Source organism: Sturnira hondurensis, unplaced genomic scaffold, assembly GCF_014824575.4.
Source record: "Sturnira hondurensis isolate 20B ecotype Veracruz unplaced genomic scaffold, ASM1482457v3 Scaffold0007578, whole genome shotgun sequence".
In the NCBI taxonomy this organism is placed as follows: Eukaryota; Metazoa; Chordata; class Mammalia; order Chiroptera; family Phyllostomidae; genus Sturnira; species Sturnira hondurensis.
Window position 1 is genome coordinate 1,046,966 of NW_028080209.1, and position 67,074 is coordinate 1,114,039.

At 50.3% G+C, this 67,074-nt stretch overlaps 5 protein-coding genes across 23 annotated transcripts; 4 read left to right on the plus strand and 1 right to left on the minus strand.

Moving 5' to 3' along the window:
• Positions 1 to 7,110: 7,110 nt before the first annotated feature.
• Positions 7,111 to 18,867, plus strand: KIFC1 (kinesin family member C1). Of its 5 annotated transcripts, none has more exons than XM_037052758.1 (12): positions 7,111 to 7,281; positions 10,282 to 10,377; positions 11,943 to 12,083; positions 12,240 to 12,339; positions 12,845 to 12,898; positions 13,020 to 13,070; positions 13,274 to 13,674; positions 14,267 to 15,046; positions 15,695 to 15,985; positions 16,074 to 16,147; positions 16,279 to 16,354; positions 18,676 to 18,867. In XM_037052758.1, the coding sequence occupies exons 3-12, from the start codon at positions 12,057 to 12,059 to the stop codon at positions 18,718 to 18,720; spliced, it is 1,899 nt and encodes a 632-aa protein (XP_036908653.1). In that variant the 5' UTR covers positions 7,111 to 7,281; positions 10,282 to 10,377; positions 11,943 to 12,056; the 3' UTR covers positions 18,721 to 18,867. The 5 variants fall into 5 exon arrangements, with proteins under 5 accessions (XP_036908653.1, XP_036908652.1, XP_036908650.1 ...); XM_037052757.1 differs by having other exon boundaries at positions 11,946 to 12,083; XM_037052755.1 differs by lacking the exon at positions 10,282 to 10,377 and having other exon boundaries at positions 11,946 to 12,083; positions 16,279 to 16,395.
• A 962-nt stretch (positions 18,868 to 19,829) lies between these two features.
• PHF1 (PHD finger protein 1) lies at positions 19,830 to 25,024 on the plus strand. 2 transcript variants are annotated; one of them, XM_037052768.1, is made up of 15 exons: positions 19,830 to 20,067; positions 20,806 to 20,979; positions 21,072 to 21,153; positions 21,286 to 21,381; positions 21,810 to 21,910; positions 22,010 to 22,158; positions 22,299 to 22,394; positions 22,602 to 22,670; positions 22,800 to 22,923; positions 23,030 to 23,097; positions 23,265 to 23,369; positions 23,495 to 23,681; positions 23,770 to 23,864; positions 24,136 to 24,213; positions 24,367 to 25,024. In XM_037052768.1, exons 2-15 carry the CDS (start codon positions 20,821 to 20,823, stop codon positions 24,674 to 24,676), a joined length of 1,719 nt encoding a protein of 572 aa, XP_036908663.1. In that variant the 5' UTR covers positions 19,830 to 20,067; positions 20,806 to 20,820; the 3' UTR covers positions 24,677 to 25,024. The 2 variants fall into 2 exon arrangements, with proteins under 2 accessions (XP_036908663.1, XP_036908662.1); XM_037052767.1 differs by having other exon boundaries at positions 19,832 to 20,067; positions 24,133 to 24,213.
• A 98-nt stretch (positions 25,025 to 25,122) lies between these two features.
• On the minus strand, positions 25,123 to 26,661 carry CUTA (cutA divalent cation tolerance homolog). Of its 3 annotated transcripts, none has more exons than XM_037052770.1 (6): positions 26,459 to 26,586; positions 25,988 to 26,169; positions 25,760 to 25,819; positions 25,605 to 25,650; positions 25,438 to 25,487; positions 25,123 to 25,327 (listed from the first exon to the last, which is right to left on the minus strand). In XM_037052770.1, the coding sequence occupies exons 1-6, from the start codon at positions 26,498 to 26,500 to the stop codon at positions 25,201 to 25,203; spliced, it is 507 nt and encodes a 168-aa protein (XP_036908665.1). In that variant the 5' UTR covers positions 26,501 to 26,586; the 3' UTR covers positions 25,123 to 25,200. The 3 variants fall into 3 exon arrangements, with proteins under 3 accessions (XP_036908665.1, XP_036908664.1, XP_036908667.1); XM_037052769.1 differs by having other exon boundaries at positions 25,988 to 26,193; XM_037052772.1 differs by lacking the exon at positions 26,459 to 26,586 and adding an exon at positions 26,593 to 26,661 and having other exon boundaries at positions 25,126 to 25,327.
• A 2,123-nt stretch (positions 26,662 to 28,784) lies between these two features.
• On the plus strand, positions 28,785 to 60,194 carry SYNGAP1 (synaptic Ras GTPase activating protein 1). Of its 11 annotated transcripts, XR_005067426.1 has the most exons (21): positions 28,785 to 28,854; positions 31,967 to 32,088; positions 34,651 to 34,756; positions 40,788 to 40,879; positions 41,265 to 41,386; positions 43,166 to 43,319; positions 43,536 to 43,634; positions 45,057 to 45,683; positions 45,834 to 45,978; positions 46,169 to 46,313; positions 47,763 to 47,999; positions 48,115 to 48,316; positions 48,524 to 48,702; positions 49,389 to 49,430; positions 49,816 to 50,875; positions 51,255 to 51,428; positions 53,077 to 53,288; positions 54,557 to 54,647; positions 55,462 to 55,541; positions 57,548 to 57,665; positions 58,304 to 58,392. XR_005067426.1 is itself a non-coding variant. In XM_037052759.1 (19 exons), exons 1-19 carry the CDS (start codon positions 28,788 to 28,790, stop codon positions 58,448 to 58,450), a joined length of 4,023 nt encoding a protein of 1,340 aa, XP_036908654.1. In that variant the 5' UTR covers positions 28,785 to 28,787; the 3' UTR covers positions 58,451 to 60,194. The 11 variants fall into 11 exon arrangements, 7 of the variants coding, with proteins under 7 accessions (XP_036908654.1, XP_036908655.1, XP_036908659.1 ...); XR_005067428.1 differs by having other exon boundaries at positions 54,544 to 54,647; positions 55,462 to 57,665; XR_005067429.1 differs by having other exon boundaries at positions 53,083 to 53,288; positions 54,544 to 54,647; positions 55,462 to 57,665.
• A 907-nt stretch (positions 60,195 to 61,101) lies between these two features.
• ZBTB9 (zinc finger and BTB domain containing 9) lies at positions 61,102 to 63,934 on the plus strand. Of its 2 annotated transcripts, none has more exons than XM_037052773.1 (2): positions 61,102 to 61,325; positions 61,486 to 63,934. In XM_037052773.1, exon 2 carries the CDS (start codon positions 61,568 to 61,570, stop codon positions 62,960 to 62,962), a length of 1,395 nt encoding a protein of 464 aa, XP_036908668.1. In that variant the 5' UTR covers positions 61,102 to 61,325; positions 61,486 to 61,567; the 3' UTR covers positions 62,963 to 63,934. The 2 variants fall into 2 exon arrangements, with proteins under 2 accessions (XP_036908668.1, XP_036908669.1); XM_037052774.1 differs by having other exon boundaries at positions 61,102 to 61,263.
• Positions 63,935 to 67,074: the final 3,140 nt, after the last annotated feature.

Genomic DNA, 67,074 nt, shown 5'->3' on the forward strand with positions numbered 1-67,074 from the left:
GCTGTTTCTTTTCCCCTTCTGGTACCCCTATAACTCGGATGTTGGAACATTTAAAGATGTCCTGGAGGTTCCTAAGCCTCTCCTAAGTTTTTTGAATTCTTGTTTCTTTATTCTTTTCTGATTAGATGTTTTGTTCTTCCTTTTGGTCCACTCCCTTTATTTGAGTCCCAGTTTCCTTTCCATCACTATTGGTTTCCTGTGCATTTCCCTTCATTTCAATTAGTTTAGCCTTCATATGTTCCTCTAATTTGTGACTATAATCAACCAGTTCTTTATTCCACTTTTTAAAATGAAATGGTAGTTACCTTTACTATAGACAGAACATGAACAAACGAATTATTTTTTAATTAATTAATTATTTTCAGAGAGAGGAAGGGAGGGAGAAATAGTCAGAGGGAAACATCAGTGTGTGCTGGGACATGGCCTGCAACCCAGGCATGTGCCCTAGACTGGGAGTTGAACCAGCAACTCCTTGGTTCTCAGGCCAGCACCAGCCAGGGCACATAAACCAATTCTTAAAAAAACTTCTTCTCCTTGACCATATGTTGGTCCACTCTGACCTGGAGTCTATCATGATACATAGCATCTATACCTGTTCCTGTACCTACCCTGCACTGAAAGAACTCATGTCTACAAGTTTCTTTTCTTGCCACATTTCCCATGAGATATCATCATCACTTATAACTGATTTGAACCAAGGTTGAAGTGCATTCTTCTTAAATTTCTAATTATTTTTATGCCACATATGTTATTATGGAGTTTGTATAATCACTAGTGTCAGTGGCTGCATCATATTCCACATGTTCTCAAATACCTTTCTTTTATGGAATACATCTCACTTTACAACTGTACACTGAATGTTGTGGCTGTGTGTTAAATGTTTGTCTCATTATTTGACTGTAAGTTCCCTAAGGGGAGGGTCATGTAAGTTTTGGCTTGTGGTTGGATCACCAACTGCAGATGTGTTGTGTGTGTGTATATATATCTCCTTAGTTATTATATATGCAAGATGTAATATATGTGATATTATAAATATATTAATTAAATTTGCACTATGTAATAGTTTTGTTACCTTCCATTTTCCATCCATTGGTGAAAATTTTGATTGTTTCCAGTACTTTAGTTTTGTAAATTCTTGTGCCCATTTATGGTTATTACCTTAAACTAAATTCTTAAATTTGAATGTTCTATTAAGAGGTCTTGGTTCTTTCAAGTTTCCTAAACTTCTAGGAAAGAAATACCAATTTATACTATCAGCAATAATGTATGGGAGTACCAATTTGACAGAGATACATATTCCATTCTTCTCATTCTGTTCTAATTCTATTTGTTATTGTGTAGTATATTCACATGGTTCAAAATGTCAAAACTTCCCTCTGCCTTGACACGCTTCAAGTTGTGTGGTCACCATGCCAACTTGGTCTTCACTGTCTGCTCAGCCCAGACAATCTGGAGGCTTTTCTCTCACCCCAAACACTTCTTTCCTTAGGGGATAAAAGGATGATGGAGATGTGAGGAGAAGCAACTGAATTCCCAGAGGAGAGGAGAGTGCATTAAATGATACCACAACATTACAATAGATCCAACTCAGAAAGTAGCAGAATACAATGCATTATTTATTTATTTATTCAATAAACAAAGGGACATTTTAAAATTGAATGTAGTGGGGCAGGGCTGGCGGGGTGTTGTGATGAAGAGATGGAAGAGACAAACCAATCAAATGTCATCTGCGGGTCTTGTCAGATTCTTATGGTAAAGCAGCCTCCCAAAAGTAGTTGGGGGCAATTAGGAAAAATTAAACTCTGACTGTTTATTAGGTGATATAGAGGAATTTGTGTTCATTTTTCCTGGTATATAATATATAATAATGGTATATATGTATATCTAGCCATTTTATATCTAGCCATCATTATATATGTGTATATATCATAAATACGTATGTATTTTCCAAGTGAATTAAAATTATTTTTACAATTTATTTATTTTTAGACAGAGGGGAAGGGAGAGAGAAAGAGAGAGGGAGAAAAACACCAATGTGTGGTGGGACCTGGCCCACAACCCAGACATATGCCCTGATCTGGGGAATCAAACTGGCAACCCTTTGGTCCTCAAGTCGATGCTCAATCCACTAAGCCACACCAGCCTGGGATTTCCAGGCAAATTATGCAAGCTCTGGGATTTGCTCTAAAATGATTTTTGAAAAATAGCCCTATAAGCTACAAAAGGTTTAAATGTGCAAATGTGTCTTTGTGTGAATTTCCAAGTGGGTCTATGAAAGAGACTTGGGAGGAAAATGCTCTAGTTCATCAAGGATCAGCTGGGCTGGGAGAAGTGTGCAAATCTTTCTAAATCCTATGTCCCAAGCTGGGGAGAGGAGCCCTAAACTGGATAGGGCTTTCCTACTTTGAGATTAAGGGGCCTGAGGGTCAAGGCAGTGACAATCAGCTTTGTGGGAGAAGGTAGAAGAAGGCAAAACCCTGCAAGGACTAGAGCCTAAGTTACACATCTTCCACAAGAGTAGACACAAGATGTTGTTGGGGTGAGATGGGCGGGGATGAAGGGTTGATGCTCTTCATACATAATCAAGGTAATTTCATTGTGCACCTTGCCACCTGTGGAAAAGCCTGCAAAAGAAAGACTGGGCAGGAGAAAAAGAATCCGCCAGAGAAGCCAAAGAGAAAACCAGGGGTGGGTGGATGGGACACATAAAATTCAGGAATATTACTTTCAAGGTAAAAAACCCTCTCTGGCTTGTAGGAGAGATGTCTGGGTTGGAGAAAAAGACCACCAAGGGCTGTCCCACTCAACCTGCTCCTGAGATGGGCAGATGAGAGGGTCTCTAGCCAGACCAGGCACTAAGAATTCTATTATCCTCTTTAACCCAACACTAAGGTCTTGGAGAGAATTGATATTTCTACAATATCAAGTCTCTCTCTGCAAGTACATAGTCTGTTTCTGTTACTTTAGATTCTCTTTAATATCTTTCAGTAAAGCTTTATTGTTCAAAGGGTTTGAACACTTATTGTTAAATTTATTACTAAGTACTTCATATTTTGTTGCTATTGCAAGTGGTATATTTATTAAAACTTTTTATTGCGGTATAACATAAAGTGCACAAACTAAGTGTACAGGTTGACTTTCATACAGGTATACTAGTATATTCATGTAACCAAATGGCAAATACATTTTTTAAAGTTATACTTTCTAACTGTTGGGTGCTGATAATAGAAATGCAATATATTTTATATATAGATTTTTTTCTATATTGATTTTGTACCCAGCAACCTTGCTAAACTCACTTATCAGTTTTATCTGAATATTCTTGTGGGGTTACTACATATGCAGTAATTTCACCTGCAAATACTGACATTCTTGTTTCTTTCCAACACTTATATATTTTTGTTGTCATTTCGTGGACTGGCCAAAATTTCCATTATGGTATTGACTAGGATTATTGAGAGCAGCCATCCTTGACTTGTTCTTAATTAAAAAGGAATGCTTTCCATGTTTCACCAGTATTGTGATTGATGTGTGCTGTAGGATTTTTGAAGATGTCCTTTTTTAGATTATGGGTTTCTTAATATCAAAGGATGTTGAATATTTTATTTTTTTACATCAATTCAGATGAATAAACATTTTCTCCTAACATCTGTTTTTTTATTAATATTTTTTGCTACACATTTCTTCTCAGGTTTCATTTCTCAGTTCTTCCCTTTTACCCATCCATTAAGTGTTGATCTTCTTCAAGTTTCCTCTTTTACTCCTTGGGTACTGGGTTCTTATTTTCAAGCTTCTGTTTTATTTAGGTTTCCTAAGATACCAAAGGTTGGGGGATAAAGACAGGATTTTCAGGCATTATAAGTGTCATGCACCCCCAGTCAGCCCCCTTCCACGAGCAGGTATGGATCAAAGTTAAAGCACTGGATCAGAGGATAGGTGGCTTGAGTTCTGGTTTTGTCAGTCTCCAATTATGTATCAAGTCCCCTGTCTTTCAGTCTCATAAATAAAATCCCTGTCCTGCCTACCACCAGGATTGATTGGAAACACAGGTGAGTAAGTGTAGTAGAACCATTCTGCAAACTATTCACAGGTTGTTTTTTGTTACCAGGATGGTTACAGCTTGTATTTAAAGCTAATGGAATCTAGATCCATTCCCAATCAATGTGACTCTGTACTTATTACTTGTAAAAGGGCATACATGGAACCATTTCTTGTTGTATTCTTTCCATTACCATTTATCACTCTTATACCCTCTTCCACCTCCATACATCTCCCCACAACAATCACCCCACTCTTGTCCTTGTCCATGAGTTTTTTCTTTTTCATTTGCTCCTGCCACCCCCACCCCCCAGGACTGTCCCCCTGCTCTCTATCTGAGTCTGTCTCTATTTTGTTTGTTCCTTCAGTTTGTTCATTAGATTCCACATACGAATGAAACCATATGGTATTTGTCTTTATCTGACCAGCTTATTTCACTTAGCATAATGTTCTCCGGGTCCATCCATGCTGTCACAAAAGGTAAAATTTTCTTATCTTTTATGGCCGAGTAGTATCCCACTGTATAAATGTACCATTGCTGTTTTATCCACTCGCCTACGCATGGACAAGGGCTGCTTCCAAATCTTGGCTGTTGTAAATAATGCCACAAAGAACATAGAGTACATATATTCTTTCAAATTAGTGTTTTTGGTTTCTTCAGATAAATCCCAGAAGTAGAATTGCTGGGTCAAAAGGGAATTCCATTTTTAATTTTTTTATGTAACTCCATACAATCTTCCATAGTTGCAAGAACCAATCTGCATTCCCACCAAGATTCCTCAGCACACAAGGGTTCCCCTTTCTCCACATCCTCCTTAGCATTTTTTGTTTGTTGTGTAACCACTTTTAAACGGAGTCAGAGCAATCATTCTAGAGGAACTGCATTGCTCATCTTGTTCCTTGAAACTTTGGACTAGGTTAAATCCCAATTGTTTTAAACATGGGTGTCCAACCTTTTGGTGTCTCTGGGCCACACTGGAAGAAAAGTTGTCCTGGACTGTTGTAGACCGCTCTGCCTGGTTTTAGGAATTGTATCTTGACCCCTTGTGGCTAAGGGTGAGGGATGACCTCTGGAACGCCAGTTGCAGGAGACAAAGCTTGTCTGTGGTAGCAAATGCTGCCTCAGTTTCCTATCTCTGACCCCAAAGCTTGGTTGGAAGTCAATGATGGGTAAGACATCCCCCACCCCACCCCCGCCCGCTGAGGGGGGCAACCTAAGCCAGACTCAATCACTTGGGAGGCCTTCATGGAAGGACTCAGGGGGGCTGCAACAAAGAGCAATGGACTCTTGCCCCCAGGCTCTGACAAAGTCCAAGTCCCCTTATTCTGTGGGAGAAGTGCTTCCCAGCTCTAATCCCCTTAAGCCTGAATACCCGATGGGGAGAGGTGCAGCTCCTTGCCTTGCTAGAACGTGTCCTGGGGAAAAATCTGGCATCACAAAGACTTCCTAATAAACCTGTGAAATCTGCTCTGCTAAGAGTGCTTTCATTCATATGTTAAGGGTTTGAGCAGGAAACCCTAAAACTCTGTTCCTGACAGACTGACTCATAGTAAGCCCTCAGATTTCTCTGAAATGTTATCTACTGTTTGATCCTTTTGGCCCTGTATTCCAGTCTATTAGAAGCCAATAAAAGCCCTGGAGGTGGGGGCTCGGGGCCTTTTTCTCCTCCAAGAAACTGGCCGCTGCTGGCCTTTTTCCCCAGAGAAACTGGTCACCAGCCCATGGCTTTTTCCTAGCAGGGAAAATGGCCACTCCTCCTCCCTAAGCAGATCACATCATATCTCAGTCATATTTACACACCTCAACCGTGACACCCAGGGGTACTAGTGAGGAAGTCGCCCCCACACTGGACCACACATTAAACACCCAAACACTTATGAAAACTGATGAGCAAAAAAAAAGTTTTAAGTAAATTTACAATTTTGTGTTGGGCCCCACTCATAGTAATCCTGGGTGGGGAGTTGGACACCCCTGGAACATGAAGTCAGCAGGAAAGCAGACATGCTGATCACAAGGACTGATGATTATAGACTTGTCTGAAGATAGAACTAGGAAGCCATCCTGTATGGCCAAGATTCCTCAGCTTGTAAGATACTATCCCTTTTGTCTCATGAAAATCCCTTACTTTCCCCATGTAATTAGGATACTATTTGGGTTTCTGCCTGAATCTGTGCTTCAGGAATTGGAACTTTTAGATTCCCAAATAAATGCTCGATTCTTCAATTAATTTTTTTCAAGTTGACATACTTAACCTTTCTAAACCTTCATCCAGCTTGCAAATAAGTATGAAAAGCAGTTAATTTAGAGACGATTAAGCCGTGATAATGCACGTGCAGATCAGTCTGAAAAAAAATGCATAAAATACCCCATAAATGGAAACAGTGGGTTGGAGACTCTAAAAGGTCCTAAACCGGTTCTCTTATCACCAGTAAATGGCGTCCAGGTACGGGGGTGTAGTGAGGAGTCTGCAGAAAAAAGTCTTCCTTCTTTTGGCCTCGAACCCCTACTGACAAGCTTCCTTGGAGCGTCAAACTGCACCAAAAATACCCAAATTTCCTAAGAAACGCCCAAACAACCCGGGAATGGGTTGACGCCACCACCCTCTCATCCGCGTGAGGGCGCCAGTTCCACTCCGCGGGGGAGACGCCGCCAACACGCTGCAATCCCTTCAGGGGCACGACTGCGCTCCCCATTGCAGTCACTAAGAGGCGCTCGTTCCGACCCTAGCCCCGCAGGGGTCTTAGTTTGCGCACGCGCGATTACTTTCCTCCAGCGTCCCGCCCACAACAGCAGTTACGTTCGTGGGCTTTCTCAGACGTTTTCCGAGGTTGCGGGCGGCGGCTGGAGTCGAGAGGAAGCCCAGTGTGACCCGGTTTAAGAGGAAAAGTGAGGCCGGAAATGTGACTAACCCGTCTGCCGTCTGCGCACCGGCGAAGCTACAAGGGGAAGGCGCCAGACCGGCGGGTGTGGTCTCGGGAGGCGGAGGGCGCTGCGATTGGCCCTCAACTGTGGCGTCGGCGACGATTGGCCCCTGCGTGCGGAGCGAGGTGAGTGTGGTGGCAGCCGTTGGAATTCAAAAGTGGCGCGTGTGGCGCGGGCTTAGTGGCTGACTGATCCTGGAGCGCTCGGGCTCTGCGTCGCGAGCAGGATAGAGAACCTGGGTTCCGGGAGCCGAGGCACCTTGTCCTCTTCCACTGAACCTCCCTGACACGTGTGGCACGGAGCTGGACATGGAGTCGCAGGTGAGTGGGGTCGGCGCGGGTCTCCTGCCCCGAAGAGCAGAGACGAGCCTCCGCCCCCCGACACCCTATCCGCCTAGCTCCAGCCTGCTTGGAGGGCGAAGTCTGTGCTCCCCGAGTGAAAGCCGGGTTGGGATGGTTTAGGAGAGAAATTGAACGCAGTGAGTACTATGTAGGCAACCCCTTTGAGGCGTTTTGCTGCAGAGGGCAATACAGAATAAAGGTAGTAGCTGGTAGGGAATGCAGAGTCAAGAAACTCTTAGGTTGGGAGAAGTGAATAGCATGTGTTGCATACTGATTGGAATGAACCAGGAGAGAATGAAAAGTTGGTGATGTAGAGGATAGAGGAGAGAAGGAAGGATTGCTGAAGTTCGTGAGTAGGTGAAGGGGTGGATCTCTTGCGCACAGAGAGGTTGCTTTAGTGGCAGGGAAGTGGGTATAGGAGGGGTTGGGTGAATATCTATTTTTACAGGCTAAGTGCTTGAAAATGGTGATTGTGCAAAGTTGGGAGTCATGGTGTCTAGCTTTATAGATGGGAGGAAAAGAAATACTGTACTCTTGGAGTTGTCCTGAATAATAAACAAAATTTTGAACACATTTTCAAATGTGTTCTTTTAGTGATAGGTCTTAGTAGATGATAGGTGATAGGTGTCTTAGTAGATCCACTATGGTAGTATAGAGAGACTGCAGGACATTTTTTTTTAAAAAAAATTCAGTGTTAGACCTTGGAAAGTTTAAAGAAAAAATTGGTTTTCACACTACATTTGATTAAATTAAATTGAAATAACATTTCTGCAAGTAGCAGGGGGAAAATACGTCCCATCCGTCTCTCCTTCTATTTGTATAGAAGCCAATGGTTTGGATGTATTACAGTTTAATTATTCTTCCTCTGATGGACGTCCTTTAAAAATGTATTGAGTCCTACCATATAGTAGACATTATACTAGGCTCTCTGGTTATATAGTTGTGAACAAAACAGATGGGTTCATATGATGCCCATAATCTAATATAAGGATAGACAGTAAACCAATAAACCAAAGTTTAAGAAGCCAGAGTATCAAGTTGTTTCAGAGTTTTCTCTATAGCAGTGCTTTGTGAACATCCTTGGTTATATCTGTGTGTATCACAGGTTGCCCAAAGTCATTTTCCCAAAGTTGAACTTCCCAAACTAGCCTTTCGGATGCTCTCAGATCTCTCTGTATTATTTCTTACAACTGTATGTGAATTTACAATTATTTTAACATGGAAAGCTTAATTAAAAAACAAAACAAAACACAGCCCTTCCTCCTGTGATTCTAATTAATGGAACCATGGCAGGTATTTTGGAGTCAGCCTGGATGCCTCCGTCTTCCTTACTGCCTCCCTCTGTCTCCCTTCCCCAAGGCAGTTAGGTCAACACAGAGGTCCCTTTTATCTGAAGTTTTGCTTTTCATGGTTTCAGTTATTCACTGTGGTGAATTCCAGTTATTCAGTTAATCAACTGTGGTTTAAAAATATTAAATGGAGAATTCCAGAAATAAACAATTCATAAGTTTTAAATTGCATTTCATTCTGTCCAGCCTGGTACATGGATCACCCCTCTGTCCAACCTATCCGCACTGTTTACGCCACCTGCCTCTCAGTCACTTAGTAGCCATCTCAGTTATGGAATCAACAGTCAGGGTGTTGTAGTGCTCGTGTTCAAGTAACCCTTATTTTACTCAGTAATGACTCCAAAGCTAATATATTGTTAAAAGTGTTCTGTTTTATTAGTTATGGTTATTAATTTCTACTGGGAACTGGCCTGCAACCCAGGCATGTGCCCTGACTGGGAATGGAACCGCGATCCTTTGGTTTGCTGGCCTGAGCTGAATCCACTGAGCTATGCCAGGCAGGGTTCTTGGTTATTAATTTCTAAATTAAAATTTATTATAGTTGTGTAGGTATAGGAAAACATTATATATAGGGCTCGGTACTCTGTGAGGTTTTAGGCATCCACTAGGGATCTCGGAAGATACGCAGATGAGGAGGGAACTACTGCACTTGGTTTGGTAATCCAGCCCCTTTTTGACCTTCTCTCAGATGGATTTTTACTTAGCCCTTAAACTCTTAGAACAGCCCCTCTCAACTGACTTCTGTGAGAATTAAGAAAGCTTTAATGCCCTAAGGCATTCCTTTGTATCTAGTGAATTAACTTCTCTCAGGCACCTAGAATGTCAAGAGCTGTATACATCTTTGGGAGAACTGAGAAAATAGATCCCAGGGCTTAGGTCTCTTGTAGTACCCCATTTTGGAAAGGCTGCCTTAGAAAATAAGCTCTCAGAAAGCAGAGACTTTATGTTCATTACTCTCCAGTACCTAGAAGAGCATCTGTTACAGAGCTGTCTTCCAACAAATCTTAATGCAAAAATCTTGTTGAATAAATGAATGAATGATGCAGTCTCTGCCTCTAATACCCCTCATCTTCTACTATATTCATTCTTTACTTTGCTGATAGTTCACTTTTTCAGTACAAATCTAGTCCTATTTTTCTCCTGATTAAAAGTCAACATAGTCCTGGCTGGTGTAGCTCAGTGGATTGAGCGCGGGCCTGGGAACCTTGCCATTGCGGTTCGATTCCAAGTCAGGGCACATGCCTGGGTTGCAGGCCAGTTCCCAGCAGGGGATGCATGAGAGGCAACCATACATTGATGTTTCTCTCCCTCTCTCCTTCCCTTCCCCTCTAAAGATAAATAAATGAAATCTTTAAAAAAACCCACAACAAACACTGGTAGCTTTCTGCTGGCTCCCCACTGTGCCAGAACAAAAGGGTCCCTCTTACCGTCAGTAAACTCTGGAGTCTATGGTGGCATACTGACCACTGCAATCTTTTTTTTCTGCCTCTGTTCTCATCTCCTCACTCTCTATGCAATTCCCTGTGTTCAGCTGAACAGAACAATTTGTCATTTGTTAAATGCACTCTTCCTTTTTACCTGGAATACTCTTGGCCCAAACCCATCAAGCCAACTCTTTCTCATCATCAAGGCTCCTGGTAAAAACACTTTTTAGAAGTGTTCTCTGACACTCTCCCCATTTAAACTAGATGCCCACCCCATCTTCTGGGATCCTTTTAGGATACTAGTAAGTAAAGGTTTAATCATTTCTTTAAATGCTTCCCTTCCCCAGTGTCCCATGAGTGTCTTGAGGGCACAGACCACATCTGTTACTCCAGGACTCAGATCATTTCCTGAGTACACACTGATTGAATGAAGTAAACTGAAAGGAAGAGAGAGGCTGGCCTTGGAATTAAGCTACCTCTAGTGAAAATCAGAAGTTGATCTATACATGGTGGTTTTCCTGGTGGTGGGATCGGAGTGAGATGACTAATTGTCCCTGTTTGGGTGGGAATGATCTGGTTTTAGCACTGAAATTTCTGTGTTCCAAGAAACCCCTCATTTCTGGTCAAATCAGAATGGTTGATAACCATGGGTGGACATAGTCCCCAGGCACTGAATTGCACTACTTACAGAAGAGGCTCTCTTTTTTTCCCACTGCTCCCGTCTAATACCTCCACTTCAGTGGTCCCTGGTTGGTCATGCCACTCCACAGTTTTCCCCAGTTGCAAGTCAGTCTACTTACAACTCATTCTTTATAATAGGTTTTGCATATTTTCTTTTTTATTATTATTTTTTAATTGATGTTTGAATACAGTGGTCTCTTTTCCCACCACCACTTTCTCCCGCCCTACCCACCCCCACTGCATATTTTTCATATGCCTAATCAGAAACTGTTTCTAGCTCTTATGTATACAGGGCTAAAGCCTAAACTTCTTAGCTTGGCATCAAAGCCGTATTAAGGCTGTGTTGCCAAATGGTTAAAACATGGCCTCCAGAACAGACTATCTAGGTTCTAACCCTGGCTCTGCCTTCTACTGGCTGATGACCTTAGAGGGCTATTTAATCTCTCAGTACCTTCCTTCCCTCCTCTGCTAAATGAGACCAGTAATAGCACCTCCTTTGGGCTGTTGTGGAGATTCATTTGATAACAGATAAAGCATTTAAAACAGTTCCTAGTAAATGTTACTTGCTCCTCCAGCCCAGTCTTCAGCCTTATCTATTGGAAGCATCTACTCTATCCCTTATTTATTAATCTCAGCTCTAGCTAAAAAGACCTGTTGATTTCACAGCCATACTATGTGTGTGTTTGAGTTTTTGCCTTCTAAAAGGAGTGTCCATTTCTCTCTGCTGGTTTTTTTTAAATTAAGATTTTATTTACTTATTTTTAGAGAGAGGAGAAAGAACGGAGAGAAACATGGATGTGTGAGAGAAATATCCATTGGCTCCCTCTCGTGTGCCCCCAACCAGGGACCTGGCTGGCCTACAACCCAGGCATATGCCCTGACTGGGAACAGAGACCTTTCAGTTTGTGCCCAACTCACTGACAACACCAGTCAGGACTTTTTGTTTAAGTACTACTGTTAGAGTTATCTGAAGTCAGACATCTGTCCAGCTTCTCCCTTAGAAATCGCTCCCACTTTTGCATTGTGTCCCACTTCTCCGTGCTTTTTGGTTGGCACATAATCTGTGGCACAAGAGGTACAAAGTTAATGCCTGTTGGTAATGAGAATTAGGCTGGGGGGCCACAAAGAGGAGTTCTTTGGACATTTGGGCTCCAGAGTGTTGTCTTAACTGGCTCTCTTTTCCCAGCAGAGGTCCCCCTTGTTGGAAGTGAAGGGGAACATAGAGTTGAAGAGACCCCTGGTCAAGGCCCATTCCCGGCTGCCTCTCCCAGGAAGAAGTTTTAAGAGGGGGCGTGACCAGATGGAGGATGTCTTGGAGCCTGAGAAAGTGAGCTGGGTTTGGATAGCTGTATAGGTACACGTGTGTGTGTGTGTGTGTGTGTGTGTGTGTGTGTGTGTGTGAGAGAAAGAGAGAGAGAGAGAGAGAGACGGTGTATGTAAACCAATCAGGGAAGATAACTATGGACTCCTTGTGTTTCCCTAGAAAAGGACACGAGGCCTGGGCACAGCTTCAAAATTTGCTGCATCCCAACCCAGAGCACCAGTCCGCACCACAGGGCCACAGACACAAGGCCAGACGGCAGGTGGGTTCTGGGGGTGGGCAGAGGTTGGTGCTGTCCAGCTGAGTTTTTCTTTTCTTCCAATTTTAGCTTATTTTGAATAGGTAATATGTTTCACTTATTTCAGAATTTCAAAGGCACAAAAGTTGTTACACTTTTGAAAAGTTTTCCTCCTACCTCTGTCCCCCAGCCACCCAGTTTCCCTTCCCAGGGACAACTGTGTGTCCTTTCAGGGATGTTCTGTGCGTAGTCTCAAGCAAGTATTACGTTCCCCAACATTTTTTTTACACAGATGTATTTTTCATATGGTCCTGACCCCTGCTCTTTTTGCTTTTCTTGGTCCAGCTTGTTTCTTGGCATGTTCAATAATTTCTGGTCCTAAGACAGGATATCTTTAGGAGCTAGGGGAAGAGGGAAGTTTTTTTTTTATTTCTGATCCTCAGTAAAAACTCCTCTGCCCCTGGCCTGGCCAGAGTACATGCCATCCTGAGAGTGATGATTCTTTTACCTCCCTCCCACTTCCCAACAGCTCCAAAACTTCCCAAGAAGACAGGACTCCGATGTTCCACAGCTGTTGCCACAGGTAATTAGTCAGTTCTTAAGAGCTGGGCTGAGAAGGGGTTTGAGGTGCATGTAAAGGGAGAATGATGGAAGTGGAAGGTCACTGTGCTATAATTCCTGATGTCAATTTCCCAATATTCTAGTGTTGAAGAATCAGAAGCCAGGCCCTGCTGCTCCTGCCCAGAAGCCTGGCAGTAGGTGACAAACACAACTATTGGGTGAGAGGCTGGGATAGGGAAGAGAAGGTGGTGAGTACCCAGAAGAATCTGTCTGGTCCCTTCCCTATCTGGAGGGGAAGGAGATGTAGCATCAGGTGTGGAGGCCCTAAAGGCTAGGAGGGAGGAGAAATAGGGAACCAGGACTCCCTTTACTTTTGTCCTTTCTGTGCCCATCTTAGCAGCAGCTGCTCCTCTCAAGCTTGAGGGGAAGAAACCCAACAAACGTCCAGCCTGGGACTTAAAGGGTCAGTTATGTGACCTAAACGCAGAGCTGAAATGCTGCCGTGAGAAGACTCGAACTTTGGACCAGGAGAACCAGCAGCTTCGGGACCAGCTGAGGGAGGCCCAGCAGCAGGCAATGGACCTGGGGGCAGAGCGCAGGACACTAGAAGGGGAGTTGTCCAGGGTACGGGCCCAGGCTGAGCAGGGCCAACAGGAGCTGGGGAACCTGAGTGCCCATGTCCTGGATCTGGAAGAGCGGCTGAGTACACAGGAGAGCTTGGTGGAAGCGCTCCAGAAAGAACAACTGGGGTTGCAGGAGGAGCGGAGGGGACTGGTCACCCGGCTAGAGGAGCAGGAGGTAAGGGCCAGCTTCTTACCAAACGCTGCTCCATGTTTGGGCTTAGAATCCCTGACCTCCTCTGTCCAGCAGCATACCTCTGCCCTCAACTCTTATTCTCCCCTCCATTTTTGTAGTTTCCCCAGTCTGTGTCTCCTCTGCTCCTCCTCCATCCCTCTCTGTCTTTTCTGATCAAAAACCCCAGAGCATTCTCTCTCGCTCTTATGTCCATCCAGCTCCTCGGTGAGCGCCAACTGGATTGAATCACTCAAATTCAATTGTCTGAAGTGACTCAATTCTCACTCAGGGAATTTTGCATATGCGCTTTTGTCTTTGTGGAATGTTCTTTCTACACTGCATCCTTTCCTTGGTTTACTCCTATACTTTTGGGTATCAGCCTAGACATTACCTTCCCGTGCACCTTCTGGATAGGCCCATTGCCCTCCCTATTCTAATACCATGATTCCTCTTTTCTTAAATCTTTCTTTAGCAGACTGTGAAGTCCTTGGAGGCATGGACTACCCTACCCCTGCCCCTCCACCCCCCATCCCATCATGACTTGTTCTGATTCTTGGTTACATCTTGCCCTCTGTGTCTGTTTTGTTCTGGGCAGAGGAGGCTTCAGGCATCAGAAGCAGCTCTGTCAGGCAGCCAAGCGGAGGTGGCATCTCTACACAAGGAGTCTGCAGCCCAGGTGGCCTTACTAGCTGAGCGGGGAGAACGTCTCCATTGGCTAGAGATGGAGCGCCGACGACTACACAACCAGTTACAGGAGCTCAAAGGCAACATCCGTGTTTTCTGTCGGGTCCGCCCTGTCCTTCCAGGGGAGCCCACTCCCCCCCCTGGCTTCCTCCTATTTCCCTCTGGCCCTGGTGGGCCCTCTGATCCTTCAACCCACCTCAGCCTCTTTCGGTCTGATGAGCGGCGTGGGACCCTGAGTGGGGTGCCAGCCGCCCCCACCCGCTATGACTTCTCCTTTGACCGGGTATTCCCACCAGGGAGTGGACAGGATGAAGTGTTTGAGGAGATTGCCATGCTTGTCCAGTCAGCCCTGGATGGCTACCCCGTATGCATCTTTGCCTATGGCCAGACAGGAAGTGGCAAGACCTTCACAATGGAGGGTGGGCCTGGGGGAGACCCCCAGGTGGAGGGGCTGATCCCCAGGGCCCTGCGGCACCTGTTCTCTGTGGCCCAGGAGCTGAGCAGCCAGGGCTGGACCTACACCTTTGTTGCAAGCTACGTGGAGATCTACAATGAGACTGTTCGAGACCTCCTGGCCACTGGGACTCGGAAGGGACAGGGGGGTGATTGTGAGATTCGCAGGGTAGGGCCAGGGAGCGAGGAGCTTACTGTCACCAATGCCCGCTATGTTCCTGTCTGCTGTGAGAAAGAGGTAAGCACTGATTGCACTGTGACTAGAAAATGGGGAGGAGTGAACAGGGTGACATGAGATGGAGGTGGATAGAGTAGGGAGCAGGAGAATGTTGGAGGATGAAAGGGAGGGGAGATGTGAGGATCAGTTGCCGCATTCAGTTTGGCCTTGGAAACTGTGAGGTAGATCTGCCTTAATAACTGGGGAGTGGGGAGGAGAGAGGCACCTGCTAATGCAGGGCTGTGCCAGCCCCCTGACCACTGCTTCTCAGCCCTCATTTCCTACTACTCTCCTTGCTCACTACACTGTAGCCGTGTTGGCTCCTTGGCTTGTTCCTCAACCTGCTATTCATATTCTTTTCTTGTATTAGGGCCTTTGCTTACTACTTCCTTTTGCCTTAATGATCATCTGCTGGAATTGCTTGTTCCCTTAAGATCTGGCCATCCTATCTAAAACTGCAACCCTCATCTCATCCTCACATATTCTTTATTTCTGTTTTATTTTACTCTTTAGTACTCTGACATGTTGTGTGTTTTACTTATTTGTCTCTTCACTGGCTACAAAGAAAGATTCCAGAGGGCAGGAGCTGACTCTTATTCATTGCCATTCCCGACATTGCTCCGTACTGACTTCCTGCCTACCTTTACCCTTGCTCTTCCCCCTCCATAGGTAGAGGCTCTGCTCCATCTGGCCCGCCAGAACCGGGCTGTAGCCCGCACAGCCCAGAATGAGCGGTCATCACGCAGCCACAGTGTGTTCCAGCTGCAGATCTCTGGGGAGCATTCTGGACGAGGCCTACAGTGTGGGGCCCCCCTCAATCTTGTGGACCTGGCTGGGAGTGAACGGCTAGACCCTGGCTTAGCCCTTGGTCCTGGAGAGCGGGAACGCCTTCGGGAAACACAGGCCATTAACAGCAGCCTGTCCACACTGGGGCTCGTCATTATGGCTTTGAGCAACAAGGTGGGAATGGGGTTGGGGCAGGTAGGAACTGAGGCTAACTGTGCTGAATCCTGTCCAATCATAATCACTGTCCCCCTCAACCTTATAGGAGTCCCATGTGCCATACCGGAACAGCAAACTCACCTATCTGTTGCAGAACTCTCTAGGTGGCAGTGCTAAGATGTGAGTGAAAGGAATATGTGGAAGGGATCATGTGGGAACTGTAATGTTGGGGTCAGGGGTGGGCTCACACCTGGTCCAGGTCCCAGCTGGCCACTAATGCTGGAGTTTGGCCCCCTCTCCTCTCTCCACAGGCTCATGTTCGTGAACATTTCCCCCCTAGAAGAGAATGCCTCTGAGTCTCTCAATTCCCTGCGCTTTGCCTCCAAGGTGCGGGTACCACCAAGCCCAGGCCCTGTCAGGACGCCCGGGTGACTATGGGTTTTTCCATTTCAACCCCTTCTGTCCTTTAGGCCAAGGGCACATTCATCCAGAAAGGATTTACACTGGCCAGTTATCTGCAGCACAAACCCACCTAAACTGATTTTTAACTATTGGCTTTGGGGATTTTGAATTAAGTTATTAAAACTAGGTAGTTAAAAGGTCAAAATTACATAAAAAGCCGTACATTTCTATCCACATTTTCCTCCCCACCTGTCATTTTTATCATTTATCACTTTACTAATTCTAATGTTTCCTTTTGTAAATAGAAGCAATATGCAATGTGCTTATTCTCCTCCTCTTCATATAAAACATCTCTCCCCCTGTTTTACATATATGTTATTTTGTACTTTGTTTTGCTTACCAAGGCTGCCTCAGGATCACTGCCCTCTATCATGCAGAGATCTCCTGACTGTTTTTACATCTGCCTAGGACTCCACTGTGTAGGTGGACCAAAGTTTATTCACCAGTTCCCCCTACTGGACACTTGAATTCCTTCCATCCTTTTTCTATTACAAACAAGGCCATGTTGACTGACCTTGTATGTATATAATTTTCTATTTGTTAGTTACATCCAACTATCTAGGGAAGGATTCCTTGAAATGGGGTTGCTGGATCAAAAGAGACTTAGAGGTTTTTCACACCATTCCAAATAGTGTGAGTTCAGGCTCCAAACCTCGTGAGGGTCAGCCATGGCCATGGCTGTGCATTCTCTAGGAGACTTAATGCTCTCTCCACTAGAACTAAGTTTCTTTACTATCTGCCTCTGAAAGGTAATTTTTTCTCTCCGGTTACTCATTTTCCTGAGGCTATAGCCTCATGATGGGTGCTGGCTTTATTCAGGGTCTCTGATCAGGTGTGCCCTTCTGCTACATTGAGGCTTGAACCTTTGTTGTGGAAGTCGTCAACCACCTTAGCACCTTACCTGGTGTTCTGTTTTGATCAGGATTTCCCCTGCTATCTGGCAATTCAATTAAAGTTTTATTAACATCAAACAACATGAATTCTTTAATATCCAGTTTATATTACATTTCACCTGATTGTCTCAGAAATGTCTTTTATACATTAGGCTTGTTCTGATCAGTATCAAAGCAAAGGCCACCCATATTATTTAGTTGACATTATCTCTTAAATCTCTTAATCCATAATAACCCCACCCCCTTTGGCCTTTATTTGTTAAAGAAATAGGATCATTTGTCCTATAGAATAATCATATTCTGGATTTTGCTCCCTCTTCATAATTTTTGTTGACTTGTATGTTGATTAGATTTGAATCAGGTTTAAATTTCTTGGCAAGAAAACTTACACAGGGTAGTCACTTTTCTGTTGCATCATATCAGGAGGCAACTAATATCTAGTTTTTCATGTTTAATGATACAAATATTAATTATTGGATTTGGGTGTTGTCAGCCTGATCTATTAAAAAAACTACCTATCAACTTTTTCACCTAGTGATTTTATCAAGCAGTGATTCAACCCAGGTCTGTTATTTCATTAGGGAGTGTTAAAATGCTGATTTTTCTGATTTTCTATGTTCTACATTTATTAGTCCAAGTTTTATAAATAAAACTTTCCCTTTCCATCTATTTGGTTACTCTGAAATTCAGTCCACATGGGAAAGGCAGGATAAGTGCTGAATTCTTGATCAATTTTCAGTATTATAAATTGATACCCTGGCAACTTCCAAAGGTGACCAGTGAGTTTCCATTAGATGTTATCATTTTACTCATGGTTATTATATATTTGATATGTGTCCTTTGCAGTTGTCATTCTGATGCTTAAATTGCTTTATCTTTATCCAGTGGAGTGCTTCATCTTAGCTTTTGTGTCCTTTTGGTCTCCAGTATTCTGTATTCCAGGTTTATCTTGTACATTTTCTGTCCAAGGCTAGGAGTCATTGATTTTCCAAGGAGTCTTGGTTCCTAAATGAGTATTGTTATTGTGCCATTAGTTGATTAAACATTAGTGGTGGGAGGGCTTTGAGGTTTCTAGTCCATGATATTGCTAGAAGTGAAAGTTTCTTCTGTCTCTGCTTCTGTGCTGGTCTTCATCCCTACTTAGGCCTTTTCACCTCGTGTAGACCTAGTGTGTCTAGTGAGCATGGGAGAACTAACTATAACTGAGACCAGCGTGAACCTGTCTTTAGAGCCCTTATTTCAGTATTCTCTGAGTACAGCCCTAGTATTGGGGGCTTGGAGGTGATCTTCGGAAACTGAGCCTCTTGGTTACTCTGAAAACGTTTTTATCTTGTCTGTACCCCCTGCCCACAGGTGAACCAATGTGTTATTGGTACTGCCCAGGCCAACAGGAAATGAAGACCGATCCAGATTCTCTGGGAGTGATAATGGTGGGGCTAAGGGATACTTTTGGGGGGATGGAGGGTACACTGTGTTACGTGGGCCTAGCAAATAAAAGTGGTTTTTTTCTCTCAATAAAGATTTTGTTAGCAGTTGCCCAAGAAAGGAGATATTTTTCATATCTGTGAAGATGGGAACTGTCACTCTACCCAGCATTTGCGTGTTTTGCAGAGTTACAGCCTCTTTTCTCCTGACGAGCCATCCTCTGTAGTCTGGGTGCCCTTCAGCTCCCATACCCCTGTCGTCCACTTGTAGGAGGTGTGACCCTTAGCTCTCCCGCTTGCCGCAGGCTATCCTAACCCAGGAAAGGCAGAAACCAGAACCAAAGGATGGGACTCACCCTCCCATTAACTGACGGCTTTTTCCTCCCGCCCTTTCCCTGCCTTCCCATTCGAACGGCCTGGGCTGGCCCGGCCCGCTGTCCATTGGCTGGTTTTCGGCGGCGTCACGGCTTCGCTGCGGGTCTGCGCCCCTGCCCTGCAAGCGCAGGGCCGGAATCACGCCTGCCGAGCCCCTCCCACCAACCGACAAAGGCCACTCCCCAGGAAGGAGGGGCTCGGTCTTCCTAGGTTCCGTGCGCGGGAGGGGTCACGCGTGCGCAGAAGCACAGGGCTGACTTGCCACCAGGAGGGTGGGGCAGGGGCAAAGGCGGGAGAGGAGGGCGTGGCAGGGGCAAAGGGAATTGTGAATGGAGGGTGGGGTCATGGACTGGGGTGGCAGGGGGGTTTGGCAGGGTGGGGTGGGACTTAGGAGTGACCATGGAGGTTGGGGGCACAGTTAAGGAATGGGGCGGGAACCAGTCCGGAAACCGGCTGCTGGGAGGGGTGAATTCCCTCCTGCCGCCAGGGCAGGTCTCCCTTAGGAGGAAGGGGCTTCAGGGATTCCCTTTCCAGCCGGGTCCGACTGTCTGCCCGCCCAACCGCAGCCAGACTACCGCTGGCCCGGCACCCTCCTGGCCTGTAGGAGGTGAGGGAAGTGGGGTGAGGTGGTGCCCGCGCCGCCCCCAACCCCCCTCCGGCTCCTCCTCCCTAGTCCTCCCCTCCCACCACCCTCCCCCTGAGCCGGTTTGTCCCTCCCCTCTTCTCCCCTCCTTCCCCCGGCCGCCTCCTCCTCCTGCCGCTGCCGCTGCTTTGGCTGCTGCGTCATACGCCCCAGAGCCGTCGGGACGAAGGGGCTGGGCCTGGGGACCCCCTGGCTTCTGCCTGCACGCCCCTGACGCTCAGACGTCCTCTCCTGCGCTGGGGTTTTGCCTCGGTGTCCCAAGTCTGCCTCTGCCCGGCTCCCGGCGGCCCCAGCTGTCACTGGTAAGGAAGCAGCAGGAGGTGCTCCTTGTGGGGGCGGGGGGGGGCGGTGCGGCTGGGAGCCTGGGGTCAGCGCGCAGAGCGCGGGCGGAGAGCCTCCCCGCCCTGGCGTCGGGTCGGGCTGGGCCGATTCAAGTCCCGTATTGGACTCTCGGTCATGGGTAGTAGAGACCGCGACTGGGACACGCCCCCCTCCCGAGGCTCTCAGGGAAGTTATCTAACCTGAGGGCAGGGAGCCCCGAATTTGAGGGTGACCTGACATAACCTGGCACCCGGATGATTGTTCTGAATGAGACACGCGGGCCCGGGGAGGTAGCTGTTTCTACTCTGGAAAACATCTCCAGAAAAGCTCCCAAAATACATCTCTGCGTAGCAGAGCACCCCGTGATGCACACCTTTAAACAGCAGGAGAAGGTGACAGTAGAAACTGAGTAGTAACCTTTGCTTCTGCAACCATCGTTTCTGTTAAAATCTCAAGGCCAGGATATAATACCCAGGGGAGTTCTGAAAGCTGGGAAGCTAGAGGAGGAGGGTGGTTGTTAAGGAGAGGAGCCCCAGTCACCATAATTGGAAGAGATGGAGTCAGGAAGCTCAGGATGGGTGTTGAGTGGTTTCCTATCCAGGTGTCTCAGGGATTTGGAGACTGGGGCCACAGCTGCTTGAGTCCTTGACAGAAAAATAGGCAAAGAAAATAAGGAGTGTTTTTCAGCTTCCATAACTCGCATTCCACTCCTGGCTAGGCCCCCCCCAGGATGCAATGGCACAGCCCCCCCGGCTGAGCCGCTCTGGTGCCCCCCCACTTTGGGATCCAGCTTCCCCTGCTCCCACCTCTGGCCCCAAGCCTCGACTTTGGGAGGGTCAAGATGTGCTGGCCAGATGGACAGATGGGCTGTTATACTTGGGGACCATCAAGAAGGTAAGACCTTTGATCTCTGACCTGTTGCCTTCCCCCATTTCCCTTATCTAGTCCTGATTCCCATTTTTACCCTCTGCCCTCACCCATTCCAGGTGGACAGTGCTCGGGAGGTGTGTCTGGTCCAGTTTGAGGATGACTCCCAGTTTCTGGTTCTATGGAAAGACATTAGCCCTGGTGAGACCCCAGAGGCCTGAGAGCATACATCCCATGGAAGACAGAAACCTGACTTGGGGGTTTTACCCCCAAGGGGCTTAAGAACAGACTCCATCCCCCTACCCCCCACCCTAACACTGTGTTCCCTCACAGCTGCCCTCCCTGGGGAGGAACTCCTCTGCTGTGTCTGTCGCTCTGAGACTGTGGTCCCTGGGAACCGGCTGGTCAGCTGTGAGAAGTGTCGCCACGGTGAGAGGGCAGGATACCTGAATGGTCCAGCTTGTTCTAGACATTACAGGCTGCCTCTGACCCTTCCCATTGGTACTGGTCCTTATGCCACCTGGCCCGAGTCCCCAAGCCACTGCTCTGACCAGTCTCCTCAACCCTGTAGCCTTACTTCCTCTTCAACACAGGGAGAGGCAGCCATGGAATGGGGATGTGTAAACTTCAGGGAGAGGCAGAGGATGGTTCAAATACTCTTTTTTAAGCATATGACTTTGGGCAAGTCTCTAAAGTACTAGGAACCTCAGTTCTCTCACTTACAAAATAAGGCTAATAACCTCATCCCCAAACTGTACCATGGTCAAGGATTAAGTGAGATAGACTCTTCTTCTCCCAATACCTAGTACACAGGTTTACAATTCAGTAAGTGCTCTACCATCAATATCATTATTCAGCTTATCACCAGGACTGCCATGTTCCAAGGGCCCCAGCCCCTGGAGAGGGAGAGGGCACATCTTGGGTCTGCCGCCAGTGCGTCTTTGCCATCGCCACCAAGGTAAAGGCACCTTCCTATGAGAGTCTCCCACCCACAACCTCTCCCCAAGCCTTTCCTCTACCTACCCTCTGAGGTGGCCTGCCTGTTCTATTTCTGCAGAGGGGTGGTGCCCTGAAGAAGGGCCCCTATGCCCGGGCCATGCTGGGTATGAAGCTGTCTCTGCCATATGGACTGAAGGGGCTGGACTGGGACGCTGGACATCTGAGCAACCGGCAGCAGAGCTACTGTTACTGTGGGGGTCCTGGGGAGTGAGTAATGAGGGGCGGGGGTTAAGGAACAAGTGATGTGGTGTGGTGATGTGGGAAATCCCAGGGAATGCAATGATCGGGGTTTGGGGCTGTTAAGGGGGCAAGTATCTGGAGGTTACTAGTCCTGTGTGCCCCATCAGGTGGAACCTGAAAATGCTGCAGTGCAGGAGCTGCTTGCAGTGGTTCCATGAGGCCTGCACCCAATGTCTGAGCAAGCCCCTCCTCTATGGGGACAGGTGAGACTAGGGCAGACTCTCCAGGAGCCCAGGGAGCCCTCTTGATATGCCCCACCCTCTGTTTCCCCACCTCTGCCTGTCTCATCTGTTTTGTTCCCAGCCCCTGAAGTGTTCATTAGTTCATCCTACCCTTGCTTCGTGAGTCCTCCATAGCATGACACCGTTTTCCTGTTTGATGTGTGTTCTCTCCCTCTTGTTCACACTCAGGTTCTATGAGTTTGAATGCTGTGTGTGTCGGGGGGGGCCTGAGAAGGTCAGGAGACTACAGCTTCGCTGGTGAGCATGACCTCAGTGTAACCCTTCTCTCAACACCCCATTTTTTACTGTACCTGCCCAACCTCCCACTCTGGACTCCTTTGGCTTTTGTGATGCTTCCACAACCTTGACAACGCAATGCTTCTCCAGGGTGGATGTGGCCCATCTTGTCCTGTATCACCTCAGCGTTTGCTGTAAGAAAAAATACTTTGATTTTGATCGTGAGATCCTCCCCTTCACCTCTGAGAACTGGGACAGTTTGCTCCTCGGGGAGGTAAGGGGTAGTGAAACTTTGGGGGTTATGGTGGAATAAGGAAATGTGAAGAAAACTGGGGAAGGGTCACTGCTTCCTTGACCCTACTTTCCCTCCCCTTCCCCAGCTCTCAGACACCCCGAAGGGAGAACGTTCTTCCAAGCTCCTCTCTGCACTCAATAGCCACAAGGACCGGTAAGTTGAAGAGAGGCTTAGAAAGGTACAGAGATGTGGATATGGAAGCCTGGGAGGGGTGGTGCTGAAATCCACCTGGAAGATCATCTCTGGAAAAGATTGAGTAATGGCAAGAGAGAGGCCATTTTCTCCGGTACTGACCTGTATCATTTCTCTCCTCATCCCAGTTTCATTTCAGGGAGGGAGATTAAGAAGAGGAAGTGTTTATTTGGTCTCCATGTTCGTATCCCTCCTCCTGTGGAGCCCCCTACTGGAGATGGAGCCCCTACCAGGTCACTGGTCCAAGGGGCGTGGGAAAATTCTCAGGGTATTAATCTGGGGGTAAATATATATGAAGATGGGGAAGTCTTTGGGGTGGTCCGGGAGGGGGCTGGGGGGATAAGGAGGCCTCTTACAGCTTCCCTTCAGGGCAGGGCCCAGGGGGAGGGGTTCCACGTCCCCTGGGGAAGCGCCGGAGGCTGGAGCCAGAGCCCCTGAAGAGGCAGAAGGAGAAGATGGAGGAGCTGGGGCCACCTTCAGCAGTGCACAGTCAGTCAGAGCCCCAGGAGCAGAGGGAGCGGGCCTCTCTGCAGAAAGCACTGCAGGTACAGAGACCTGGGGAATCCCTTGGGGAAAATGCTGATATGGGAAGGAATCAAGGATTATCTCTCAGTCCTTTGCTCCTACCTCTAGGCCTCAGTGTCTCCACCACCCCCCAGCCCTAACCAGAGTTACCAGGGCAGCAGCGGCTACAACTTCCGGCCCACAGACGCCCGCTGCCTGCCCAGGTCAGTGCTCCTACCCACTCCAACTAGATCTGTTCCTTGCCAGTCTCTTCTCCAGTTATATATAGCCTCTGGACTTTTTCTCCTATAATTCTTTTCCCTCTACCCCTTGGCTACCCACTTCTTGTCCTAGAGAGACTTCTAGAACCAATGTCTGAACCCCAGTGTCTTGGGGGTGGGGATTCCTCAGGGGCAGTGTTAGAGCTGTGCTTGGATAGAATGTCCTGTTCCCCTGCTTCAGGTCCTGACTTCTCTTCCTCCCCAACCCCAGCAGTCCCATCAGGATGTTCGCTTCCTTCCACCCCTCTGCCAACACTGCAGGGACCTCTGGGGATGGTGAACCCCCAGACAGGTGAGGTTTTGCCCCTTGACCTTTGACACCCCTCAGCTTCTGTGTTCTTAAGGTCCTCAGTCTCCAAATATTTATTTTTCTGATCCATATATCGTCTGTTTCTGGTCAGTAATTACCTGTGTGGTTGGACTCACAATTGCCTTCTCTCCTTAGGTCACCCCTGGAACTTCACATTGGTTTCCCCACAGACATTCCTAAAAGTGCCCCTCGCTTGATGACTGCCTCATCTTCCTCAGTCCCAGCCCCCTCCCCAGGTCTTCCTAGACGCTTAGCAACCTCTTCTCCTCTGTTAGCAACCTCTTCTCCTCTGTGCCGTAGTTTGTCTCCAGGTACTGGGGGAGGAGCCAGAGGTGGGGTTGGCTATCTGTCCCGAGGGGATCCAGTCAGGGTCCTTGCTCGGAGGGTACGGCCTGATGGTTCTGTGCAGTACCTGGTTGAGTGGGGAGGTGGGGGCATCTTCTGAACAGCCTGCCTCTGCCCACCTCCCCATTCACACACACCGGCACTTTTGTACCCTGATCTCTGACCTCACCTGCAGCTGGGATGTACCTGGGGAGGTAGGGGGCAGTTCTCCCTACCGCCCAGGCGGAATCCAGGTTGGGGAATGGAGAAGAGGTTCTCTCTTCTCTAGTCCCTTCATGATTCCTGAGCTTCCCCCCACCCCCCTTTCCCATTTCCTTTGATGTTATTTTGTTACAGCTTTTAAAATATTTTTAAAAATTATTTAATCCCTGGGGCCGGAGACTGAGGCGGGGAGGGGTGATAAAGGATCCCGGGTTCTGTATGATTGAAATAAAGGTAAACAAATCTAGCAGTTGAGTCGTTCTGAAAGATACTAGCACAGGTTCTAGAAGCACTTCTAGTCTTCCCAAATTCACATATATTGACAAGAAAAGGAAAAGGCAAAAAGAATCAAAGACAGGATTTATTAGGAACCCAGTCATCCCCATGAAGTATGTAAGGGGAACATGGCAGGAGCAGGGCTCATCAAGGTAGAAGTGAGCTGGAGTTAAAAACTGACTCTGTAACTTGGTGCACCCAACGCAGGTATGGGGAGTTTCCCTGCTCCACAGGCAATGCAATCACCTCAGCTACTTCATAAGGATGCACAGAGCTGCAAAAAAAAAGATGGGGGAAGGGTGTCACTCAAAGATGTACTCAAAGGACCCCACCCTCTCAGACTGCCCTGCAAGTCCCGTCCTACAGCCATCTCAAAGGTCTCACCGAACAAAATCTGTCAAAGCTGGAACCAGGGAACTTCGGGTTTTAATCATCTAAGGGGTGGGGGAGACAAACAAGGTTGAATCCAGGGTGGGGTTGATTTTGTGATCTCTTGAGGGCAAGGGGTCAAAGGGAAAATTGATTTTGTAGGGTGGGGAAATGGTTCTCACCATCAGCACCTCACTGTCTTCTTCAATCTTTCCTTTCCACTCATAGCTGTAAAGGTCACGGAAAGTATTATGGGAGCAAAGATTTTTTTTTTACCCAAGGAAAAAGTGCCAGTCAGCCCCTAGAGTTAGGTTAACCATGAACTCCTGGGACTCACATGGATGTAATCTGAGGGATGAGATTGACGCAGGCTGCCAGGCGCTTCTCCACCACTGCCCTGAAGGTGAAGAGAGCCCCATTTAGAGCACCCTGTGACCCGGATTTTTGCACTGCCAGCCCAGAGACAGGTTTTCAAAGCTGGAGCAGGCAGAAAGCAGCGGGAGGTCACTCTTCTCTAACACCCCCAACTCTCAAGATCATCCTCTTTCCCCGCTGCAGTTCCCACCTGGCGATCTCCTTGGCGACCTTCTCATTGGGGCAGGTGACAAAGGCTGCAGAGACGGAACCAGGAACGTAGCCAGAGTCAGAGGCCATCGAGGGCTGGGGAGGGGGACTTCCTGAAGCCATTGACAGCAGGGCTCGGGGTAGCAACAAAAGGCGGGAAGCCACAGAGAGCAGCGCTGGCATCCAAAGAAGCGACAGGAGAGCAGCCTGGGGGCAGGCGGTGAATTTGGTGTCTCCCCACAAATACCCCAGGCAAGTGCTCCCCAGAAATCCTTCACTTGGAGAGACACTCAGCTTTTACCTTCCCTCTAATGCACCTAAAGGAAAAGGTCTCTGAAGCCGAGAGTAAGAGACCTCAAAAAATGAAGGGAAAGGCTCGGTTTTCCCTCCTCGGGCCAACCTCTGGCGTTTGGGGTACGGGTGGTGGTGGGCGAGGCCTCGAGGTCCGGGGGGGGGGGCGCTGGTCACTCACCCCTCCGCCGAGCAGGACTGCCGGAGCCCTCACCCACCTCATACAGCCTACGCTGCTACGGGGGGCTGAATACCAAAGGCCGCAAGTAACGCCGAGAAAAGAGCCCAAACACAGGAAGAGCGGCCTCTTCTTACCTGGGCGGCAGCCACGTGATAAAACAACGCACACCACGTGACAGCAGGACAGGCATCGCAGGCCTCTGGAGCCAGCCAATCTCGGTTCCAATGTGGCCCAGCTTGCCCCGCCTTGTGGAGGAGGAGCAAAGAGGGAGTTGACCAATCGACAAGTGAATCTGCAAGCTTGTACGGAAATGGCTCGCCGGTTTCCGTGTGAGGCGGAAAGGGCCAATTGCGTGCTCCGGTCGGTCGCTCTTGCTGCTGCTGCTGCTGCTGCTGTTGCTGCTGCGTTCTTGTGTCACGTGAGGAGGTCGGTCCTTAGTTGGTGGCGTCACCGTGAGCGACGCGCAGAAGCCAATCGCAGGCCAGCCCTGCAGGCAGTGTGATGAAAGAATTGTGATAAGCGGGGCTGTAGGTCCCCCACACTCGATGCGTCAGGTTGTGGAGTGGGGGGTTCATTCTTAATCCCGAGAGTGTGCCACGTAACAACCCCTACTCCGTTCCCGAGACCTGAAGGAGTGGGAGGGTCTCAGAAAGCTGAACCTCCGGAGGTGAAGAGAGCGCCCCCTGCCCTTTTGGCTAGGACCGACACCTGCCTGAGTTTGGGAACGAACAATGATAATCTCAGAAGCCAACTATTCCTGGGAGTAGTGATTAGGCAGGCACTGTCGTGGCTAGACCATGGCTGGGTGAGAAAAGACTCATTCTAAAAGGACACCGTAAGATCCCGTAAATGGGATAAAAATGGGGCTACCGGCGCCTTGGCCTTCCTAATTTGAAATCCCAAAACTGGAGGCAGATTGGTGAATCCAGAAAAAGTAGTGAGGAGGGCTGCAGGCTGGGGATTAGGGAGAGGCCACCAGGAAGTAGTGATGGACCTTTTGTCCCGTATCACCTTCCTTTTCACTCTTCAGGACTGGTCTACCTGTCAGCCTTGGGTCTCCCTCCCTTAACTCATTCCCCTAGAAGTCAGGACCTGCCTTACACATCCTGTCACCAAAAATTGGAGAGGGCCAGTAAGAGGAGAGAGCGGTGAAAGGACCAAGTAGAGAAAAAGGCTCTTGCCACTCCGTTTACCCAGTATTTCTCCTCCTCCTCCCTCAAAGGTCTGGGGTCTCTGGTCAGCTGGGTGGGGGTGATTGGGCATTTCCCAGGCTGATATCAGACTTCTCTTTTACCTGCCTCTCTGGGGTTAGGGTCTCCCTGAGATCTCTCTCTCTGGTTTGGAGTTTGTCTCTGAGATACATTTCTGTGTGGTCTTTCAGTGTTGCATTGGTTTCTTTCTCAGGACCGGGTTTCCTTTTTTTTGTTTGTTTTGGGTATTTGTTTTTCAGGGTCTGTGATCACTCTCCAAGGTCTCTCAAAGTCTTTATGAATTTGAGGTCACTGGGTTCTCCATCTCTGAATTAGCTGTCTTTCCTTCTTTCTTTCTCTCTCTCTCTCTCCCTCTTCTTCTTCCCTGACCCCCAACCCCAAGGTCTGGAGTTTTCTCGGTTACCAGTCTCTGAGTCTGCAGTTTCCTTTCTGAGATCGAAATCGGGGGTCTCTGATATGAGTCTTGAATTCTCTAATTCTAGGTCTGGGTTCTTTCTGAATATGGGTCTTTTTCTCTGAGTCCAGGCCTCGGGTCTTGGTCCCAGAAATTACCATTTGAGACTGGTTGCTCAGATTTTGACCCCTTTCTCAAGGAGAGCTAGATTGGGGTGGCGTTTTTTGTTTTTTACTGAGTTTGAGGTCTGTTTTCGTCTAGATTTTGGATTTGTGCCTCAGATTAACCCCCCCCATCCCCCACCCCATCCCACCGCCCCCGGGGCGTCAAGGTATCTTTCTCTGGGTCTGCAGGTTTAGAACTGTCCTTTATGTCTCTGGTGTTTTCGAGTCAGGGGTCTCTGTCTCTCTGGTTCTTACTGGGTAGGGGTGGGGGCTGCAGGCTCTTTCTCCTCCTCCTCCTCCTGCTCTCTCCTCTCTCGCTCACTCCCCCGCCCCCCTCTCTCTATCTCTCTCTCTCGGCTGCCGCTGCTGCCGTTGGCTCCTATTCTCCTCCTCCTCTCTCCTCCTCTCTCCTCCTCTCTGCTCCACTCCGCTCCTCTCTCCTCCTCTCTCCTCCTCCACCTCCTCCTCCTTCTCCCCCTCTCTCTCCCCCTCTTTCTCTCTTCTCTTTCTCCCCCGTCCCCCGCCCCCTCCCCGCCCCCCCTCCCCCCGCCCCAGGCCTGATGAGCAGGTCTCGCGCCTCCATCCACCGGGGGAGCATCCCCGCGATGTCCTATGCCCCCTTCAGAGGTACGTTGGTGAGGGGAGGGGGAGGGCCAGTTGGAGGGGGTAAAGGGGGGAGGGGCAGGGCTGAGGAGGGGGCAGAGCCGAGGCCAGGGAAGAGAACAGCTGAAATGGAGGGAGACAGGAGGACTGGGAAGACAGGACAGAAGCAATGAGGGAGAAGGGATTGGAGGCCACAGCACAGGGGTAGATAGGATCCTGAAGGGCCAGGAAACAGGCCTTAAAGGGGGCTGAGGTGAAAATGGTGAAGGGGAAAGAGAGCACCAGAAAGGGTGGGAAGATAGGGTTGGGGGGAAAGCGGCAGAAGCAATTTAGAGGTGGGACCTGAAAGATGTGGAAAATATCAAGGAAATAGAAGGGCAGAGTCAGGAGAGGGGCTTTGAGGGGGAAATGAAAACACAGGGGTGCAAAGAGAAGCCAAGAAGATGGGGGTCAGAATATGGTGGCTGGGCTCAAAGAATGGAATGGGGTAGAAAAAGAGAGGAGGATGGAGGGAGAGAATAAGGGGCCAGATGGAGAGGGAGGCTGTGTGTGAGGGGGGAAGGGATGGAGGGTCCAGATGGAGGGAAGAGAAGAGAGGGAATGGGTTGGGGGAGGAGAGACCAGGGGAGGGGGAGGGACAAACATGTGTTTGTTTGGGGGGGGGGCGCAATGCAAGTAAGATTGAGTATTAGGAGTAGGGCAGGAGGTTAGACCGCCCAGACATGGACCCTCATTACGGCTTTGACCAGTGTAACAATCCCTGGGGTCTCATCCGTTCCATTCACGTAACCACTTTTACCTCCTCCCCCACCTCCAATTCTTATTTCCATTCCTCTTCCCTCCTCTGGTGTCCATCACCTATATCTTTCCCCCTATATGGTGTCCGTTCCTTATGAGCGTCCCCCTTCTGTCCTTTCCCTATATCAGTCCCTTCTTTGCTGTCCATTCTCTCCCCCTCTCCCTTCTAGTAGCTCCCTTATATCTCTACCACCTCTTCACCCCATCCTTCTTGACTCCCTTGTCTTAATATTCCTATTAGGGCTACCTGATTTCCTCTGCCCCGTGTCCAGTTGGGCCCTTCTGCTATATTTCCTTGTCACTAGCAATTTGCCATCATTTCTACCCTTTCTCCTAGATCCATCCCTGTCATCTGTCCCCCAGCCCATCCTCTATTCCCTACCCCATTCCCCATCTTGTCACCACAAGTTTGTGTCTACACAATTTCCCCTAATACTCCAGCTCATCACCCATTCCTCTTTTGTCTCCTCTACTTTTTGACTTGTTGGAGATTTGGGGTGAAAAGGCATAGGTTTTGATGGTTGGAACAGGGACCACAAGAGACCTCCATCTGAGCCCTGTGTGATTTCTCATCCTTTCCCCTTTTCCAGCTGTGTTCCCCTGTCTCTTGTATCTGCCTCCCAGAATCATCCTTACTTAAGTGCAGACAATATGTGTTTCCAGAGTTGCTCCTAAGCCAAGTTCCCTGTGTCCTTCCCTGCTCCTGGGAAGAAGGTGCCCCTGAAGTCTAATCTGCCTCCCTGTGGCTGTAGCCTGAACCAGTCCCTCCCATAATGGTTATGTGTATCCAACTAATTTATCCTCTGGGGGTCCTCAGAGTCTGAGTGCGATGAGCATGTTGCCTGCAGTGTCTGCAGCCTCGGAGCCTTGGTCATCTCTGTATATAGAGGATATTGCTGATAGTAAAGAGTTTTGCAGTGTTGGTGTTTTCTAGATATCTATATTCTGGGGACTCGTCTCTGACTGACCTGCAGGTTGGATAAATCTGCAGGACATGTTTGTGGACAGAAAGGGGCTAGATTTTTCAAAACTCTTTTACTTAGGGCATTCAGTTGGAATGAAGCTCAAAGATAGTTGTTCCCCCCTACAATATACCCGTGATTAATTATCCTGTAAAGGTAACAGAATTTGCTGTTTCTTCCTCTAAACTCTTTCACACTTTGATGCCTTAAGCCTCTTTTCTATCACTTTGATGTCACCAGTTTGATTTCTCCCGTCCATAGAGCCTGTCCCCTGTGTAGCATTGGGGTTTAAAGAAGAGGCCATACGCACAGATGGTGGCATGGGAAGAACAGTAGAGCTGGGGAGGGGTGACCCTGGGGGCACCTCTGAGCATGGGCAATCCGTAGTCTACTGTTCTAGTTTGGTCTCCATCCCAAGCTCCAGTCTTTGAAGGCCCCCTTTATTTCACAGGCCTGGATCTTCCATTCTTTCCTCCCCTTTCTTTCTCAAGCTCCTCACTGGACCTTGGGAAGGTTCCTATGTCCTTGGACTTGGCTTCCACACTGTCGATGGAGACTAGGTGGAGAGGGGGGTTATTGAATCTTTGATCTCTGAGCATGAAGTGGGAGAAGAGATCAATTCAGTCTCCACTTAAACAAGGACATATTTCCTACCTCCTCACTCGCAGCCCCTTCACAAGACTCATCCACCCTCTACCATCTGAAGAACCCAAAGGATGAGCAGGGTTGGACTAGGAGAGGAGGGAGCAAGGATAGAGGAGGGGCAGGAGGGGAGGCCCACTCATATCCCTGACTCTGAAGAAGTAAGCTCCCTCACTCTCTTTTCCAGATGTTTAGCTCTCAGAATCTTAGGACCCACTTGTTCCTACACTCCCATCCTTCTTCCCCACAGCTGTGTAGCTTTCCTCTTACTCTTGCAGGTGGGTCATACCCCTTCCAAGTTCATCTTCTTCAGTTATTTGGATGCCCTCCCTCTTCCCAGATACCTGCCATCAACCTGTCTGTGTTTTCCTTCTGCCAGTTTTGCTGCCCTCTACCTTTTTATTTTTATTGAAGTGGATGGAGAGCTTCACCTTTTTCTGCCTCCAAAGTTGCACCTTCTCTGTCATGATATAATTCCTTTTCCTGAGCCACCCTTCCTGTTTATTCCCTCAGGTCAATAGGGCTCTGTGGTGTGATTCCTGTCCCTCTTTTTCCCCAGATATAGAGGCTTATCTTCTGTTCTTTTAAAGTTCCCAGGTGCCTCAACCCCATCTGTTATCTCAAGGCAGGAGGGATCTCCTTCTCCCACTTTGTGGGCCCTCACAATTTTAGGCCTCTGTCTTCCAAATGCATAGAATCTCCCCTTACTGTTTCTGTGTGTCTCTATTCCCCAGATGTACGGGGACCCCCTATGCACCGAACCCAATACGTCCATTCCCCATATGATCGTCCTGGTTGGAACCCTCGGTTCTGCATCATCTCGGGGAACCAGCTTCTCATGCTGGATGAGGACGAGGTGAGCAGGGTGGGAAGGCTGAAAAATGACCATTGGGTAGCATGGGAGAATGTAGAGAAAAAGAAGGAAAATTCACAGTAGTAAAAGGGCAAGAGACAGAGAAGGCAGACAAAGTGACATTTTCAAGTGGTGAGAGGAGGGTGGACATTGAGATTTGGGTTGGGATGTGGAAAGGGGCAAGCATTCTCTCACCTTTGTTAGGGGGTGTTTGAGGGCCACGTGCAGTATTGGGGAGGCGATGTGGTTCTGAAGATTTGGGGATGCTTCCTGTTTTCACCTGCCTGCATGGGATAGGTTAGGATGGGAACAATAAACTGAAGGGTGAAGAAATGGGGATTGCTTTGGAGGGAATCGCCTTTAAGGTGAGCCTTGGGGGCCCCTCCTCTTTCCCCACTGAGCAAGACCCATCACTCGCCACTCCCAGTCCTTTCTCCATCACGGGGTGGAGTGCAGGGAGGGGGGGGCTGAGGGACTCAGAGAAAAGGCAGGGGACAGTGGGGTCTTTGGGAAACTGGGAAGGGGCTGGGGGTCCTAGGAAAGATGACGGAGGTCAGTGGATCTTGGCAGAGAGAGTGGAAGACTGGGAAGGTACCTGAGATCAGGGTTTAGGGAGACATCGAGAGGGCTTTTACCAGGGACATCAGGAAGGAATATAAGGGAGGAGAGGCCTGGAAATGAGGGGAACTGGAAGTATGGGAAGTTGTCTAAAAGAGTAAGAATATTGAGTTAGGGGTAGGGACTAGCCAGAGCACGAAATACATGAAATGAACAGAGGGTTCTGTGGGACATGGTAGTCATGCAGCATGATTAGAGAGCCAGAGGAGTATAGTTCAGATTTGGGAGCTGGGTCAGCAGTGGAGGGTCCGTGAGAAGAAAAAGGAGATGCCAATATGAAGGGTTGATGCCCAGGGGTATGATTCAGGGAGTAGGGTGATTTGGGGGGCCACCTTTATTACTATTTTAATTTTTAGAGAGAGGGAAAGAAAGAAAGAGGGAGAGCAACACTGATCGGTTGCCTCTCGTACATGCCCAACTGGGGACTGAATAGACAGCCCAGGCATGTGCCCTGACCAGGAATCAAACCAGTGTCATTTTGTTTTACAGGACAATGCCCAACCAAGCCACATTGGTCAAGGCTTGGGGGAGTGACAGGGTAGCCTATGAGACCAGAGAGATAGTGAGATGAGCCCCAAAAGCTGTTGGGGCCCTGGCTGGATAGCTCAGTTGGCTGGAGCTATATGCCAGGGTTGTAGGTTTGATGTCTGGTCAGGACACATACAAGCAATGAGTGCATTAATGGGTGTTTATCTCTCTCCTCACCTTCCTTTCTCTAAAATTAATAAATAACTTTTTTTAAAAAAAGCTATTGGGGAGATTGTGGTTAGATTTGGAGTTGGGGTTAACCAGGGTTTTGAGAGAACTGAAGGGGGCAAGTGAGAGTGTGGAGAGATCGCTAGGTAGAGAGGTTTCAAACCTTGGAGTAAAGTCAAGGCACCTAGGAAAGGATGGTGACTTAAAGGGGGAGGTGGTTTGGGTAGTCAAAGTTTAGGCTTTGGGGGACATGTGAGTGACTCAACTAGTGGTCACCAGTCTTGACCAAGGGTTTGGGGTCTGTAGGATGAATTGGGAAAACCAGAACCAATAAGTGTGGGGACTGTTGTGAGATGTGAGGATGAAGAGGGAGGACAATGGATGGGGTAATAAAGGCATGAGAGAGATGGGGACAAGTTGAGGGGACTGAAGTGACCAGTGGCCAGCAAGCTGAGGGGCAACAGGAGTGGTCAGAGTTCAATAGAAAGGAAGTGCGGGGTAGAATTGGGAAAATGAATAATGTGTAGGGCCACCAGAGGCAAGAACTACATGGGTTGTGAAACTGTGGCTGGGGACTAGTGGGGTGGAGGAGATTGAGGGCTCAGGAGAGGGGGCAGTCGGGAAGGAGGTGGCAAAGGGGTGATGGAGATGAGGCTCAGGGAGAAGTAATGGCTTAAGGGAAGAAGGGAAGTGGGAGAGGTTGAGTTAAGGGGCGAGGGAGACGAAAGGTGGGAAGGGGTGACCAGGCCTTCTGGGGTGTGGGGAGGTTGGGTCCCGGTCTGGCCACAAGCCCGGCGTGGGAGGGAGACAAGCTGTGGATCCTGATTATAAATGCAGCTTCTGCTACCCCTGTGACAGGCACGGAAGAAGGGAAGGGGATGGGGGTGGGGGGTGGAGGTTGGAGGTTGGGATTAAAGCAGGAGAATGGAGGACTTGAAGGTCAAGAGGAAAGTGGACTGGGGAGTAGCAAACTCCTGGAGGGTTCCCGGAAGAACTGAGTAGGGTTTGGGAGAATTCCCTGGAAGATGTTTCCAAAGAAATGGAGGGAGAAGGGAGGAAAGTGGGACTGGAGGGAGTGACGGAGAGAGGGAGGAAAGAGAAATTGACTCACCCAGAGACACTTAGACTGTGGTGGGGCAGGGGCCGAAGGTGAGTAGGCCTGGTGGAAGGGGAGGTTCGGCCTGCTTGGCGGGGGAAGGAGAGGTGGGAGGGCCCGGGTGGTGAGTTCTGACATACCCCGAATCCCCCTAGATACACCCCCTTCTGATCCGGGACCGGAGGAGCGAGTCCAGCCGCAACAAACTGCTGAGACGCACTGTCTCCGTGCCGGTGGAGGGGCGGCCCCACGGCGAGCATGGTACGGCGGCCGAGCAGCTCTGGTGCGCCGGACAGTCGCAGGGAGAGGGCTGAAGGTGGACGGGGCTGCTGGGGCGGGGAAAGTAGGGGAACTGAAGGAGCAGTCTCTGGCTGGGAGGAGGTGGAGACAGTCTGGAGTTGGACGTCTGGAGACATCCTAAGAGTTGGAGCCTGGGAGGAGAAGGCGCCCTCCCCTGGGATCCGGAGCGGGACCGGGCTGCGGGTGACAGTCCTTGCTCTGTTTCGTTCCCTTTTCTTCTCCAGCAGCGAAGTTTGACTTCTCCTGGTGCTTGTAAAAATAGTCTACTTAGATCTTTAGCTTCCTGTTAGACTGTTCCCATCCTTACGCCTCCCTTGGTCTGAGATCTTGGAGAGAATAACCTAGTTCCTGCCCTCCCCCCACCCCTGCCCCACCCCCGCGTTCCTGATTCTTCTTTCGGACCTGGGCTCTAGGCCGCCTCTCCTTTCTTGCCCCCTTTTCCACTTCTCATCACCTGCTTCTTTCTCCTACAATTCCATTACCTCTTTTCTCTTTCCTCCAGATTTCTCTTATTTTTCTCTGTCCCTCTTGATTCCTCTGTCTCTCTGCCCTGCTTCCAGTGGGATGCCATCAGACCCCCCACCCATGTCGTCTCCTTTCTGTCTGTAAAGCTGCTCAGTCTGTCTCTCCACCTCTCTCTCTCTCTCTCTTTCTTCCTCCATCTGCCTCTTCGCCTCCCTCCCTCTTTCTGCCCCCTTCCACCCCCCTCTTTAGTCATTTAAAAAAAGATTTTTGTCTTCCTGAGAAGTTCACTTAAAAGGTTTCCATGGGAACAGTGAGGGGAGCTGAAGGCAGAGAACACAGATTTGCAGCCAAGGTGCAGAGAGACACCCTCAGCCCCGCCCCCGAAACCCCCTTTTCACTGCCCCCTACCATTCCTTCCCCTTCCAGGACCAAGGATCCAGGGCCTCCATCTTCTCCACAACCCTCGCCCCCCACCCCGCCACCCCTGGTGACTCCTTTCTTCCACCAGTTCTCCTCCCCTCAGGCATTCGGGCTTTCAGTTTCTCTTCCTCCAGAGCCAGTGGCCTGTCTCTGTCCCTTGGCTCCCCTTCAGACCTCTTCTGATAGGCCCAGGCCTCAGTGCCCTTGGGGGCCAGCTCTGAGACCCTGGGTGGGTGGATGGCTGGGGACATGTGTCATTGTCATGGAAACCTCTGACCCTGGGTGTGTGGGGGTAGTACATCTCTGAGGCAGAGCCAAGTGGTGGTGGTGGTGGTAGTGGTGGATTGGATATAGATAATGTGTGTGTCTGTTACATCTGTGTGTATGTCATGTCCATGTCTGGGAAAGGTTTGTGTGCACGTGTGAATAATACCTGTGTGTCCAGGCCGGAATGATCACGTGCTCATGGGACATATTTTTCATATGTCCAGTGGTTGGTTTCTCTGCTCACATATTCCCTATCGTTCTCTTTCCCCTGAGTCCTCAGTGTCTGGGGTCTAGTGTGAGCCTCCATGGGGAGGCACCCATGTGTGTTTGGATTTGGAGATGGTATGTGGAGGTTGTTGAGTTGGGGTTCAGTAGGGGTTGAGACCTGGAGGCCCAGGTCTCCCAGGGGTATATATATTTGGGGGGAAGGCTTAGTGAAAGAGTTGATAGCTCTTTGCGGTTTTCAGGAGGATGTGGAAAGTGCAAAGGGCTTGGAGGATATGCAGGGGACCTGGGGACCTAGGGGCCTGGGTCTGCGAAGATATCTGCTGGGGCTGTGGAGGCTCAAGCCCAGGAGAGGTCGTCGGACCTTTGAGGGGCATTGGAATCCAGGGCTCCTCCTCTGTTGGGTGGAGCCGCCGCCCCTCGTTCCCTCCGCAGTTTGGCTTGGGGGGGTACTGCTTGGAGGGGATAGTGGGAGGCCCGGTTGGTTTTGGGGGGTCCCCTCGCCCCCTCCTGCGTCTCTCGCGCTGTCTCCGGGCGACGGGGCTCGTGACAGAGGCGGCCACGGCAGCATCGGTCGCCTAGCAACGGCGGCGGGGCCCGGGCAACGGCTGCAGCGGCGGTAGCGGCGGCGGAAGGAATCGTTCCGCGGCCGTCACCGCGCGGCTGTCCCGGCAGTCCCGGGACCCGCCGCTGCCCCCACCGCGCTGGGTGGTTGGAACGGGGCCGCGCCGCCCCCTCTCCTGCTGCACCCCGCCCCTCCCCCCGCGCAGGGGCGGGGCCCCTCCCCCACCTGGGACGCCCCTCGGACGCCCCCCCAGGCGGTGCAAGGTAAGGGCGGGGCCGAACGGACAGGAAGCGCGTGTGGGGGGTGCGCGGGGGTGAAGGTGCGCGTGTGCGTGGGATTGGGGAGGAGGTGAGGAAGCCGCCGCGGCGGCGGTGGCAGCTGCTCCCTCCGCATGTTTTCGCTGCATCTTCCGAGTGGGGGGAGTTATGGTAACTGGAGTGGGGGCAGTGGAGGTCCGTGGGGGCGTTGGGGTGTTTGGAGACCCGTCTTGGCCCATGGGGGGTTAGGGTCTCGTGCGCGCGTGGGCGGCTGGTGTGGGATGGTCCTGGAGTCCCGATTCTGTGGAGGCGGCAGCTTCTGTGTCCACGTTTGTGCTTGTGCCCACGTTTGTGTTTGTGCCCATACTCATGTCCCGTGTGTGTCGGTGCCATGTGCACATAGGGGCCCAGTTACTCTTGCACACATGTGCATCCAGCCAAGTGGTGCAAACCTGTCCTGTCTTATCCTGCCTCTGTCCCCTTCCTGTCTAGGGAGCTGCTGGACTGGCCACTGGCTTGTGGGGCAGTCGGTGACCATACTGGTACATGTCAACTTTGACCCTGAGCATGTATGTCCTTAGCTGGGGCTCACCTCTGGTCAGTCTCCTGTGTGTGGGGATGTATGTGGTTGCATGAGCAGGATTTTCTGTGTCCCTGGTGGCAGGTGTGTGTCTTTGCATGTGTGTTCCATCACTGATCTGGGTATGTGTGTCAGTCCCAGCATGGGTGTCCAGGGTGTGTCTGGTGTGCAAGTGGGGGTGGGGATGTTCCTTGGAATCCTATTCTGTATGAAACACCTTTGGCCTAGGCAGATGTGAGCCCCTACTTGGTGGAGGAGTAGGGACAGAAAAGCCCAAAGGGAAAAGTGAGGTAGGGAGGAAAAGAGGGGAAAAAGAGGGAGAAGAGGAATGTGAGAGGCTTGGAGAGGAGAAAAGAGAGCCAGGGAGAAAGAGTAGCTGGAGTCTGCAAATCTGGAAGACAGTCGAGCAGATTTGGAAGAGAGCAGAGAGGCTAAAAAGAGTTTAGGATGGGAACTGGGTGGTGACAGTGGGAGAAGGGGCCCCCGGGAGACTTGGTGGTGGGTGGGAAGTCAGACCGTTTGGTAAAGTGATCTCTGAGAGAAGGAAGTAGGAAGATAGAAGAAGGCATTGGTTCATGTAGGCCTTGTATGATCAGGGGAGGCCACTCAGGTTGGCTCATAGTGAGGCATGTCACAGTGGGGACTGTCATTAGAGGTTCCTGTCCCCAGTGAAGTGTTCTGCCCTCTATTTCTCTGCTCTCTTTTCAACTCTGTTTCTTACCCTTCTCTGCCAACCTCACTCTCCTGGCTCCCCATGAAAGCTGCCAGCTGGGTGTGATAAGGAAGAAAGGCCAAAGAGAAGGTTCTGTATTTAGGGGACTGCAAGGCAGGGGGAGATTCTGTGGGTGGGCAAGATTTAAGAGGTTGAAGAGGCAGGAGTTCAAGCTCTTGCTGTGCGTGCGTGTGAGAGCAATTGTGTGTGTATATAGGGTGTATACATGTGTGGGTGTTTGCACAATGCCTGTGTTACGGGTCTGTGTAGGTGGCTGTTATGTGTGTGCATGCCTGTATACGTCGTGCCAGGGATGGGACATGGAGACCCAGGATCACAATGTACGAGAATCGGATTTGCTGTGTGCATGTACACGGGTGTGTGCTATGCTTTCTATACGTGTCACTGCATGCAGCACTGACACCAGAATGAACTGGATTTTTGTCTCTCTGCCCCCTTTTCCTGTGTGTTTCTGCTACTTTGACTCTTGTGGCAGTGAGCCTTTGTAAGCATATATGTATGTGGCCTCTGTGTACCTGTGACTTAGGTGAGAGTTCATGCATCTTAGTTCCTGGTCATATGTGGAAGGTTATATTACTTCCAAGAACCAATTAGCAAGTGACTTTTCTTTCCTTTAACTCTTTAGTTCCAAAGCAAAATTTTAGTGCATTTAAAGTTAGACTTTATGCCTTTATTAGCGGATCTTTCTTCTGAAAATAATGGCCGAGCTAGATTCCCTGGAATGAGAGTGAGACAGCATACCTGAGGAATGCAGAGGCTAGGACAAAGATATCCTGAGCCTTTATGTGTGTTGTGGAGTGTATAACCAGAGGATAATGAACACATTTACTCCTTGTTTTTTCTTTGTCCTGGTGGCAATCACAGATGCCTGTTTGAAATCAGGGAAGGGGGCAAGGAGGGGAAGGGGCTGTTCTGAGACAGAGTGGCTGTAGTTTTACTTTCCATGTGAATGAAAGATGTTTGTGCTTGTGGGGTTCGGAGACACCTTGATGTGGCCAAGAGCATGGTGTGCTTGAGCATGTATCATGATCGTGTGTGCGTCTCGGGGTTAAATGTTCATTTCTGTAATGTGCTGCCTACCTGCTTGCCCGAGGGACTCGGGCCATGCGTGGATCGGCAGCACCCCTGTGCCCACAGTTGTCTGTACACCTTCTAAGCACCTAGATCCCTATTTAGTTTTGCATAGTGGTTCCCATATCTATGTACCCCCACAGCTCAATACATGTTTCTGTGCTTTACTTGTATTCCTGAGGGACTGACAAGGGCTCCTGTTTCACGGGATCCACATTTTTGTGTGCAGACCTCCTAACACTTAGGTTTTAGAGGCAAAGGGAACCTGGGGACTGATTCTAGGGCAATTTGCAAATCTGGAAGCAGGCATGAAGAAATAGTAGCTATGGCCCTCCCTTGCTTTGGAATCTAGAGGGTTAACTGGCAGCCCTTCCGGTCCAACCCCCTCCAGCCTGTAGCTTCTTGTTGCCCTGGAGATGGTAGCCCCGCCCCTGATGCAGCACCTGCCCCCCCATTGGCTGCAGTGGTGACTGTGGGACTGAGGGGGGAGCCCAGGCCTGGGCAGCCATTCTGGAGCAGGAGCCGGAGCTTGGCATCCCTCACTTCCATTCTCATCTAGCCCCTCGCCCCTCTAAATTCCCTGCCAGCAGAGCCTCTGCTTCTCTCCTTTGAGCTGCCACCCCTCTAGACTCTTGGCAGTCCTAAGCTTCATCTGCATTCACCTCCCCTCCTCCTCTTCTCCCAGCCCTCACTTGGGAGTCCCCCAACCCCCACTGCCCATTTTCCCCACTCCCCTGCATCTTAATCTTTTCCTTTTCACTCCTTCCTTTCTGAGTCCCTGCCACTGCAGTGCAAGTGGAACCAGCCCCCATCTCCCCTCCCCACGACCTGGCCCTTCCTTTAATTTTCTGTCCTCAGGCTTCTTCCCTCACCTGTCTCTTCCAAGACTTCCCCCTCCAGTCCAGGGAGGGGGTCATGGGAGGCAGCACTGGCCCTCCAGACAGACAGGGGTTCCAGGAGGAAGGGGGCAGGTACAAGATGTGCCCAGCTGAGGGAAGAGGAAAGCCTACTTATGGGCGATGACCTTAACCCAACACCCCCCCAACAGCTAGCCTCTTCTTGGGGGGGGGGTGGGCACTGAGGACCTATCTTCCGTGGATCTGTGTTCTTCATTATTTGGGTCTTACTGACCCTCTAGCCATGCCCCTCTGCTGACTGCCAGCCCCAGTCATGGGCCTAAGGCCCCCCACACCGTCCCCCTCTGGGGGCTCTGGCTCGGGTTCCTTGCCCCTTTCTTCCCACCGCCAGCCTCTCAGCCGCCGCTGCTCTTCCTGCTGCTTTCCGGGGGGTAGGTGAGGCTGGAGTGAGGGACAGAGGGAGGTGGGTGAGTGTGCTGGGGCCAGGGCTGGAGACCTGAACTGACAGTGAACCCCTCCCCAACTTCCCTCTGGCCCTTTCCTTCCCTCCAGAATACCACTTGGGTCGCTCGAGGAGGAAGAGCGTCCCAGGGGGAAAGCAGTACAGCATGGAGGCCGCCCCCGCTGCACCCTTCCGGCCCTCGGTGAGTAAAGATGCCTGCTAAATGTGGCTCAGCTGGGTCCCCCCTTCCATTCCCAGCTGGAGCCCCAGAATTCTGAGGAAAGGGGTAGGAGCGGCACGGGGGAGAGAGAGACGGACTCCTCACCTCTTTGGTTCCTCCTTTGCTCTGCCCTCCCTGCTTCTCAGACCAGCCCTCCCACCTTCAGAAGCTGATGTGTGCACACTTGTACCTGTGGGGGCAAAGGAAGATGAACTGGTAGCAGGGTTCTTACCTGCCTTTCCTTACCTCTAAAGACTTCCCTTTTCCCCCCATCCCACCTCCAGCCAGGGCTTCTACCAGCTGAGGGCTTAGTAGGTAGAACTGACCCTGCCCCAACCCACCCTTATCCCCATTTCCTGCCCCCCAGCAAGGCTTCCTGAGCCGGAGGCTAAAAAGCTCCATCAAACGCACGAAGTCACAACCCAAACTTGACCGGACCAGCAGTTTTCGCCAGATCCTGCCTCGCTTCCGAAGTGCTGATCATGACCGGTACAGGGCAAAAGTGGGAGGGATGAGTTGGTTGCAGTAGAGGAGGCTGTACAGTGAGATTGAGGAATGGGGGGTTATCTGAGTACCGAGGTTGAAGGCGTCAGTTTGGCTGTGGGATGTTAATGGGGTAAGCCCGGACAGGAAGAGGACAAGCAGAGAGGTAGGAAAGAGAGTGAAGTTGAAGCCAAGGAGGGACTCTTCTGGCCAATGAAGGTAGGCTCCAGCCAAGGAATGAAGGAGCTATATGGAGGGACAGAGAAGGAGTGGCGGAGCCAGGAGGGAATTGGGGTGGGGTGGGGTGGGGCTTGGTAGGAGAGGAGCAGTGTGATGTAGTAGCTAGGAGGGTATGAGGGGAGGGCACCAGGTTGGAGCAGGGCTGGGGCTGACAGATACTAATGGGTGAGGGAAGGGACAGCTGAGAGCATGACAGGGATGGGGAGGCTGGCACAGGTGGACAGACTGGTGGGCTGGGGAGAGGAGGCTATGGGGTTAATCCAGGGACTGAAGCGTGAGGAGGCAGTCCTCAGAGAAGTCCAGAGTGCAGGCTGGAATTGAGGGACATCTGATGTCTGCTTTTATTGCTGGCTTCTTGGGGTCTCTCTTTGGGCTTTCCCCTCACCCAGTCAGTCCCCAGGAAGAACCCTGCCCCCCCCATGTCTGGCCACCCCCAGGATTGGGCAGGTAGGGAGCTGGGGGTAGGTGAGTCACACCTTCCCCTCCCCCCTCCAGTGTCACCAGAGCTGGATTTGGGACTGGTAGTGGTGGGGGGTGAGGGCATGGTATTCCTGGCCGTGGGGGCGGGGGGGGGGGGCCGGGGGAGCGTGGCGCTGACGGCAGTGGAGCTGGAGATGACGGGGCTGCTATAAATAGCTTCACGGAGGCTCCCACACCCGAGCTCCCCCTCCCGCTTTCCTACTGCTCTCTACTCCTCATCCCCTAGCCATCTTCATAGTGCTCACTGTCCTGCTCCTGTGTTCTGTGTCCCCGTCCCCCATTCCTCAGCCCTTTATCTTCTGCTTTCCCCCTTATTTCTTCACCAGTCTCCCATCTCTGTTCCCACACCCACCTCTCCTGCCACCCCTCCTCACCTTCCCCCTTCCTCTGTATTTCTGCACATGTCTTTGTCTCCCCCTTTTTTTTGCTTGACCAAGCTCTCTTCTTCCCCAGTCCCCATTTTCATTCTCTTCCATTCTCAGTTTTCTGCCCACAGCTTTCTCCTGTCTCTTGTCATTTTCCCCTCTGAATTTCCTTGGGTGCTGTAACAAGTTACCACAAACCCCAATTTTGCTAAAGCTTGTCCCTTTACCTCATTCATTCTTCATTCATTCTTTGAATTGGTAAGTGTTGTAAATACTAGCTGTGTGCCAGGCCCAGACAGACATCTTTGCACTTTTGGCTCTTTACCTGTATTTTGTCTTCCTTATGTTGAGGCTTTGGATTTTGGAGGTCACCTGGAAGTCCCACCTAGAAGTGTCCCAGCCCTACCTGGTCTCCTTTTTTTCTTTGCCATGGTCCATTTCTGGGTTGAGATATTCTTAGGTATCCCCAGTTCTCACAATCCCTTAGGTGTGAATTAGGGGTCAGGGTTTTTTTTAAGGGTTCTAGTTTCTCACGTCCTTCCACAGGGATAGGCTGGTTTCTTTCTGTGTCTCTGTGGGAAGGGGGTTCAGGAGGTGCTTTCTCTGAGCCTCTGTCCTGGAGTCAGATTGATGATGTGGGCCCTGGTGTGTAAGGAGAGTGGGGACCCTGATCCTCTCTCCTGAACCTCCCACTTGCTAGGGCCCGGCTGATGCAGAGCTTTAAGGAGTCACACTCTCATGAGTCCTTGCTGAGTCCTAGCAGTGCAGCCGAGGCCTTGGAGCTCAACTTGGATGAAGATTCCATTATCAAGCCAGTGCACAGCTCCATCCTGGGTCAGGAGTTCTGTTTTGAGGTACTGGGTCTGGTGTGCTGGGGAGGACTGTAGGGCAGGGTGATGGAGGTTGAGGACAGAGAGGCCTCGAGAAAATGGCACAGGTGGGGATGTTGAGGAAACTGAAACCTCAGGGGCTGGGAAGAAGGCCAGGGAGGAAGAGATGGTGGTACAGTCTCGAGTCCTTAGGAATCACTTCCCCTCTTCAGCCCATCTCCATTCCACACCCCTCTCTAGGTAACAACATCATCAGGAACAAAATGTTTTGCCTGTCGTTCTGCAGCCGAAAGGGACAAATGGATTGAGAATCTACAGAGGGCGGTAAAACCAAACAAGGTATTAGGAGTGTAGGGGGCAAGGCAAAGGTCAGGCCCCGGGGAATCAAGGGGCCTGGGGGGAAGGTGAGACTCGGGAAAAGAGGAAACTGAGGTGGAGGGGACTTGGATGAGCAAGAGGTGACCCCCATTTTTCTCTGAGTCCCTCATTTCTTTTCCCTTTTTCTACCTCATGATCTGTTTCCCTGCTATGGAAATCATAGATTTAGAGTTGGTGGGGCTCCTGAAGTCCTCTGGTCTGTCTTACCCTGCAAGCAGAAATGCTCCACCAATACCCTGACGGGGGCCGCCCAGTCCCTGCTTACAGCGTTTCTGTAGGACACGTACAACTGTCAGGCGGCCAGGCCTCCAGATCTTGGCTTTCCCTCTGTAGAACTGGTGGGAATGGAGTCGAGCCCCATGATCTCTAAGGTTCCATTGGCTCACAAATGGTATGAATCTGTTTTTCTCCAGACTATATTTCCAGGGAGAAATGCTCCCCATCCCATCAGCTGTACCATGTATCCCATTTTCCAGTGACATACAGTCCCCGTGGCCCTCTTCTGGGGGAGCCCTTGTTTCTCAGGGCTCTTCTTAAAGAACTAGACCCAAGATGCCGGACACGACCTAAGCCCTGCTCCTTTCAGGGTGCAGCATTGCCTCCGCCTCATGAAGGTCTGATGGCCAGTTGTGTTTCTCCATACCCTTTTCACATTAACTGTATAGCCTCCCTGTATTTATGCAAATCTTTTTTTTTTTTTAATTAACTTCTGATTGTCTTTGAAGGACTTTCCAGTTCTCCCCATCCCATTCTACCTTAGTATCTTTGGTTTATTATTCTAGCTTTAAAATCCCTCTCCACACTGATTCCATTGTCTGATGTATAAGCTACCTGTATCAGTTGCTTAGGTCTGCAGTAACACATTATCACAAATTGGACTGCTTAAAACAACAGAACTTTATTTTCTCACAGTTCAGGAGAGTAAAAATCCAAAATCAAGATGTTGGCAGTGTCTTGCTTCCTCTGAAGCTCTAGAAAGAATCCTTCCTTGTCTCTTCAGAGTTTCTGGTGGCTGGTTGCTCAGGGGTCTTTGCTTTCTTTGACTTGAGCTGCCTCTGTCCAGTTTCTGCCGCCATCAGAATTCACACGGCCGTCTTCTCTACCTGTGTCTCTGGTTTCCAAATCTCCTTTTCCATGTAGACACCAGTCATGGAGTCTAGGGCCCACGCTAATCTTGTATGACCACTTCTCAAGTGACTATATCTGTAAGGATCCTGTTTCCAAATAAGGTCACATTCAAAGGTTCCAAGTGAACATGAATTTCTCAGCTTTATGATTTCTGTCTCAGATACTCTGCCTCCCTTTCTCGCTGTATTTTGTCTTTTGATGTCTCTGTCTCTCTCCCCTCCCACTTTCTCCGCCATGCCCACCCTACCATGCCAGGACAACAGTCGCCGGGTGGACAATGTATTGAAGCTGTGGATCATAGAGGCCCGGGAGTTGCCCCCCAAGAAGCGGTACTACTGTGAGCTCTGCCTGGATGACATGCTGTATGCGCGTACCACCTCCAAGCCTCGCTCAGCCTCAGGGGACACCGTCTTCTGGGGCGAGCACTTCGAGTTTAACAACCTGCCAGCAGTCCGTGCCCTGCGGCTACATCTGTACCGTGACTCAGACAAAAAGCGCAAGAAGGACAAGGCAGGCTATGTCGGCCTGGTGACTGTGCCTGTGGCCACCCTAGCTGGGCGCCACTTCACAGAGCAGTGGTACCCCGTCACCCTGCCAACAGGCAGCGGGGGTTCTGGGGGAATGGGGGGCTCTGGAGGGGGAGGGGGCTCGGGGGGTGGTTCAGGGGGCAAGGGCAAAGGAGGTTGCCCGGCTGTGCGGCTGAAAGCGCGCTACCAGACAATGAGCATCCTGCCCATGGAGCTGTATAAGGAGTTTGCAGAGTATGTCACCAACCATTATCGGATGCTCTGTGCAGTATTGGAGCCCGCCCTGAATGTCAAAGGCAAGGAGGAGGTAGCCAGTGCACTGGTTCACATCCTGCAGAGTACAGGCAAGGCCAAGGTGAGTTTTGTACCCTCAGAAAAAGTTGACCTTGGAGTGGGCACTTCCTTGGGGGAGTGTACAGTGAGGATAGGGCACTTTCGTCTTGAGGTTGGGTGGTACTTTGCACTTTAGTCTTGAGGCTGATGCTTGGATTTTCCCGGGCTTCAGGACTTCCTTTCAGACATGGCCATGTCGGAGGTGGACCGGTTCATGGAACGAGAGCATCTCATATTCCGCGAGAACACGCTCGCCACTAAAGCCATAGAAGAGTACATGAGACTGATTGGTCAGAAATACCTCAAGGATGCCATTGGTATGGCCCACCTTCTTCCTAAACCTACCAGATGTTTACCCCAGCCCTGAACCTGGCTACTTCAGACCCCAAGTCCACCCTCCCTCAGGCTTTATGCTTCCAGCCACTTGGTTCTTAGATTCTCCCAATCCAACAGCCCCTGTCCCTGCCGGTGGAGGGTGTGATCACCCCTGTTGTGCTCCCCCTGCAGGGGAATTTATCCGTGCTCTGTATGAGTCCGAGGAGAACTGTGAGGTGGACCCCATCAAGTGCACGGCGTCCAGTCTGGCAGAGCACCAGGCCAACCTGCGAATGTGCTGTGAGTTGGCCCTGTGCAAGGTGGTCAACTCTCATTGGTGAGACTGGGAACGTTGGGTTGCGGGGCCAGGGTCGGGGGAGATATGTGTTCATCTGTTCATCCATCTGTCCATCCTCAAAGAGGACTGAGGACCACTTATGGGCAAAGCATTGTGCGGGGTGCTGTAAAATAGGGCCTGACCTCTGCCTTCAGAAGACCTGCGTCAGGATGAGTAGGGACAAGTTAGATGCATTAAAGTCACAAAGCAGCTGTAGGGTGTGTTAAGTGCCAAGTGAAGGTGTCCCCCTCTCCCACCACCAATGTAACATAAGGTCAGAGAAGGCAGAGCTTTGAGATAAAGCAGGGAAGGGTTCGTGGAGGAGGTACCCCCTGGGCTGGGCTGGGCTTTGAAAACTGGGTCAGGTTCCGATATTTGGATATGGTGGGGAAAGAGGACATTTCAGGAGAAGTCTATGGAAGAAGGCACATGCATGGATATGAGAAGGCCTGGGAACTTTCAGGAGACAGCAACCAGGACAGATTTAATGGAGCACATGGCTCATAATGGAGAATGGTGGGAGAGATGTCTGGACAAGGGGATTAGAATTAGAATCTAGAAGGCCTCAGCAGCAGGGTTAAGGAGTTTGAGTTCATTGCTAGGTCATGGGATGCCATTAATGGTGCTGGTGCCAAGTGTCATGACTGAGAATATTAATCCTTTGGCTGAGAGGGGGATGAAGTCCAGAATAGTTGGGGGCTACTGTTCAGCAGCCAGGCATGGAAATCAGATCCCGCTCAGGGTGGTGGGGGGAAAGGCCCTCTGAGGAAAAGGTCAGCGGCAGTTGTCAACGGATTGGAGAGGAGGGAGCATATCTGTGGGGAGTCAGGATGACTCAAGACTCCGTGAGGCTGGTGTTTGGAAGACCTGTGGTTTCACTGGCAGAACCAGGGAAGTCAGGAGAAGGAGCCAGTTGGAGGTGTGGGAGTAGTGGTGAGCTCCGTTTAGCAGAGTCAGGGTGTCAGTGGAACGTTAAAGTGGACCGTGGAACGGGAGATGGAGGGAGTGAGCTCTCGAGCCATTCCAGGGATTGGGGATCATGCCTCACTTCCCTGGAGTTCAGAAGGGTTGGGGGGTCTGAGCTCCCTGTACCTCAAGTGACCCTCCATCTCTCTCCCATCTCTGTCTCTTCCTGGTGTCTGTTTTTCTTCTTTCCTTGTCTCTCTCACACGACCCCTGTCTCTCCTGCGTGTCCTCTCCCCTCACCTTCTCTCCCCCTCCATTTCTCTCCCCTAATCTGTCTGTTACTTCTGCCATAGCCCTCTTTTTCTGGCAGCCTCCTGTCTCCTCCTACAGCCCCTCCCTACCTGTCTCTCTCACCTGTTTTCACGCCCTCACCTCCTGCCACCCCCCTCAGCATGTTCCCTGGAAGCTGAGGGTCTCTGGGGCTCAGTCCCGGTCTCTCTCTTTCTTTCTCTCTCTCTCTGTCTCCCCACCCTTTTCCCTCAGCGTGTTCCCGAGGGAGCTGAAGGAAGTGTTTGCATCTTGGCGATTGCGCTGCGCAGAGCGGGGTCGGGAAGACATTGCTGACAGGCTGATCAGCGCCTCGCTCTTCCTGCGCTTCCTCTGCCCAGCCATTATGTCGCCCAGTCTCTTTGGGCTCATGCAGGAGTACCCAGATGAGCAGACCTCACGAACCCTTACCCTCATCGCCAAGGTCATCCAGAACTTGGCCAACTTTTCCAAGTAAGGGAAGGTTCGGGCTGGGGGTGGGCAGCAAGGATCTCCTGAGGTGCGGAGACAGGTGTGGGTGTTAGGCCTTGTGTGTGTGTGACCTCTACCTTCTGGATTCCTTGGCTAGGTTTACCTCAAAGGAGGACTTTCTAGGATTCATGAATGAGTTTCTGGAGCTGGAGTGGGGTTCCATGCAGCAGTTCCTGTATGAGATCTCCAACCTAGACACTCTGACCAATAGCAGTAGCTTTGAGGGTTACATCGACTTGGGCCGCGAGCTCTCCACACTGCATGCTCTGCTCTGGGAGGTGCTGCCCCAGCTCAGCAAGGTCAGCAAACACCCCTTTGTCTCATCCCCGTTTGTCTCCAGAGGTTCCTGTGGCCTGGGAGACCACCCACTGCACAGAATTTTCTCCCCTCCCTGCTCCCAGATGTATCACTACCACTCCCCCAGCTCAGACACCTTCCGTGTGCGCCCTCTGAGGCCCTCATGGGGCTGGGCACTTAGCCCCTGGGTAAAAGCCTCACCCTTACAGGAAGCCCTCCTGAAGCTGGGCCCACTGCCCCGGCTCCTCAACGACATCAGCACAGCTTTGAGGAACCCCAATATCCAAAGGCAGCCAAGCCGCCAGAGCGACCGACCCCGGCCTCAGCCTGTGGTACTTCGGGGCCCATCGGCCGAGATGCAGGGCTACATGATGCGGGACCTCAACAGGTGAGCACCTTGGGACCCCCACACCTGTGCCCTAAGACCCCTACTTTTCTGTTTTCAGTAGATTTCACTGGGCCCCACGTGTACCTCTATAGGGCTTAAAAGAAAGGAAAAAGAAGCAAATGTCAGAGAAAATGGTAAGGAGACAGATACAGTTAGCAGTTAGGCTGTGAGAGCCCTTTAAAGCCAGGTGGAGTAAGAAACACGGAGCCCTGAAAAGTGCAGGGGCTTCTCCAGCGTCAGCTTGCTGTGAGCCTCGGGGTCTCCAGCACTGAGTTGCTTTGTCGCCATGCTCACCCATGCCCATCCCTGAATTGAGGTTCAACCTGCACATGTTGGACCAGCCATGGAGTATCCAAACATTCCAACATCTCTGTACTAATTAGAAGTAAGCACTGTCTCAGCCCCTGCCAGAGTCCTGCAGACCTCGCCACCACCCCGTGCTAGAGAAGTGACACCTGGACCTTAGCAGGGCCACTCAAGCCGCCGTGGCTGTGCTGATGGGCAGTGCTTGTCTCAGCTGCTGCTCATCATTTTGATGACCACCCTGCTTATTCCTCTGCCTGTGTCTCTCCCTCCGTGGTACCATATCCATTCCACTATTCCCGCCTCTCCTTCCATTTGTCCATGCCTTCTGCCCATCTCTCTCCTCTCTGTCTGTGCTTGCCCCTCTTTCCATCTCTCTCCAGCTCCATCGACCTTCAGTCCTTCATGGCGCGAGGCCTCAACAGGTGAGGGGCTCTCCCCTCCCCCGCCCTCCTCTCCTCTCTGCTCCCCTCTCCCACTCCAGTGGCCTTCACCTTCCTCCTCTCCTGTCCTCTTCCATGCACCCTCACCTCCTCCATATCTGCCCAGATTTGACCCTCCTGCCTCTTCTTGGCTGCCCCCCTCTCCCCTTCTCTAAGCCTCACTCCCTTCCTGAAGGGGCCTTGTCCTTTCCTTTTCCCGTGTATCCCTTCCTACTTTCCCTACCCTGTCCAGAGCTGCCACCACCAGCTCTCAGCCCTTCCCTGCAGGTCCCACTTTTCACCCCGAGGCCTGTGCCAAACCAAAGCAGGCTAATTGCCAGTAGCCTTGGCCTTACCTCCTGCTTGTGTGCCCCTTCCCTTTTAACAGCTCTATGGACATGGCTCGCCTCCCCTCCCCAACCAAGGAAAAACCACCCCCACCACCTCCTGGTGGGGGAAAAGACCTGTTCTATGTAAGCCGTCCACCGTTGGCCCGTTCCTCGCCAGCATACTGCACGAGTAGCTCAGACATCACAGAGCCGGAGCAGAAGATGCTGAGTGTCAACAAGAGTGTCTCCATGCTGGATCTGCAGGGTGACGGGCCCAGTGGCCGCCTCAACAGCAGCAGTGTATCCAATCTGGCAGCTGTCGGGGACCTGCTGCACTCAAGTCAGGCCTCCCTGACAGCCGCCTTGGGGCTGCGGCCTGCACCCGCTGGACGCCTCTCCCAGGGGAGTGGCTCGTCCATCACAGCGGCTGGTATGCGCCTCAGCCAGATGGGTGTCACCACGGACGGTGTCCCTGCCCAACAACTGCGCATCCCCCTCTCCTTCCAGAACCCCCTCTTCCACATGGCCGCTGATGGGCCAGGTCCCCCAGGGGGCCACGGAGGGGGTGGTGGCCATGGCCCACCCTCCTCCCATCACCACCATCATCACCATCACCACCATCGAGGTGGAGAACCCCCAGGGGACACTTTTGCCCCGTTCCATGGCTATAGCAAGAGCGAGGACCTCTCCTCAGGGGTCCCCAAGCCCCCTGCCGCTTCCATCCTTCATAGTCACAGCTACAGTGATGAGTTTGGACCCTCTGGTACTGACTTCACTCGTCGGCAGCTCTCACTCCAGGACAACCTGCAGCACATGCTGTCCCCTCCCCAGATCACCATTGGTCCCCAGAGGCCTGCTCCCTCAGGGCCTGGAGGTGGGAGTGGCGGAGGGGTCAGTGGCGGGGGTCAGCCACCTCCATTGCAGAGGGGCAAGTCGCAGCAGTTGACAGTCAGCGCTGCCCAGAAACCCCGGCCATCCAGCGGGAATCTATTGCAGTCGCCGGAACCAAGTTACGGCCCTGCCCGTCCACGGCAACAGAGCCTCAGCAAGGAGGGCAGCATTGGGGGCAGCGGGGGCAGCGGAGGGGGTGGGGGGCTCAAGCCCTCCATCACCAAGCAGGTAGGTAAGGGTGGAAGGAAGGCAAGAAGGGAAGAGGGAAATAGGTTGGGGAGGTGAAAGTAGAATAGTTTGTGGTCTGAATTTACGCTTTTCTCACCTCCTTCCACTTGTTAAATAAATTTGTGCAGAGTGCCTGCTATGTGGTACGTGCTGCCGTAGGCACCGTGGATTTGGCAGTGAACAGACAAAAATCCCTATCATCACGGAGTTCACAGTCAGAGGGGAGATACAATGAGTAACTTGCATGGCATTCACAAGGTGCTCAGAGTTAGAGCAGGGAACTGGGATTGGGACCCCTCTCGTCTGTGCTCACTATAAATGTACCCTGCCTTCTCTCACCTTTCCTCTCTCTATTTGTCCCCACCTCATCCTCTCTTAGCACTCTCAGACGCCATCCACACTGAACCCCACAATGCCAGCCTCTGAGCGGACAGTGGCCTGGGTCTCCAATATGCCTCACCTGTCAGCTGACATCGAAAGTGCCCATATTGAGCGGGAAGAGTACAAGCTCAAGGAATACTCTAAGTCGATGGATGAGAGCCGGCTGGACAGGGTACGCCAGGCCTACCAGCCCCAAGCCCCCGTCCTTCCTTTTACCCAAAGGGAAGGGCTCTTGTCATTGCCAAGGGAAGCATCCGGGATCGGATAGTTATGAGAAAAAAAGAAAAAGACTTGTTCACTTGAGAAAACTTCAGTCTATTAGGAGAGACCAGATACAGTCAGTGTATTGAAACTCAGTTCCAACTCTTTATTTTATGGGTCATAACACATCATAGACTATCTGGAGAGAAACATGTTATATATTAGGCTTATCTTCATGTTCTTCCTCAAGAAGAACATAAGCCCTGGCTCCTATGACTGCTCAGGAAAAGGAAAGTTACTTTACTAGCAGTGTGAGCTGATACATTGGGCCAGAGCACATGGGTTGCACTTACACTGTAAGTGTCCGGTTGAGCCAGTCACTGTGCATGGGCACAGGTGACAGAGGGTTGGTGTTGCAAAGTGGTGTGTGTATTGGCCCATGTGTGGAAAGACTCTTCAGACTCTCAGCTGGTGGTGGCCCAGAGCAAAAGACAGCAAGAGCCATGGGGCACACACAGATAACTTAGCACAGAGTTCCTTAGAGAAGCCATTGCCCCAAGAACCCTGAAGGAGAGTGGCTGTAGAATGAGGTTAATGTTGATAATGTTTGGCTTCCACTGGGGCAGCAGAGAGAACTTACTTGGGAGAATTGGGGTTTGAACATAGGAAAATGTTGGGACTGTGTTAGATGGACTTGGTTCAGCAAGCTTCATGAGAAAATTAAGCCCTGCTGGTAGTGAATTAACATCTCTTAGCCTCTAGGATAAGGTTGGTTATGTGTGTACACTCTTCAGATAATGGGAAAAGAGTCTCTCAAATCACTGTTTTCTGTTTTGTGGTTCAGATGAGGAATCTTTGTTGAGGAAGGCTCTAGACTCGTACTGTGTAGTAGAGCTTTCTGTGGTGATGGAGATGTCTGTGATCCCCACTGTCCAATATGGTAGCCATTGGCCATGTGTGGCTGGTGGCAATTGAGGGACTGAATTTTTAGTTTAATTTTTAAATAACCACATGTGACTAGTAGCTGCTGTATTAGAGAACACAGCTCCAGAATTAAGAGCCAATAGGGCAGACGAAATTACTCTTCTGAGCTCTTCCAGCCTTAGAATTCCAGGGTCATTAACAAGAGGGAGGCATTCATAGATTCTCGGGTTGGGCTCACCTGAAATCCACACCCTCTGTCCAGGGTAGAGTCTTTTTTCTCCCCAGAAAATGTCTCTCCTTCCCAGTTTCCCCATGTGCTCTCTGGCCTGGGTTGGGGCTAAGGAGTTACCTTAAGTTTAATTTCTAGGTAGTCCAGTCAAGTTGTGTGCATGAGTCTGTCTAGGTTCTCGTATGGGTCCTCATTTGTCCAGGTGCACATATGAGGACGTGTATATACTCTCAGGGTGTGGGAGTCTATGAACATGCTCCACTTTGAGGGATCCTCAGCTCCATGGAAGGGCCTTCAAAAAAGTGGGTGTGTATGTATGATCAACAGGCAGGGAAAGGGATGAAGGAGGTGGTTGGCATGTTCCTTATCCAGTAGCAACTGTGCTTGGTAGGCAGGGATGGAGGCTGGGTGTTGGAGCCCGGGCAGGGCACCTCTCACAGTGCGGGGTCATGTGCCCGGTGGGCAGGTGAAGGAGTATGAGGAGGAGATCCACTCACTGAAGGAGCGACTGCACATGTCCAACCGGAAGCTGGAAGAGTATGAGCGGAGGCTGCTTTCCCAGGAAGAACAGACCAGCAAAATCCTGATGCAGTACCAGGCCCGACTGGAGCAGAGCGAGAAGAGGCTAAGGCAGCAGCAGGTGGAGAAGGATTCACAGATCAAGAGCATCATTGGCAGGTGAGGGGCGGCCTGGGGAGGGGTAGCAAGGGAAAGCTTGAGGTTGGAGAGAGCCCCTCAGACCCCAAGTCTAGAAACTTACACTCCCCTATACTTAACCCATCACCAGACAGGAGGAAATTTCTTGCTTAGTGTAGCAAGTGTCCCTTTACTACACCCTGACTTCTCACCTGATAGAGTAACTTCTGAAGCCCTTGGAATATGTACCTGTTAGTATCCAACCATCAGTCACTATGTGTCTGGACTCAGCCTAGGCTGGGACTCCCCACTGATTACTTTCAACACAGCCCGTGATACTCACCTCAAACCTGGGTAGGGATCCCTGGCCAGGGCAGCCTCCGACCATCCCATCCTAGACCACCCCTTCCTCTCCAGCCTTAGAAGGGTGTTCCATTAGAAAAGGAACGCCCCTTCTTTGATAAAGCCTGTGCACGTTCTCAACTGTTTTGCGCCCAACAACTGGGTGACACCCTGGGCCTCATTCCAGCCAGAGCCAGCTTCATTTTGATCCACTGTAAACGTTTTTTGTTTTTTTTAAAGATTTTATTTATTTATCCTTAGAGGGCAAGGGGAGAGGGAGAGAAAGATCAATGTATGGTTGCCTCTGGTGTTTCCCCTGCCGGGAACTGGCCTGCAACGCAGGCATGTGCCCTGACTAGGAATCGAACCAGGCTCCAACCCAGGCATGTGCCCTGACTAAGAATTGAACCAGGCTCCTTTGGTTCGCAGGCCCGCACTCAATCCACTGAGCTACACCAGCCAGGGCCATTGTAAATGTTTTTGAGTAAGGTAATTAGAAGAACAAGGTATTATTTGAACTTTTTAAAAAAAAAACAACACACTGGTATAATTGCTGTCCTTTATGAGAAATCTCTTTGAGAATCTCTATCAAAGGCAGAGAAATGCTGAAGTAATAGTGATTGTAGAGACTCCTCTGAGGGGCATCACCGGGGCTGTACAAGAGATGGCCCAGGCTCGGAGGTAGCATGGGGGACATGGAAGCCAGGTGTTCAGCCACAGAGGGCCTGTGGGAGAGCACTGTCCTGATTGTGAGGGTGGAGGGACGGGTGTCTGGATTGTAGAGGTCTCAGAAATCTGTCCTTAGCAGAGAAATGTGAAGTTCTGGAGAGGAAGTGAATAAAGGACAATGGAGGGATTATGAGGGCAGGGGAGGAGGATGCCCGAGAGCTGTATGGGTTCCCTGGGGTCCGAAGTTCTGTGGGCAGGTTAGTGCCCGCCACTAACCCCACTGAAGCCCGTCCCTTCAGGCTGATGCTGGTGGAGGAGGAGCTGCGCCGGGACCACCCCACCATGGCTGAGCCACTACCCGAACCCAAGAAGAGGCTGCTCGACGCTCAGGTGGAAATTACAATGTCATTTATCTTCTCTGTGTCCCATCCCCATCCATCCCACGGTCCTTTGTGCACTCACTGCACCAGCATCCCAGCCCCATTGCTGTCTGTCTCTCCCATTGTCCTCCGTTTGTCCACTGGCTGCTCTCAGCAGCCTCGCCTCTTAGTGACCCCATCTGCATCCCATCGTCTGTGCCTTTGTCACTCTTGGCAGTGTCAGCCCCACCCCTGTGCCTTCCCACCCTATCTTTCCCACATCTGTCTGCGTCTCAGGACCTACCAGAACCTGACTCCACTCCCACACTACACCCAGTTTCTGGAATCCTTGCCTCTTCAGTGCCTGCTCCTGTTCAGTCAGGGAGTTCAGCTTCCTCTGAGTTCTTCTTGGGCCAGGAGGGCTAGAAGCTGCATTTCACTAGAATAGTGCATAAGGCAGTTTGAATTCTAGTTCCCCCAAGGCTCTGGATGGTCCTCTTTGCCCTCCAATTTTCCTGACTCCTAGGCCGCCCTCACACAGTCTTCCTGACTCTTCAGCTCTCCATCGCTCCCACCCTGTAAGCTTCCCCTTCCCTCAGTGCTTTAAGCCCAACCTTCTTTGGCTTACTTCCTCCTCTGGTCCTCACACCTAATTAGCTCTTCTCTGCTGCCCTCTCTCTCTCTCTCTCTCTCTCACTGGCCAGCTTTTAGAACCTTTCTCCTGCACCCTTGCTGTCCCCAAATTCTGCTCACTCTCCCACCCATGCTCCTCCTGCTCTGAAGGCCAGGCTTCCCCTCCACCTCCAAGGTTCCTGACCCCATGACCCCACTCTCTATCCCTGCAGCTCCTCATCAGGTAATTCTCCTGGTTCTGCTTTGACCACGGGTGGAGGACACAGGGGGAGGTGACTCCGGACCACTGCAGGTTGGTCGTGAAGCCCATTTCCCCTCCAACTCTCTACAGTCTCTACATCCTCTCCCTCCTCACTGCTGCCCTCCACACCTGAGAACCTCCACAGGTCCTGCACTCCTGATACCTCGCCCGTAGACCCATCTCTGGAGGCACTGGCCAGAGGGAGTACTTTCTGCCGCCTCCCAGGCAGTTCGGTGATACCTTACCGATGCCAGTGATACCTGGACAGGCCAGCACATTCTCAGATCACGTGCCCTTTCCTACAAAACCTACCCCCAGCCTCCTCCTCACTCTTAATCCTCTTCCTTTTCCTCTCCAGTGTATGTCTGTCACCCCCCATTTCACCAGAGCGTCCTTGGGGGTTGGAGGGTTGGGGGTGGGGTTTGTTAAGGGGTGGCAGTGATGATGGATTGGGGGACCCGGGCTAGAGGGGCTGTTCTGACTACAGCAGGTAGGTTGGGGTTTCCTCTCCCTTCCCTAACCTTTGTTCTCTATCCCTGCTTCCTTCTACCTCTCACTTGCTTCTTTCTCTCTCTTTTCCTCCTTACATCTGTGAGGTAGAAGGCATCTGGGGCTCCTATTCGGCCCCATTAGGTGGGAATTAGAGAAGCTAGTTTAACTCAAGGAGGCTTTGGGGGGCCTGAAAGGAATGCACTTCAGATGGCAGAACAGTAGGTAGGGTGAGTGGAAGGAGGAGGAGGAAGAAAGGAGCCATGACAGATGTTAGAATGCGGACTGGCCTGTGTGGGGTGATGTCTGGAAGTGGGGTAAGATGGACTTCCTAGATAAGATCGTGGGCTCCATGGGCATGTTGATTTCCAGGCAGTGATCCTGAGAACAGCATGTTAAATAACCTGTCTTCCTGTCAGAGCTCACATCCCAGGATTGCTAATACCACTCTCTCCCCTTCTCCCACCACCCAGTGGCCTTGCCAGACACAACCCTACCTAAAATACTAATAAATGGGAACCTGCCGGCTCCTGACATCATTTCTGAGATGTTTTATTTTCTATGGGATTGATCTGCAGCGGGCAGTGGCTCCTCACACTGTAATTTAACACTCTGCCTGCCCAGCCTCTCTGTCAGAGTAGTTAGTGATCTGTAAACAGATGCTGAAAGGCACCAGGGGACCTCACCATTTAAAAGACTCCTGCAGTGAATTCTTTTGTAAAATGAATAATGGCACCCTAATTTATCTACTTTCTAAATTTGGGTCCATGGGGGTGTAGGGGCCTGCCTGTGTGCTGTCGCCAGCAGACAAGCAGAGGAAGGGAATCTAAGGTTTCCTTCCTCCCCTGCGCTCCAGCCATACTCGGGATCTCCTACCATCCTTCATTCCCTCTCTTGCTGACTTGTGCAAAGTGTGTGAGATGCTCTGTAAGCTAAGAAGGCAGGCAGCTTGCTTATGGCTGGGATTTTAGTGACCTTCTGGGCGGGAGCTCTTTGACTTGGAAGAAAGAGCTGATTTGGGAGCTTCTACTTGGAGTGACCTGTATTCTCTGGAGATAAGGTCAGACATAACTGGGTTGCCAGCCCTAAATGCCCTGTCACCCAGGAAATAATTTGGAAACTTTTGCTAAGCCACTTTTAGGTATTGGTGCCTGTACAACTTAGCCATTATTTTAAAAAATAATTTTTGCCTGTATTTTAAGGCAAGTGAGCAGCAAACGGAAGTATGGTGCAGATGGCTCTCTTCTCTCCCAGCAGAGGAACAGAAGCCAGAGCTGAGGGCAGCAGCCAGGAGTGGGTCTAGGAGTGGGTCCAGGAGTGGTAGGAAGAGATAAAATAGGACCACGGATGGGAGTAGGGTCTGGTGCGCCTCACCTTTTGAGTGGGAGCCCAGGGAGGGATTGAAAGGAATGTGGGATTGGAAAGGAATGAAGCGTTTCTGCTTCCTGTGGGTGCGGAGACTAGGGCATGCTGTGTCCCCGCAGAAGCTCCTGGTCGTTCTGGTTAGCGTGAGAGAGAGAGGCATCCCTCCCACATCACTTCCCTGAATCCCCTTCCTTTCCCCCCAGTACAGTTAAACCTCTCTAATTTGGAATGTTATATTTGAGAAGATGGCCACTCTGAATAAGTGACAAAACTGAATGACAGTGTCTATTTAATGAAATGCATGTCTTCAAAATATATACAGTAAGTAAACTTCAATGAATAAGGCTTTTCCACTCAAGGCCGTTAGGGAGCATGTGTTAATGAATAGATAGTGTTGAAAAGTTGTTTTCTGGTATAGGTTAAATGTTCCTCCTGCAGATACTTTTTCACTATTCATTTGCTTAGCACACCCTTTCTTCATACATAAAGGAAAACTCAAGCCCAGTTTTTATTCAAATTATGAAAAAATTCCAAATCCACGGGTGTTTGGATTAATGAGGTTTTGCTGTACTGCCTTCCCTGTTCCCTTAACACAAAGTTCCTACCTGGAATCCGGGGTGGGCTGGGCAGGGGAAGATACAAGGGTTAGGTTGGGGGGTGGGGGGAGGTAGGAACTTGCTTCTTTTGAACTGGTGTCCTGGTGTGACTCCCTGGGTTGAAGGGCCCCTGTTAGGAATCTAGGGTAAGATTCTCTTCTCCCTGATCCCAGAAGATGTAACTTCTACTGAAGGTGAGAAACAAAATAGGAGGTGGGGGAGGGGTTGTCCTGGGGGAAGGGGATGGGATATGGCTTATGAAGTGGGCTGGCTATGGGGGAGGCCCCATTGCTAGGGGACTGGCATCCAGGCCCCTGCGAAGCGTCTCAATAAGTCCGCGCTCTCCTCTTTGGTGTCTTGCAGGAGAGGCAGCTTCCCCCCTTGGGTCCAACAAACCCGCGTGTGACGCTGGCCCCACCTTGGAACGGCCTGGCCCCCCCAGCCCCACCCCCCCCACCCAGGCTGCAGATCACCGAGAACGGCGAGTTCCGAAACACCGCGGACCACTAGCCCACCCAGCACCACAAACCTCCCTGCCCATGCACCCCACCCTGGAACAGCGCCAACCACCAGGACTGGAAGATGCTGAAGGACAGCGGGATTGCCTCCCTGAATGCCTCCTTAGGGGGCACCAGTCCCCCACCCCACTGCACCATTTCCAGGAGGGAAAGCGGGAAACCTTAGCTGCTCTTCTTTCCTTTCTGTTGGGGTGCTTCCCCCTGTGACCCCCAGGGACCCTTGCCCCAGGACACCACCTACCCCATACTGACCCCTTCACTCCGGGGTGCTATCCCCATCCTCTGCCTCATTGTTCCCCTGAGCACTGGGGGACAGACCCTCACACCCACCCTGGGGGTGTAGCACCTCCAAACTTTCAACTTCAGGGTGATTTTTTAGCAGTAACCAGAGCTGACAATCTAATTTCCCTCCACTACCCCATTTTGGCCTCCCCTGCCCCCCTTGTTATGGGGAGGGGACCCCAGGTGAGGGGACCCTATTACCCCTTGATTTCTCAGGAGCGTCTGGGGGGGCTCAGCACGCACAAACTCCTTCTCCTACCACTCTTAAATTTATTCCCTCCCCACCCAGAACCCAGATGGGGTGGTGGGGCCACCGGGGCAGGGTGGGGGCGGCAAGGGGGGAAATGGGAGCTGTCTCCCTTTCCTCCCACACCTGATCTGCTCTTGGCTGGTCCCAGAGCGGGGTGAGGGGGCTCATGCCCCCCCCTCCCCCAGTGTGTTGGGTGGGGTGGAATTGAGGTTAGGGTGAGGGGTTAGGGTTTAAGGAGGGTGTGTATGTTGGGGAGGACAGAATAGCTGATCTGCCCTACCATGACACACACTGTCCCCCTGTGCCCCTCCCCTCTCTCTTTTGGCCTCTACTCCCAGGGGGAGGGGGGAACTTACTCTAGGAAAAGCCATGTCCCTCTCCCCCAGGATGGGGGACCTGTGTGGAAGAGGGGTGCTGGGGGCCCCTTTCCATGACTTTCCCCTGGGGGAGGTAGGACAGGGCTGGGCTACCCTCTCATCCTCCCCACTCCCAATCTCCCTCCACCTCTCTCCTTCCCGCCAGCTCCACAATTTTTCGGTGTTTCTCTGTACATAGCTCTCTGGCGGGATAGGGGAGGTAGGATGGATGGGGTTTGGGGTGGGTAGGTCCAGGGAGAGGAAAATCCCCTCCTTGACACCCCCTCTTCCTTGACTGCTGCCCCCTACCCAGCCTTGCCCCCTCATTCCTTCATGCGTTTCAGACTTCGCAGACTTCATCCTTCTTTGTTTTGTATGGACACTACCCCTTCAGTCTCCTAACTACATACACCCAGCTGGGGCCAAATTTATACTTATATAAAAGTTGTAAATATGTGAAATTTTATCCCTGTGCCCTTTCCTTGCTTCCCCAACCTCAGACCCTACCTGGGACCCCTTTCCTCTCTTATTTGGCTGTTGTAATTATTGGGGTTTGTACTGTACATATCTGGGGTGTGTGTGTGGGGGCTGGGGGCAACCCCTGTGTACAGAGCTTCCTGGGCCCCTCCCCCATGCTACCCTCCCCACCCACCACCCTAAGGGCAGGGAGATGCTCTTCCTACTCCTTTTATTTTTCTCTGGTTCTCCTTCCCTACCCAACCCCACTCCCAGCCTTCTTTACCCCCACCACTGTCTCTTTTTCTCCACTCCCAGCCCCATTTCCTTTTTTTCTGGAGTGTGTGGTGAAACAGAAAAATCATGTTTAATAAACGGAGATTGTTCTTTTATCGTTATGCTGACTTTCCTAAGCTGGGACCGGCAGCTGGGTGATAATACCTGCTTTTTGAAACGAGGTTTACGAGCAAAGAAAGCATTGTTTTAGGCAAGGCTGCCCTCCTAAAGGGCATGGAAGGGATCAGACAAGTTTACCTCACTAGTACTTGAGGTAATCCAGGCTGACTGGTTAGAGATTACATTGTGATGAGAAAGTGAAACTGCAATTAGATTAAATATTAAGTAGTAGTATGCAGACTTGGACTTGGCACAAGTGACTTCGTTTTGGACCTGCTGTTTTTCAGCAGGGTTTTTGCACTGGCCAAACACCCAGTCTAGCTCACCCCTCACTAATGCCTCACTTAACTACAAATAAAGAAGCCAAGGAATAGCACATCTGATAAAAGATTTCAAATATCTAGCTACATACATGCCTTGAAATAATCATCTAGAAATAAGGGTTAATTGCTAGTTAAAATGCTCCCATACAGAATGGAGGAAATAAGATGGTTCCTTAGCAAGTTGTGTTCAATCCCAGACCCGTCACTTGCCAGCCACAGAAAACGGGATGATAACATCAACCTCGCAGGGAGGGGGTAAGCTATACGATGACGTGCACAATGCCTAGCCCACACTACGGGTGGTTACTTAATCTCGCTCTCTGCGTCTACTGGAGTGCAGGCGCCACATTTAATGTGAGATGGCTCACTTGTAGCTGCTCCGATTGCGTAGTACTCTGCCGGGACCGCTCCGCCGCCTCGAGACCAGCATCGCTTCTCACAGCACTGCCAGTCATAGCACCGCCTTCTCGCCGCGCAACCCAGCAACGCGAAGTTTGTAGCCCTCCAATTGGCTGTCTCCAACTCCGCCCGCCTCTTCCGGCGTTGGCCTCCGGGGAGAGGCGGGGGCTTCCGGCCCGCGACGGCGCGGTAGCTGCAGAGGTACTACGTCCGGCTCCCGGGCTCGCGTTCGTGGCTTCCCCGCGGCCCCGGCTTCCCGGCGGCCCCGGCTTCCCGGCAGCTGGGCCCTGTGGGCAACGTAGGGGAAACGGAGCGGCAGCAGGCGCAGTTCCCGGCCAGCGGAGTCAGGCTCGTGGCTGAAGGAACTCCTCGTCTTCTTCCACAGGCCTGGAAATTAAACCCCCGGTTGGTTTTGGTGGTTTCTGTTTTGTTGGTGGGGTGTGCACGGGGCTCATTTCACTGAAAAGTTTCCACGTGTCGAGGGCTTGGGGAGGCATGTGGTGTTTGAGGCGGCACGGTTTCTTTATTCAGAGCTTTCGTAACCCCTGTCTCCTTTCCTCTACAGCCTTCATTCGGCGTGGGGTCTACCCTAGCTCCTTGTCTGCTGCCCTGTACTCGACCCTCTGAGATCTCCTTCCGAGGGAGCCATGGAAACTTCGACACCTTTGCCTCCTGTCCCCCAGTCCCCGAACTGCAACCCAGCCCCACGGACTATCCAGATAGAGTTCTCTCAGCATAGCTCATTGCTTCTGGAAGCCCTGAACCGTCATAGACTAGAGGGAAAGTTCTGTGATGTGTCCCTTTTGGTGCAGGGCCGGGAACTTAGGGCTCACAAAGCAGTGTTGGCTGCTGCCTCTCCTTACTTCCACGACAAGCTTCTTCTGGGGGATGCGCCACGTCTCACCCTGCCCAGCGTCATTGAAGCTGATGCTTTCGAGGGGCTGCTCCAGCTCATTTATTCAGGGCGCCTCCGCTTGCCACTGGATGCTCTCCCTGCCCACCTCCTTGTGGCCAGTGGCCTCCAAATGTGGCAAGTAGTAGATCAGTGCTCAGAGATTCTTAGAGAGTTAGAAACCTCAGGTGGTGGAATTTCAACCCGTGGAGCCACCCCTTACCACACACTTCTTTCCACCACATCTTCAACAGGAGGATGGTGCATTCGCTCTTCCTCATTCCAGAGCCCTGTGCAAGCTTCTGCCTCTACCCAGAACCCCATTGGAGGGGACGGGAGTGAACTGGGAAAGGTGTTACGGATTCAAGTTGAGGAGGAAGAGGAGGAAGATGATGATGAAGACCAGGGGTCAGCAGCACTCTCTCAGACTCCTCAGCCTGCAAGAGTATCAGGGGTTCCTCATCCTCATGGATCCCATCCACTGCCCATATCTGCTACTCCCCGTAGGCTTCCAGAGGATGAGAGTGCACCACTTGAATCTCTGACCCCTTCTGCACCACCCCCCAAAATCTTTTACATTAAGCAGGAACCCTTTGAGCCTAAGGAGGAGATATCAGGAAGTGGAACTCAGGCTGGAGGAGTAAAGGAGGAGACCACAGTGTTTCCTGGAGGAGACACTGAAGGGACTGAAGAGCTAGGGTTCTTGACACCCTCAGGAGCAGGGGCAGCATCTGGAGGAGGAGGAGGTCCATCCTGGAAACCAGTGGATCTTCACGGTAATGAAATCCTGTCTGGGGGTGGGGGCCCTGGGGGAACAGGGCAGGCTGTTCATGGGCCTGTGAAGCTAGGGGGGACACCCCCTGCAGATGGAAAATGCTTTGGTTGCTTGTGTGGGAAGAGGTTTGCAGTGAAACCGAAGCGTGACCGGCACATTATGCTGACCTTCAGCCTTCGGCCCTTTGGCTGTGGCATCTGCAACAAGCGCTTCAAGCTGAAGCACCATCTGACAGAGCATATGAAGACCCATGCAGGAGCCCTGCATGCCTGTCCCCATTGTGGTCGTCGGTTCCGAGTCCATGCCTGTTTCCTTCGCCACCGGGACCTGTGCAAGGGCCAGGGCTGGGCCACAGCTCACTGGACTTACAAATGACTACTGAGGCCATACACTAACTTCTAGGACGAGCCAATGCTGCTGATGGATACTTAACCCCCCCTAACATGGCACCTCAATTGTGAATCTTGTAATCATGCCAAGAGGATAGAAATATGGACTTCTCATTCCTGGCAGATTTGGAAACAGATTTCTCATCTCCAGGATTTTATTAATCACCTTACAGGAAAGTGGTTTACAGGTCATATGTAAGTTGGTCATTTGCCTATAATAGACCTTTCCATACAGGAAACCAGATTTCAGATTAGGAGTTTATTTGGAGAAGAGTTAGAGAAAAAAAGACATAATGATAAAGGTTTCATTCAGTCTCCATGAGGAATCAAAGGAGCTGGTCTCCATTGAGAGATGTGTTTGATTTAGAGTTTTAGTAATTCAGAGACTAAGCTCTAAGCTTTTCTTTCCTTCATCATTGCTGAAATGTGAGCAGAGTTCTTTTTTATGTACTTTCCTTGTTATGTCTTTTTAGAAGCCCCTCAGATTACAACTTGCTTTCTCACCAGTAGATATCTTCCCAACACTTTTATTTTTATGTTGTAGTTGAGCACTTTAACAAATTGATCATTCCATGTGTTATTAGAACCCTCTTTAATAGAGGGTCTCTCAACAGCCTGTGCCTCTTGTCTACTTTGACCACTACTGATTCCTTATATTGATTATAGTGACTGGAATGTGACCAGTGAATTCAGAAAATGGCCACTGACCTAAAATGCTCTCAAGGTAGCACCACTGCTCTGAATAAGTCATCTTGGTCAGAGGGATTCAGGGCTGAGACAGCACATACTGAAGGCTAGAGAATAAATATAATAGTGGGACCACACACCCTATTTTTCCATCCCCACCTGCTCATGGCAGCTTCTTGGTTGAGAGATAGAACGGCAGCTTTTGAAGCGGGGAGATGTTGGCAGGTTACTTAATTCTTCAAATAAACTTTGCCCTGAAATCGAGAGCTGACAATGGGCTGGACTGTGTAATTTATGTGGGAGAGACAACATGAAAAAGAATTGCCAAGACTTGGATATGGCTTATGTTGATGGGGAAAGAATGGGCATAGTTTCACACTGGTGCAGAGAAAACAGTTCTGGACTTCAGTGTGCTAGATTCTAGGCCCAGAACTGCCACTGAGTAACCTCTGGTAACTTACCTTTCAAAGTCTGAACTCTTAACTTTTTTTTTTGGTGGGTTAGTATGTATGTCCTTACTGGTTCTCTGCCTTTTTTTAAAGGGTTTGGTTTACATCATCTTTACGTATAATATTGTTCATCTTCATGTATTTTGTATAATGTTTGGTTCTACAAACATTTAGTGCAAAGCACTGTGTCAGACCCTGATTTATACTCTGCTCTCAAGGAGTTCACAGCTACTACTGAAGCTAGACAAGTAATGACAATGTAGTATGACAAGTCTATGATGTTGGGCAGTACTAGCTACTGTCATGGCACAAAGGAAACTGAGCCAAGACCTATTATAGGTCCACAGAGGTTTCACAAAGAACTCCATGTGCAATGGGTGTGGGTGACTGAACTGATTTAGAAATGGTGAACGTGAGTTGAAGTTACAGCTTTACTTTTCCAAAGCATATACCTCAAAAGTTACTAGGTATGGCACCCAGAGAGGCTTAAAAATGTGACTTTATGGCTGAGAAGGTGAATTGTAGCTGGTATCTGTCAGCCTCTCTAAAAGAGCCATGCCATGGTACCATTAAGGACTGTGAACACACTGGGAAAGGAGTCAGTAGGCTCCAGTCTGCAATCTACTGCGATCCCACCCAGCTGCCATTCTTTTGGCACACTTCTGTAGTGGCTATATTCACTTGCCAGGATCCTTTGGTTTTAAGCAATATAAGCTGGCACTAACTTAATCTTATCAAAATGAATCTATGAAAGGATGTGGGGTGGGTCCTGAAATGGAAGGAAGAGGTGAAGGGACCAGCCTTTGGAAGGACAAGACCTGGGTCACCTTTGAGAGTTCAGGGAGCAGGGATTCCTGGGAATCTCTTCAGGTGATAAGTTTTGGGATAATGACCCAGTCCTTCTTGTTTCTTATGTCACTCAAAATTTCCCAGGTGAGAACTCTGGCCAGAGCACCTTGATCATATGTTCCATCAAAGTAACAGAGTGGACATGGCATCTTGCCCCCAGACTGGAGAGGGGGCAGTTGAAGTCCTGGGATAGAAGAGTGGGGAATGGTTGCTGACCAGACCACAGGACAGAGACCCACCCCAGACCATCTCTACATGTTACCCACCTTGGGGTCCTTAAACCTCAGCTGTACCTGGCACTTGATAGGTATTCAAGATACGTCTAATCTGCCCAACTTCTACCTTTGCCCTCTGAATTTAAGGCAGAAGTGTTTCTGCCCTCTCCTTAATCCCCACAGCACTTTGTTACTACTCTGTAAAGCCAAGTAACACACCATGTTAAAAGTTTTATTCTAAAAGTTATTAGGCATTGTACAAAAAATCATTTTCATGATGAAAGAGTTTATTTTAAACAAACAAATGTGTACCTTTCTGCCTCTGTCTTTTCTCCTTTAGTGGAAGAGATGTTCCTCCTACTGTCCAAGGCTCACCCCTTCTCAGAACCTTTGTGTAATTATCCCTCTGTCCTGTGTCTTCACTCTGTGTAGTTCATTTGCAGTGAATCATGCTTATAGGGTTGTGAGAATACATGCAAAATGCTCAGAACAGTGCTTTGCACTCAGTCAACTCAATAAATGTTAGCTATTATCATGAGAGAACATTAGTCAGTTACCCACATCTTTACTGGGAGAAGTTCTCTCAGGGATCACTTACATAAAGGAAAAATATTTTCAACTCTAAAAGGGAAAGGAGGCATACAACACTCAGTAAGGATTTGATGTTGCTGTTATTACCCTTTTCATAAATGCTAGGCTCTTTTCACCTTCTAACTTTATACACTCCTGGGTGGTTTTTATCCACTCATCTGAGTAAACCATTTACATACTGATGGCCCTTAATTTTATATCCAGTTTAACTGACGCCCCCAGGCCCTCTTAGACAAGGGTGTCAAACTCATTTTCACTGGGGGCCATGTTAGCCTTGTGGTTGCCTTCAAAGGGCTGAATGTAATTTTAGGACTGTATGTACAAATGTAACTACTCCTTAACTAGGGGCAAGGAGCTTGGTGCTGCCGATGGGTAGAAGCAAGGTGCCAGGCTGGATAAAACAAGGTGGAAGGCAGGATTTGGTGCACAGGCCTTGAGTTTGCCACCTGTGCCCTTAGACTTCTTTTCTTCCTTCAACAATAAATGCCTGCTGTGTACCAGGCACTGATAAAAAGAGCAGACAGTATCACAAGGGCTTAGACCTGGGATTATCTAAGAGACAAATACTAAACTAGCTATGTAGATACTTCATAGATGTTTCAAGCCTAACATATCTAAAATGCTCTACTCCACCTCCAGCCAGCTATTTCTCTGTTTTTTCCAGGTTTAGTAATGGTTCCATCTTTTCAAATGTCCAAGACCGAAACCTAGGATTGTTCCTAACACCTGTCTCACCTCCTATACCTGTCCTACCAATGCTATTTCCCAAATATTTCAAATTGATACATGCCTTCATTCTCACTACTGCTACTGTAACCTAACTGGTTGTATTCTGTCTTCCCTCTATTTTTCACTCTATACACTATGGCCAGAGTGACCTTCCTAGAGCAAAAAAGTATTGTTTCACCATTTCTTCAGCATAAACATTTCATTTGCCTCCTCTTGCTCTTTCATGAAGTCCAAATGATCTGGTCTTGTTGCTCATTACTTCCTCCCCTAGGCCTCTGCTCTTTCCCTGCTTCTCTTGCTCGTCTCTACCTGGAATAGTTACTTACCCAGAAATAGCCTTCAATGGGATAATACCTATTCTCATTAGATATCAGCTTAAATATAACTTCCTCTATAGTCTCCGTGGTCATTAGGATCTCTGCTATGTGCTCTACTAACTCTTATTTTCCCATATCATGAGACTTTCTTGGAATTTCCTTTATTTGGTAAGTGTTTGCCAGCTATCCACTATTACATGTAGATGCTGTTTTGGGCATGGCAGACATTGCTTGCCCTCATAAGATTACATTCCAGTGCTG

Coding starts and splice junctions, on each gene's coding strand:
- KIFC1 (XM_037052755.1), top strand. Junction 12,340..12,844: donor GACACAAGGCCAGACGGCAG/GTGGGTTCTGGG, acceptor ACTTCCCAACAG/CTCCAAAACTTCCCAAGAAG. Junction 15,986..16,073: donor TTATGGCTTTGAGCAACAAG/GTGGGAATGGGG, acceptor TCAACCTTATAG/GAGTCCCATGTGCCATACCG.
- PHF1 (XM_037052767.1), top strand. CDS start 20,821: ATGGCACAGCCCCCCCGGCTGAGCCGCTCTGGTGCCCCCCCACTTTGG. Junction 21,382..21,809: donor CTGTGAGAAGTGTCGCCACG/GTGAGAGGGCAG, acceptor ATCATTATTCAG/CTTATCACCAGGACTGCCAT. Junction 23,865..24,132: donor GACGCCCGCTGCCTGCCCAG/GTCAGTGCTCCT, acceptor CCCCAACCCCAG/CAGTCCCATCAGGATGTTCG.
- CUTA (XM_037052769.1), bottom strand. CDS start 26,500: ATGAGGTGGGTGAGGGCTCCGGCAGTCCTGCTCGGCGGAGGG. Junction 26,194..26,458: donor CAGTCCTGCTCGGCGGAGGG/GTGAGTGACCAG, acceptor GCCTGCCCCCAG/GCTGCTCTCCTGTCGCTTCT. Junction 25,488..25,604: donor AAGACAGTGAGGTGCTGATG/GTGAGAACCATT, acceptor CCCACCCCTTAG/ATGATTAAAACCCGAAGTTC.
- SYNGAP1 (XM_037052759.1), top strand. CDS start 28,788: ATGAGCAGGTCTCGCGCCTCCATCCACCGGGGGAGCATCCCCGCGATG. Junction 45,979..46,168: donor ATACCTCAAGGATGCCATTG/GTATGGCCCACC, acceptor CTCCCCCTGCAG/GGGAATTTATCCGTGCTCTG. Junction 48,703..49,388: donor ATGATGCGGGACCTCAACAG/GTGAGCACCTTG, acceptor ATCTCTCTCCAG/CTCCATCGACCTTCAGTCCT.
- ZBTB9 (XM_037052773.1), top strand. CDS start 61,568: ATGGAAACTTCGACACCTTTGCCTCCTGTCCCCCAGTCCCCGAACTGC.